This window comes from Ranitomeya imitator, chromosome 1, assembly GCF_032444005.1.
Source record: "Ranitomeya imitator isolate aRanImi1 chromosome 1, aRanImi1.pri, whole genome shotgun sequence".
NCBI lineage: Eukaryota > Metazoa > Chordata > Amphibia > Anura > Dendrobatidae > Ranitomeya > Ranitomeya imitator.
In genome coordinates, this window is record NC_091282.1 from 126,718,317 (window position 1) to 126,783,704 (window position 65,388).

Sequence of the window (65,388 nt, forward strand, 5' to 3'; positions counted from 1 at the left end):
ATGGCGGACGCCCAGGACTGGCAGGGAATGGCGGAGACACAGGACGGACTGGATATGGTGGACGCCCAGGACTGGCAGGGAATGGTGGAGACACAGGATGGACTGGATATGGCAGACACCCAAGACTGGCAGGGAATGGCGGAGACATAGGATGGACTGGATATGACGGACGCACAGGACAGAGCAAGGTAAGGAGCACAGGACAGAGCAAGGTATGGAGGACCTGGGTCAAATGAGGACAAATGACAATCAGGCAAGGAGTATGGGGAGACGCTACCTGATATAGAAGGAGTAGTGAGCACTTCTGGGACAGGAACCTCCAGGATCAGGAAGGGAAGGGGAGGAGCGGAGAGACCAAAAAGACCAGCCTGTTGGAGTGCGCGTGCGCCGCCAGAGCAAGAAGGTGAAGAGCGCACGCGCCGGCGCCAAGGACCTGAATCCAGTGCAGAGAGAGGAAGGGAGGAGTCCAGGCAGCGCGCGGACAGTCCGGGAGCATGCAGAGACGGACACGCATGCCGGGATCCGGAAGAAGACCCAGCAGAAGCGACAGCAGCAGCGCGCCGTGACAGATAAGAATGAAAAGAGCCAGAGGGACATGCGGAAGGCGTGACAGTACCCCCCTCCTTGCACCCCCTCCTCTTAAGATTAGAAAGAAACTTAGCTAGAATTCGAGGAGCCTGGATGTTCTCTCGAGGCTCCCAAGATCTCTCCTCAGGACCAAAGCCCTTCCAATCAATTAAAAAGAGGGTCCTACCTCGAGATTTCTTCATAGCCAGAATGTCCCTAACTTCAAAGACATCTTTTGCGGAAATAGGTAGATGCGACTGGCCAGTGGTAGGGTGAAATTGGTTGAGAATGACTAGCTTGAGTAGAGAAATGTGAAACGAATTTGGAATGCGAAGTGAGGAGGGTAACCTTAACTTGTAAACAACATCATTAATACAAGCTGACACCTCGAATGGACCAATATATCGTGGACCTAACTTATATGAAGGAATCTTAATCCGAATAAACTTGGAAGATAGCCATACTTTATGACCAGGTTGAAAAGACAGAGAATCCAGATGCCTCTTGTCAGCATGTCTTTTAATTCTGTTTCCAGCTCATTCAAGTGCGGATTTGGTCTCCTGCCAGACCCTAGAAAACTCCTCGGACAGAAGATCGGCCGGCAGCACACCCGAAGCAGGGGGTACTGGCAGAGGTACACCAGGATGTTGCCCATAGATGACAAAGAAAGGCGACTTGGAAGAGGATTCACTAGTGTGGTCGTTGTATGCAAACTCGGCCCAAGGGAACAGACAGAACCAGTCGATTTGATGGACGTTAGAGAAATGACGAAGATAGGTGACCAGGATTTGATTTCTGCGCTCTGCCTGACCATTAGTTTGAGGGTGGTAGGCAGAGGAGAAATCCAAAGTCACATCCATAAGTTTGAATAATGCGCGCCAGAAGCGCGAGGTGAATTGAACTCCTCTGTCTGAAACTACGTGCTGAGGAAAGCCGTGAATCCGAAAAATATGAGCGATGAAGATCTTTGCCAATTCGGGAGCAGAAGGTAATCCAGGAAGAGGAACGAAATGAGCCATCTTGGACAATTGATCCACGACTACAAAGATAACTGTATGACCTGAGGACCAAGGCAGATCAGTGATAAAATCCATTGCAAGATGTCACCAAGGAGCCGAGGGAACTGGAAGTGGATGCAATAGACCAGAGGGTAAATGTCTAGGAACTTTGGTCTTAGCACAGGACGGGCAGGAAGCGACACCAAAGAAAGGGTTTTCTTGAAACCGACATGACCTGCCAGCTTGGAAGCATGACCCCAACGTAAAACTTGCTTCCTGTTGTGCTCTTGAACAAAAGTCTTACCCGGATGCAATGAAGTCAAGGTAATGGGAGCAACCGAGATGTCCTTGCTAGGATCCACGATATGTGAAGGTTTCTCCTCAACATCGGCAGTCAGAAAGTATCTGGATAGGGCGTCAGCTTTGAAGTTCTTATTGCCAGGACGGAAATGTAGCTCAAAATCAAATCGGGCAAAGAACAGCGACCACCTAGCTTGCCGAGGATTAAGTCTCTGTGCAGAGCGAATGTAAGCCAGATTCTTGTGGTCAGTGTAGATCTTAAAAGGATGAACGGCTCCTTCCAACAAATACCACCACTCCTCCAATGCTAATTTGATAGCCAGCAACTCTCTGTCTCCAATGGTATAGTTCCTCTCAGCAGCGGAGAAGGTCTTAGAGAAGAAGCCACAGGTGACCAGCCGACCGGAGGAAGACCTCTGGGAAAGAACTGCGCCGGCTCCGATAGCAGAAGCATCCACCTCCAGAATGAAGGGCTTGCTAATCTCTGGACGATGGAGAATGGAAGCTGTTGCAAAGGCTTGTTTCAAAGACTGGAAGGCGTTTTCGGCTTCCGGGGACCAGGAGTGAGAGATAGCACCCTTGCGGATCAAAGCGGAGATGGAGCTGGACAGGGAAGAAAAGTGTGGGATAAACTGCCGATAGTAATTAGCGAATCCAAGGAACCGTTGGATCGCCTTGACGCCTTGAGGATGCGGCCAGTTATGCACGGCGGACACTTTTCCCAGATCCATATGTAGACCAGAATCAGATATGATGTACCCTAAGAATGGTAGGGACGACTGTTCAAAGGCGCACTTCTCAAGCTTGGCATACAGACGATTCGCTCTAAGGCATAAGAGGACTTGACGGATGTCACTTCTGTGGGAAGAAAGATCTGGAAAGAATATAAGAATATCATCCAAGTACACCACCACACAAGAATAAAGTAGATCCCGGAACACATCGTTCACAAATTCCTGGAACACAGCGGGAGCGTTGCACAGACCAAAAGGCACAACCAGGTACTAGTAATGACCATCCCGGGTGTTGAAAGCGGTTTTCCACTCATCTCCGGGATGGATACGGATGAGATTGTAGGCCCCACAGAGATCCAACTTAGTGAAGATACGCACTCCACGGAGACGGTCAAATAGTTCTGGAATGAGAGGTAGTGGGTACTTGTTCTTAATCGTGATATTATTGAGACCTCGGTAGTCGATGCAAGGACGAAGAGTACCATCTTTCTTCTAGACAAAAAAGAACCCTGCACCAGCGGAGAAGAAGATTTTCGAATAAAGCCTTTGGCTAAGTTCTCTTGGACATATTCAGTCATAGCTTGGGTTTCAGCAGTGGACAGAGGGTAGATCCGGCCCCTAGGTGGAGTGGAACCAGGAACAAGGTAAATCGGGCAATCATATGGACAATGCGGAGGAAGGATCTCCACCTCTCTCTTATTGAAGACTTCAGCAATGGTCACATAGGTGGCAGGGGCGGCACGGTGGTGCAGTGGTTAGCACTGCAGCCTTGCAGCGCTGGAGTCCTGGGTTCGAACCCCACCAAGGACAACATCTGCAAAGAGTTTGTATGTTCTCTCCGTGTTTGCGTGGGTTTCCTCCGGGCACTCCGGTTTCCTCCCACATTCCAAAGACATACTGATAGGGAATTTAGATTGTGAGCCCCATCAGGGACAGTGATGATAATGTGTGCAAACTGTAAAGCGCTGCGGAATATGTTAGCGCTATATAAAAATAAAGATTATTATTATTATAGGCAGATGGTAAATCTGGAGACACAGAAGTTGATTGAGAAGAGGTTTTAAACTGGACTGGAAGCAAGCAGTGACTTTGGCAGAGATGTCCCCAACGCAGAATGTCCCCAGACCGCCAATCGAGGGTAGGCTCGTGCTTCCTCAACCAAGGAAAACCGAGAAGAATAGCATGAGACAAGGAGGGTAGCACATAAAAGACAATTCTCTCTCGATGTCGGACTCCGATCCGTAATTCCAGTTCTTCGGTAACCTGAGTAACAGACTCCCGTAGGGGTTGACCATCGACCGAAGCTATCCTCCAAGGAGTCTCCAGGGACCTGACAGGAATCTGAAGTCTTCTAACCGCCTCAAGCTGAATGAAATTTCCGGCCAAACCAGAATCAATATAAGCTAATTCAGAGAAACGCTTAGAACCTAAATGCAAAAGAACAGAAAGAGTCAAAGGTGGAGAGGAGTCAGAATCACCTAGGAAGTCCTCTCTTACCTGACCTAGGCGGAGGCGTTTCCCGACAGGAACGCAGGAAATGAGAAGCACTGCCGCAATAGAAACAGAGCCCTTGAGCGAGTCTCTCTTTACGACGTTGCTCTACAGGCTTAACTCAGTCTACCTGCATGGGTTCCGGAGCAGGAACAGCCGGAGAAGACACAGAGCAAGAACGGAAGGAACTAGAGGTAGCCGGAGGAACACGAGGAAATCTTCTTTCCCTAGTGGCCTCACGGGAGCGCTCCTGGAAGCGTAAGTCAATACTGGTTGCCAGGGAGATCAGATCCTCTAATGATGTCGGAGTATCCCGATCAAGTGGTCCTTGATCCAGGTTGAGAGACCTCGCCAAAAAGCTCCCAGCAAAGCCTCATTTTTCCAACTTAACTCGGAAGACAGGGTGAAGAGCCGAATGGCGTATTAACCCACAGAGAGCGTACCCTGCGGTCATTGAGCAGGCACTGCAGCATGTATTGACATGTGCTTGCCAGGCTGCCCAGAGGAAACGACAAGCTGTCATGTACCCAGATGGGAGGTATATCTTCTGAGTACTCTGTATCCCCCTAGACGCGCTCCAGTGATGCCCGTGAGCTGATCTGAGTACCACCGTGCTCTGAACACGGTTGTTCCTTCTCCTCATCATCATCATCCTCCCAAACTGTCCTCTGGCTCTACAGTTGGGTACCTAGCCCTACAGTAACCCATCCACCAAGCCATGTGTGGATGAAAGGCCTGATAATCGTGTGAATTGGCCCTGCTCCTCTTCCTCCAGTGCCACCACCTCATTCATCATGGTTAATTGTTTTTTATAGCAGGCAAATAAGTGGTATAGCAACGCTGATGATGGCATCATCAGCGCTAGCCATTTGGTGGAATATTTAAAGCAGCACAAGACAGCACACACATCCTGCATGGAAGCCCGCTCATTGGTGGTGAAGTGGTGTTGTTCTGCAGAGCAACTGAGCTGTGTGTGCTGCAGCTGAAACTCCATTACTGCATGCGGCTGGTTGTACAGTTGTAATAACGCAGGAGTCAGGGTGTCATCACGGACCGGAGGCAGATCAAGGGTGAACAAATTTATTAACAAATATAACGCCATGCATGGAGGGAATGATTATGAGAGGATAGGGCACTGGAAAGGGGCAACAGGGAAAACAGGTATAGGAAGAATGTTCGCAAAAGGAATAAAGTATAGGAGGATAAACTTATCAGTCTGTCGGCTTCTTGATTGTAGCTCCTCTGTCTCCAACGATGGTACCAACAACAGCGGTACGTGATGTCTCGGAGTGATCCTGGGTAGACTGAGGTCCGGTTCTTCGTTGAGAGCAGAGCGTCTTTGTCGCACAAGTCGGGTACTCCCACCCCTGGATACTGGGCTCAGTCCTAATATCAGTTCTCTATACGGTTCCGCTGGAGCGTGGACTTGCTCTGTGGTGTCAGCGGGTAAGGGGTCGGTAAGATCTGACTCAGTCTTTGGTGCTGAACTAAGGCGTGCGCACGTAGCAGTAATGGGGATCACGTTACAATGATAAATGTAAGGTTATACACATGGGAGGAAGGAATCAATATCACCATTACACACTGAACGGGAAACCACTGGGTAAATCTGACAGGGAGAAGAACTTGGGGATCCTAGTTAATGATAAACTTACCTGGAGCAGCCAGTGCCAGGCAGCAGCTGCCAAGGCAAACAGGATCATGGGGTGCATTAAAAGAGGTCTGGATACACATGATGAGAGCATTATACTGCCTCTGTACAAATCCCTAGTTAGACCGCACATGGAGTACTGTGTCCAGTTTTGGGCACCGGTGCTTAGGAAGGATATAATGGAACTAGAGAGAGTACAAAGGAGGGCAACAAAATTAATAAAGGTGATGGGAGAACTACAATACCCAGATAGATTAGCGAAATTAGGATTATTTAGTCTAGAAAAAAGACGACTGAGGGGCGATCTAATAACCATGTATAAGTATATAAGGGGACAATACAAATATCTCGCTGAGGATCTGTTTATACCAAGGAAGGTGGCGGGCACAAGGGGGCATTCTTTGCGTCTGGAGGAGAGAAGGTTTTTCCACCAACATAGAAGAGGATTCTTTACTGTTAGGGCAGTGAGAATCTGGAATTGCTTGCCTGAGGAGGTGGTGATGGCGAACTCAGTCGAGGGGTTCAAGAGAGGCCTGGATGTCTTCCTGGAGCAGAACAATATTGTAACATACAATTATTAGGTTCTGTAGAAGGACGTAGATCTGGGGATTTATTATGATGGAATATAGGTTGAACTGGATGGACAAATGTCTTTTTTCGGCCTTACTAACTATGTTACTATGTTACTATGTTACTATGTATGATTCACCACCCGGCACGGGAACATCGGGCAGGTAAAAGTCTGTCATCCGGGTACAGGGGACATGATTACTAGGATGTCTCGAGATGGGTCTTTACTCACTAGATGCTGCGCTCTCTGGGCCTGCACCTCACCCTGCTGCGCGCTAAGTCTTCCCGCTGAAACTCCTGACTCTTTCCCATGCGCAGCGTTTTTTATACCTGACCCGCCCCCACTGACAAGTGCAAAGGTCGTTCCGGTCTAAGAAGCTTTCCCCCTGTGCAACAAAGGTGACAGTCCCGACAGTTCCGGCATCGGCGCCAAAGAGGTGCCCCCGGTCTGGTTCATCCTCTTACACAGTCTCTCCAGCATATGCAAAGTGGTGTTTTACCTTGTGGGAACATCGCATGAGACGGTGAGTGGGAAGGCAGAAGTGACACTGCAGCGCCGAAAGTGCTCACTCACTGCCTGCACTTTCAGCAGCAGCTCCAACATATGTTGTTAGTTTTTCAGGAAGCTCTGCACCACCGAGTTCAGCACATGTGCTAGGCAAGGGATGTGCGTCAAACCAGCTAGGCCCAAAGCTGCTATGAGATTTCACCCATTATCGCACACTACGCGGCCGGGCTTGAGGTTCACTGGCACCAACCACTCATTGGTCTGCTGTTTTATCCCAGTCCACAGCTCGTGCGCGTTGTAGGATTTGTCCTCCAAACAGATGAGTTTCAGAACTGCTTGCTGTCATTTCTCCCTGGCTGTGCTGAAGTTGGTGATGTAAGTCTTAAGGTACCGTCACACTAGACGATATCGTTAGCGATCCGTGACGTTGCAGCGTCCTCGCTAGCGATATCGTCCAGTGTGACAAGCAGCAGCGATCAGGCGCCTGCTGTGCTGTCGCTGGTCGGGGAAGAAAGGCCAGAACTTTATTTAGTCGCTGGCTCTCCCGCTGACATCGCTGAATCGGTGTGTGTGACACCGATTCAGCGATGTCTTCGCTGGTAACCAGGGTAAACATCGGGTTACTAAGCGCAGGGCCGCACTTAGTAACCCGATGTTTACCCTGGTTACCATCGTTAAAGTAAAAAAACAAACACTACATACTTACCTACCGCTGTCTGTCCCCGGCGCTGTGCTTCTCTGCTCAGGCTGTGAGCACAGCGGCCAGAAAGCAGAGCGGTGACATCACCGCTCTGCTTTCCGGCCGCTGTGCTCACAGCCAGAGCAGAGAAGCACAGCGCCGGGGACAGACAGCGGTAGGTAAGTATGTAGTGTTTGTTTTTTTACTTTAACGATGGTAACCAGGGTAAACATCGGGTTACTAAGCGCGGCCCTGCGCTTAGTAACCCGATGTTTACCCTGGTTACCGACATCGTTGGTCGCTGGAGAGCGGTCTGTGTGACAGCTCTCCAGCGACCAAACAGCGACGCTGCAGCGATCCGGATCGTTGTCAGTATCGCTGCAGCGTCGCTTAGTGTGACAGTACCTTAACAGTGACTGGATGAAGAGACGGTGAAGCAAGAGAAGAAGAAGGAAGAGGCAACCTGAACAGATAAACATCAAGCATGGTAAGACATGAGCTACAACGCCTTCCTCTTCTGTCCCAGCCGTCACTACATTTACTCGGTGGGCTGTTAGGGAGATGTAATATCCTTGGCCATGCTTACTGATCCACATATCAGTGGTTATGTGGACTTTGCCACTGATGGACTTGCGCAGTGCACACCTGATTTGGTCTGCAACACTTTTGTGCAGGGTAGGGATGGCCTGCCTGTAAAAGTTGTGGCAGCTGGGAACAACATACTGCGGGTCAACCACCGCCATCAGTTTGTAAAACTGTCCGTCTTCCCCCGCCGGAATGGCAGCATTTCAAAGGTCAGTCATTTGGAAAAGCTTCAAACATGTTTAAGCACAGGTTTTTATGTAACAAAATAGTTAAAAAGTCAAGAGAGTGAATACTCTCACAAGTCATGGTATATGTTGTTTTTTGGAGACTGTTAACTTTGATGTAAAATATACTATTTCTCCTCTTTTGCAATGAACCATGGACTATCTTTCTTGGTAAGTAACATGAAAATACAGAGCAGATGTTGGCTTTTAATTCTGAAGCAGGTCACACACAATCACCTTTGATTTATTTGTTCACAAACACAGCATTGTTCACAATTGCATATAAATAAACCGGGCCCGCAGGTCTGATTTGTGCTCTAGTTCCATCTACACAGGAATAATTAGCACTTTCTTTACTACAAGCCAAGTAGTTTTTGTAAAAGTTTCATCTGGAGCTCATGTATAATGGTGCTCCATAATGAGGCAATGTGAATGCGTTCTCTGGAGAAATGTATGCAATACATAACATGTCATTTATTATCACTCCATATTGTTTTGGAGGCTGGATCACAATTATCCTTAATGTGTTTGTAGAATACTGAGCATACACATATTTGGATGTAATTGCCCATTTGTTATTTACTTTCACTGAAATCAAATGGCATCAACCTACAGTACAGCTATAGGGAAGAAACCAGTGTGATTCCAGTGACTGCAAGTGACAATAGAGAAAAAAATCACCAGTATCTTTATACATCATAATCATATATTGCATAGGAAATAAATGCCTTTATCTCAGCATAGTTGTCGACTATTTACTGTTAACTATAAAATTATGATATTAACAATCATAATAGGTGGTTGTGTACCCCTTTAAAGATATATAGATAAATTACTGTACAATTGTTTTAGGAAAGTGTGGGAACAATTCTGCAAAATTGAAATGCTTGCAAAGATAGAAGTGTTAATAGTTTATTTTTATCAATTGACAAAATGCAAAGTGAATAAACAAAATAAAAAACTAAATCAAATCAGTATTTGATGTGACCGCCCTTTGCTTTCAAAAGAGCATTATCGTATTTTTCGGACTATAAGGTTTGGGAGGAAAATGGGGGTGCGTCTAATAGTCCGAATGTAACTTACCTGGGGGTGTGCAGCAATGGTGGAGCTAGGTCACAGGAGGCAGGGTCGCCGCTGCAGGAAGCCGACGGCAGCAGGAGTGGGGCGATACTGTGGGCCCTGGTCTGGGAGCAGAAAGTGTCCCTGTGGTGCAAGGCAGGAATCATTGATCTCCCGGCGGTGGCCTTCAGGAAAATGTCGGCAGTGTGAGGCAGGAGTAGAATCCACGTTGTGCACATTGATCTCCCGGTGGTGGGCTGCAACAAAATGGTGCCCGTGTTGGCGCATGAACAAATTTAGATCTCAGCACAATGACAATCCAAAATCTCAGTCTGCTCAAGTGCTGCCTCCAATGCCATTTTCCTGAAAATCACTGTTGGGAGATCAATATGCACAGTGGGGACTCTGCTCCTGCCTTGCACTGCCAACATTTTCCCGAAGCCCACAGCCGGGAGATCAATGGCTCCTGCATCGCACTGCCAGGATACCTCTCTCAATCGATGTCCCACAGCATTGGCCCATTGGTGCCACCGCCTGCTTCCTACAGTGGTGACCCTGCTCCTACCTCCTGTGACCCCACTCTAACACAGACACCACCACACTATGCTAAATTTGAACTATAAGATGGACCCTCATTTTCACATTAACTTATTTTTCCTACTCTAAATTTGGCATGTGTGTCCAGGGTATTTTATAGTCTAAAAAAGATGGTAATTTTTCTAGGTAGAAGAAGGAGATATTGATCCAGGTCACAGGACGTCAGCTTTCAGGTAAAACATAGAGTTGGTTTGTTCAATTTCGCTGAAAACAGTAGTACATTGCAAAATTGGTAGTGGAAATATGTCCATGATAAAGGAAGTCGGGGGGGCACACAGGGGAGAGATGTGTAGAACCAGACTCATTTTCAGCGTGGCACACGCTCTTAGACTTGGTATGAATGTGGTCTTTATCACATCAATTCTTCTAGGTAGACTTGAGCAAAGTCAGGGATTTTGTAGGGTCAGATATATCAGTAACTAATTATACCAAAGTGGTGATAATTATCATTGTCGTATGTAGGTTGAAACACAATCATTAACTGATACATAAATAGCTGTGTAGGAGATTTAGGAATAGCCAATCTCTGCTACAATGGTGAGCTTGTGAAGGACAGTTTCATACCATAGGTCATACATCATGGCAAGACTGAGCACAGAAACAAGACACAAGGTAGTTACACTGCATCAGAAAGGTCTTTCCCAGTTGTAGATTTAAAAGCTAACTGGGGTTTCAAGATGTTCTGTTCAAGCTCTTTTGAAGAAACACCAGAAATGGGAAACATTGAGAGCTGTAGACGCAGTGGTCAGTCACGGAACCTTAGTGCAGCAGTTGACAGACACATCATACATCTCTTATACATCAAAAGAAATACAGCAGTGCCATCAGCTCAGAACTTGCAGCAACCAGTGAGCCCCACCTAAACCCATCTACTGTTCGTAGAAGCCTGGCCAGCAGTGGGCTACATGAAAAAAATGTGGTCAAAAACCATATCTTCGATATGGGAACATGTTGAAGTGACTCATCTGTTCACTAAGTCATAGGAACTGTGATGCAGAAATATGGCAGCAGGACTTCTGGACTGATGAACCAAAATTTGAAATACTTGGCTGTAATAGAAGGCAATTTGCTGGCTGGAGAGAGATACAATAATTAATGTCTGCCGGCAACACTGAAGCATGGTGGAGGTTCATTACCAGTTTGGAGCTGTATTTCAGCAAATGGAGTTGGGTATTTGTTCAAGATTACTGGTTTCCTCAATGCCAACAAATACATGCACATACTTATTCATGATGCAATTTTGTCTGCGTGACGTGATTGGCTCTAAATTTATTCTGCAGGAAGATAATGACTCCAAACATACAGCAAATGTGATTAAGAAATATCTTTAGTGTAAAGAAAGAAAACATCCTGGACGTGATGACATGGCCATCACAACATCATGGAGTCTTTAGGGATAACATGGAGAAAGAAGGATTTGCTCAAATCTACAGTATATACACAGAAAATCTGTGGTTAGTTCTCCAAGATGCCAAGTTCCTTCAAAAACTTGTGTGCAAGTGTATCTAGAAGAATTGATGATGATTTGAAGGCATCATTACCTGTGTATTTTTTAATTTATAACAACAATTTACTAACACTTCTATCTTTGAAACATTCTTAGTTTGCAGCATTTTTCCATATATGCATATGGTGCAAAGTAAGAATGCTTTCACCCACACTGTAGTCATGATGTTACTGCTGCAGCCGTGCCAGGAGAAACTGGGGACAATGCCAGAGAGGAAGGGGTAAGTAAAGTTGGTGTCTTTATTTTTTCCCAAAGTCTAAAAATTATCAAAGAACTGGAAAGTGGAAAACCCTTTTAATATAGTTGACTAAAAGCACTGTACAGATAGGGCTAGGTTTTTGGACAAAGCAAGAGGTTTATAAACTGGTGTACAGCTCATAATTAGTACCGCAATGTACATTACTGTTTTAGGCTAGTTTCACATTTGCGTTAAAAAATGCAGCATTTTTAACGCAACCGCAGGTGAAGGAAAAAATCGCATGTAAACGCGTGCAAACGCTGCGTTTTTTATACGCATGCGTTTTTGCATGTGGTAAAAAAACACGGCGTTTTGATGCGTTTAAATGCGTTTTTTTCCGCGTTTGCGTTTTTGAAACGCATGATGAAAAGTATGTGACAGCTGCCAATCATCAAAATCAACTAGAAAACCCACTTTAAACAGAAATAGCTAGGGTTAGGGTTAGGGTTAGGATCCCCAGGGTTAGGGTTAGGGTTAGGGTTAGGATCCCTAGGGTTAGGGCTAGGATCCCTAGGGTTACTAGGGATCCTAACCCTAACCCTAGGGATCCTAACCCTAACCCTAACCCTTGGGATCCTAACCCTAACCCTAGGGATCCTAACCCTAACCCTAACCCTAGGGATCCTAACCCTAACCCTAACCCTAACCCTAGGGATCCTAACCCTAACCCTAACCCTAGGGATCCTAGGGTTAGGGTTGGGGGGTGGCTTATCAGTGTGTATTCTTGTGTTTTTCTATTGAAACGCATGCGTTTAAAAACGCATGTGCTTAAAAACGCATGCGTTTACATACGCCGCTAGAAATTACTACAGGTTGCATTTCCGCAACAAAACGCAAGCATAGAAACGACGTATGCGTCGTCAAAATGCGGCAAAACGCATGCAAAAAAACGCATGCATTTTTAATGTTAAGTATAGAAAAAACGCATGCTTTTCTTGCGCTAAAATGCAGCGGCAAAAAACGCAAATGTGAAACCAGCCTTATAAATGTTAGGCTGGTTTCACATTTGCGTTTAAAAACGCAGCGTTTTAAACGCAAACGCATGTGGTGAAAAAAACGCATGTAAATGCGTTAAAACACCGTGTTTTTTAGACGCATGCGTATTTGCATGTTTTAATACAAACGCGGCGTTTTGACGCGTTTACATACGTTTTTTCCTCCATTTGCGTTTTTAAAACGCATGATGAGAAGTGTCTAACAGCTGCCAATCATCAAAATCAACAAGAAAACCCACTTTAAACAGAAATAGCTAGGGTTAGGGTTAGGGTTAGGATCCCTAGTAACCCTAGGGATCCTAACCCTAACCTTAACCCTATCCCTAACCCTATCCCTAACCCTATCCCTAACCCTAACCCTAAGGGATCCTAACCCTAACACTAACCCTAAGGGATCCTAACCCTAACCCTATCCCTAACCCTAGGGATCCTAACCCAAACCCTAACCCTAACCCTAGGGATCCTAACCCTAACTCTAACCCTAGGGATCCTAACCCTAATCCTATCCCTAACCCTAGGGATCCTAACCCAAACCCTAACCCTAATCCTAGGGATCCTAACCCTAACCCTAACCCTAGGGATCCTAACCCTAACCCTAGGGATCCTAACCCTAACCCTAACCCTAGGGATCCTAACCCTAACCCTAACCGTTAGGGTTAGGGTTAGTATCCTAACCCTTAGGGTTAGGGTTAGGGTTGGGGGGTGGCTTATCAGTGTGTATTCTTGTCTTTTTCTATTGAAACGCATGCATTTAAAAATGCATGCAAACGCATGTGATTAAAAACGCATGCAATTACGTAGACAGCAATACGTTTTTTGCGGCAAAAAAACGCCGCTAGAAATTACTACAGGTTGCATTTCCACAACCAAAAGCAAGCATAGAAACGACTCATGCGTCGTCAAAACGCGGCAAAACGCATGCAAAAAAACGCATGCGTTTTTAACCCCTTCCCGACCCATGACGCCACGTAGGCGTCATGAAAGTCGGTGCCAATCTGACCCATGACGCCTATGTGGCGTCATGGAAAGATCGCGTCCCTGCAGATCGGGTGAAAGGGTTAACTCCCATTTCACCCGATCTGCAGGGACAGGGGGAGTGGTAGTTTAGCCCAGAGGGGGTGGCTTCACCCCCCCGTGGCTACGATCGCTCTGATTGGCTGTTGAAAGTGAAACTGCCAATCAGAGCGATTTGTTATTTTTCACCTAAAAAACTGGTGAAATATTACAATCCAGCCATGGCCGATGCTGCAATATCATCGGCCATGGCTGGAAACACTTATGTGCCCCCACCCCACCACACCGATCGCCCCCCAGCCCCCCGATCTGTGGTCCGCTCCCCTCCGTCCTGTGCTCCGCTCCCCCGTCCTCCTGTCCGCTCCCCCCGTGCTCCAATCACACCCCCCGTGCTCCAATCAAACCCCCCCGCACTCCGATCCCCCCATGCTCCGATCCACCCCCCCGCACAGCGATCCCCCACCCCGTGCTCCAATCCACTCCCCCGTGTTCCGATCCACCCCCCCATGCTCCGATCCACCCCCCCCCGTGCTCCGACGCCCCCCCGTGCCCTGATCTCCCCCCCTTATACTTACCTAGCCTCCCGGGGTCCGTCCGTCTTTCCTGGGCGCCGCCATCTTCCAAAATGGCGGGCGCATGTGCAGTGCGCCCGCCGAATCTGCCGGCCGGCAGATTCGTTCCAGAGTGAATTTTGATCACTGAGATATAACCTATCTCAGTGATCAAAATAAAAAAAATAGTAAATGACCCCCCCTTCCCTTTGTCACCCCCATAGGTAGGGACAATAAAAAAATAAAGATTTTTTTTTTTTTCCACTAAGGTTGGGGTAAGAACTAGGGTTAGGGGTAGGGTTAGGGTTAGGGTTAGGGGTAGGGTTAGGGTTAGGGGTAGGGTTAGGGGTAGGGTTAGGGGTAGGGTTAGGGTTCGGGATGTGCACACGTATTCTGGAAAATAAAAAATTGCGGGCTAAAAAATCATTTTTGAGAAAAGAATTTTTTTTTTTTTTTTTCATGGCTCTGCGTTATAAACTTCTGTGAAGCACTTGAGGGTTCAAAGTGCTCACCACACAACTAGATTAGTTCCTTTGGGGGTCTAGTTTCCAAAATGGGGTCATTTGTGGGGGATATCCAATGTTTAGGCACACAGGGGCTCTCCAAACGCGACATGGTGTCCGCTAATGATTGGAGCTAATTTTCCATTTAAAAAGCCAAATGGCGTGCCTTCCCTTCTGAGCCCTGCCGTGCGCCCAAACAGTGGTTTACCCCCACATATGGGGTATCTGCGTACTCAGGACAAACTGGACAACAATATTTGGGGTCCAATTTCTCCTATTACCATTGGCAAAATAGGAAATTCCAGGCTAAAAAATCATTTTTGAGAAAAGAAAAATTATTTTTTATTTTCATGGCTCTGCATTATAAACTTCTGTGAAGCACCTGGGGGTTTAAAGTGCTCAGTATGCATCTAGATAAGTTCCTTGGGGGGTCTAGTTTCCAAAATGGGGTCACTTGTGGGGGAGCTCCAATGCATAGGCACACAGGGGCTCTCCAAACGCGACATGGTGTCCGCTAACAATTGGAGCTAATTTTCCATTCAAAAAGTCAAAAGGCGCGCCTTCCCTTCCGAGCCCTGCCGTGTGCCCAAACAGTGGTTTACCCCGACATATGAGGTATCGGCGTACTCGGGAGAAATTGCTCAACAAATTTTAGGATCCATTTTATCCTATTGCCCATGTGAAAATGATAAAATTGAGGCGAAAAGAATTTTTTTTTTTTTTTAAAAAAAGTACTTTTTCATTTTTACGGATCAATTTGTGAAGCACCTGAGGGTTTAAAGTGCTCACTAGGCATCTAGATAAGTTCCTTGGGGGGTCCAGTTTCCAAAATGGGGTCACTTGTGGGGGAGCTCCAATGTTTAGGCACACAGGGGCTCTCCAAACGCGACATGGTGTCCGCTAACGATGGAGATAATTTTTCATTCAAAAAGTCAAATGGCGCTCCTTCCCTTCCGAGCCTTACCATGTGCCCAAACAGTGGTTTACCCCCACATGTGAGGTATCGGTGTACTCAGGAGAAATTGCCCAACAAATTTTAGGATCCATTTTATCCTGTTGTCCATGTGAAAATGAAAAAATTGAGGCTAAAAGAATTTTTTTGTGAAAAAAAAGTACTTTTTCATTTTTACGGATCAATTTGTGAAGCACCTGGGGGTTTAAAGGGCTCACTATGCATCTAGATAAGTTCCTTGGGGTGTCTAGTTTCCAAAATGGGGTCACTTGTGGGGGAGCTCCAATTTTTAGGCACACGGGGGCTCTCCAAACATGACATGGTGTCTGCTAAAGAGTGCAGCCAATTTTTCATTCAAAAAGTCAAATGGCGCTCCTTCCCTTCGAAGCCCTGCCGTGCGCCCAAACAGTGTTTTACCCCCACATATGAGGTATCAGCGTACTCAGGACAAATTGGACAACAACTTTCGTTGTTCAGTTTCTCCTTTTACCATTGGGAAAATAAAAAAATTGTTGCTGAAAAATCATTTTTGTGACTAAAAAGTTAAATATTCATTTTTTCCTTCCATGTTGCTTCTGCTGCTGTGAAGCACCTGAAGGGTTAATAAACTTCTTGAATGTGGTTTTGTGCACCTTGAGGGGTGCAGTTTTTAGAATGGTGTCACGTTTGGGTATTTTCAGCCATATAGACCCCTCAAACTGACTTAAAATGTGAGGTGGTCCCTAAAAAAATGGTTTTGTAAATTTCATTGTAAAAATGAGAAATCGCTGGTCAAATTTTAACCCTTATAACTTCCTAGCAAAAAAAAATTTTGTTTCCAAAATTGTGCTGATGTAAAGTAGACATATGGGAAATGTTATTTATTAACGATTTTGTGTCACATAACTCTCTGGTTTAACAGAATAAAAATTCAAAATGTGAAAATTGCGAAATTTTCAAAATGTTCGCCAAATTTCCGTTTTTATCACAAATAAACACAGAATTTATTGACCTAAATTTACCACTAACATGAAGCCCAATACGTTACGAAAAAACAATCTCAGAACCGCTAAGATCCATTGAAGCGTTCCTGAGTTATTACCTCATAAAGGGACACAGGTCAGAATTGCAAAAAACGGCAAAGTCTTTAAGGTCAAAATAGGCTGGGTCATGAAGGGGTTAATGTTAAGTATAGAAAAAAAAGCATGCTTTTTTTGCGCTAAAACGCAGCGGCAAAAAACGCAAATGTGAAACCAGCCTTATAAATGTTAGGCTGGTTTCACATTTGCATTTAAAAATGCAGCGTTTTAAACACAAACGCATGTGGTGAAAAAAACGCATGTAAACGCGTTAAAACGCCGTGTTTTTTAGATGCATGCGTATTTGCATGTTTTAATACAAACGCGGCATTTTGACGCGTTTACATGCGTTTTTTTCCTCCGTTTGCGTTTTTAAAACACATGATGACAAGTGTCTGACAGCTGACAATCATCAAAAGCAACAAGAAAACCCACTTTAAACAGAAGTAGCTAGGGTTAGGGTTAGGGTTAGGATCCCTAGTAACCCTAGGGATCCTAACCCTAACCTTACCCTATCCCTAACCCTATCCCTAACCCTAAGGGATCCTAACCCTAACCCTAAGGGATCCTAACCCTAACCCTAAGGGATCCTAACCCTAACCCTAAGGGATCCTAACCCTAACCCTTAGGGTTAGGGTTAGGATCCCTTAGGGTTAGGGTTAGGGTTAGAATCCCTTAGGGTTAGGGTTTGGGGTTGGCTTATTAGTGTGTATTCTTGTGTTTTTCTATTAAAACGCATGCGTTTAAAAATGCATGCAAACGCATGTGCTTAAAAACGCATGCATTTACATAGACAGCAATAGGTTTTTTGCGGCAAAAAAAGCCGCTAGAAATTACTACATGTTGCATTTTTGCAACACAACGCATGCATAGGAAAGACGCATGCGGAGGCAAAACACGGCAAAACGCATGCAAAAAAAGCATGCGTTTTTAATGTTAAGTATAGGGAAAAAACGCATGCTTTTTTGCGCTAAAACGCAGCGGCAAAAAACGCAAATGTGAAGCCAGCCTTACCTAAATGAAATTGCAGAATATATTTGTGTTTTTATTCTCAACTTATAGGAAAATATAAGTGCATTATGTATGGTGTGCAATGTACTTTTACATACATATTATCACACAATGGATCTGCCACTGAAAAAACATATCTAATATATAAAGCTGAATGTGTGTGTGTGTGTATGTATGTATGTCCGGGATTGGCATCTGCACCGTCGCAGCTACAGCCACAAAATTTTGCACAGTCACACGTCTGGACCCCGAGAGCGTCATAGGCTATGTTGTGAAGCGAAATTTTAACCCCGCGCGTTCCAATTCACCAAACAATTTTGCCCCTATCTACATAATGGGGAAAAAAGTGAAAGGAAAAGTGTTGGAGGCGTCGCAGCTACAGCCACAAAATTTTGCACAGTCACACGTCTGGACCCCGAGAGCGTCATAGGCTATGTTGTGAGGTGAAATTTTAACCCCGTGCTTTCCAATTCACCAAACAATTTTGCCCCTATCTACATAATGGGGAAAAAGTGAAAGGAAAAGTGTTGGAGGCGTCGCAGTTACAGCCACAAAATTTTGCACAGTCACACGTCTGGACCCCGAGAGCATCATAGGCTATGTTGTGAGGTGAAATTTTAACCCCGCGCTTTCCAATTCACCAAACAATTTTGCCCCTATCTACATAATGGGAAAAAATGAAAGGAAAAGTGTAGGAGGCAAATTGACAGCTGCCAGATGTGAACAAGGGTGACTTAAAGAATGAGAGCGATGGCGCCAAAGAGTATATACCGTACAGTTGCTAAGGTGGGGCCCCGACATGGGATACTCACCACACACAGGATATGAACACACACACAAAATGCTCCACACACTACCACGTGCTTGAACACATATTACCCTCAGCACACATTTCACCACAAATACACCAACCTCGCCACATAAAAGTCGAAACACAAAAGTCGCCGCTCAAAACTCGCCACGCGCAGAACTTGCCACATGCAAAAACTAGGCTCTTGCAAAACTCGCCACAAGTGCAAAACTCACTTCATGGAAAACTCGCCACATGCAAAACTTGCACACGCGGGAAAATTGCCACATGCACAAAAGTTGCAACACATGCAAAAGTTGCCTCACACAAAACTTGCACATACTCAAAAGGCACCACACATAAAACTCACCACGCGCAAAACTCACCATGCGCAAAACTTGCTGCACACAACTTGCTACACTAACCTGTCACATGCAACTCGACACACAAAAAGTTGCTACACGCATGTTGCCACACAAAACTCATCTCACAAAAGTCGCTACATGCATGTCGCCACACGCAACTCAACACACACAACTTGACAAACGAAACTCGCCCTAAAACACACACAAGTCTGGTATTATCCTTCAAAAATAAAAATCTGATTAATAAGCAGACAAACTACAAGAGCAACAAATGTACCATATAGGAAATACGGCAGCTGTCAGTCACATGACCTGTCTATTATGTGTATGTGTGAGCTAATATATACTGCCAGGGGGAGGGCTTCCTGTTGGCTGGGGATTTATCAGGCTGCCAATTTAGCTTACAAATACTGAGGTAAAAATACTGAGCAAATAACGTGTGAACGAGGTCTAATACAGGAGGAGATGACACACAGGTATATACTATATACAGGGGAGATGACACACAAGTATATACTATATAGAGGAGGAGATGACATACAGGTACATACTATATACAGGAGGAGATGACATACAGGTATATACTATATACAGGAGCAGATGACCAACAGGTATATACTATATACAGGAGCAGATGACCAACAGGTATATACTATATACAGGAGGAGATGACATACAGGTATATGCTATATATAGAAGATGACATACAGGTATATACTATATACAGGAGGAGATTACACACAGATATATACTATATACAGGGGAGATGACACACAGGTATATACTATATACAGGAGGAGATGACATGCAGGTGTATACTATATACAGGGGAGATGACACACAGCAGGTATATACTATATACAGGGGAGATTACATACAGGTATATACTATATACAGGAGATGACATACAGGTGTATACTATATATAATGGAGATGACAAACATGTATATACTGAGGTGAAAATGAGAGGTGTGAGGTGAAAATGAAAAGGTGTGAGTGCAAAATGAGAGGAGTGAGGAAAAATAGTGGAGTGATCAGAAAATGACAGATGTGAGGTTGAAATGACAAGTGTTAGGGGGGAATGAGAGGAGTGACGGAGAAAATGAGAGGTGTGAGGGAGAAAATGAGAGATGTGAGGGGGAAAATGAAAGATGAGATTGGGAAAATGAGAGGCGTGATGGGAAAATAATAGAAGTGAGGTGCTGTAACTAACCACAGATATTTACTATGCCCAGGCAACGCCAGGCTCTTCAGCTAGTAAACTCCATAAAAGTCTGTAGAGAACAGCAAACCGGATGCAATAAAAACAATATTCAGATACAAACATTGAATTTATAACATGCTTAGCTCCTATTGAAATAAATTAGATCTGATCTGCAGTATTCTGCATAGTGTAAAGAGTCATGCTCATCCAGATCTGTACACTATTTTCATCTGTGGCCGGAGATAACAGGTGATTGGTGGGGGTGCTGGGTGTTGGACCCCCACTGATCTGAAATGATGACCTATTCTAGGGATATGCATCAGCACACTGTGATTAAGGCATAAAAAAGGTACTTAGTTAACATTTTTTTATTAAAAATCATAAAAGCCATTTAACCACGCCAACGTGACCTCAATTTGGATGGTCCATAACTCTGATGACTGTGCCCAGCCCAGTTTCCAATGAAACTTGGAATGAGATAGGAACCAGGCTTAGCTTGTAATGAAACCATTTTGGGAAAAATGGGTCCACACCTTTCAATGCAAACTGCAAAGAAAAAGGCCAACACACCAGGTGTGACATTTTTGTTTTTTGTTTTTCTATTCTAGGAATATGTCTTCAATATCCCAAAGTAGATAACGCCTTTATGGACTTAACTAGGATGCTAAGATCTATATGCAAGGAATTACATTATTAAAATAAGCTATTCATAGTTCTGTGATGTATAAGAAATTCATAGATACACACAGTTGGTTTGTTTTTAATAATGAATATATGTAAATTCCTTTTAGGAATATGAACAAACCTAAAATGCGTCATCAAACAATAAAGGGTTACATGTATTACAATCTCCATCTTTAAAATGTTTTCTTCGCCTAGAACAACTTGGTTTATTCTTTTAATGCTTCTTCTTTTACTAAGTATTATGCGTTTTCTTTCCGGAAATGAAAATTAATAAAAGCAATCAAATAATGCTAACCAAGAGCAGCTCGATTTCTGTAAGATTTAGTTGGGCACTTTAAGTAGGTGGCATATACCGGTAATATTCCATTTCACCGAGAGGACACTGCAGTTAAATAATATGAAGAACTACAATTTTACACAAGAGGATTACATATTTGCTGGGGATCTAAGAAGCCAAACTCTCCGCCGTCAGCTTATCACTGGCTACACCCATCACAAGTTCATCAGAGCGGGTGCATGTGGACCTCAATTGGACGACAGGTCCACCCTCTATTGTCTGGTGTCTGTGACTAATATTACTGAACAAAACTTTTAATGAAATGCATACATTAGGCAATGACATAGAAAACATGACAATTATTTTACATACTATACTATATACAGTAGATAATATCACAACTTCATCTTGTATACTATATGATACAAAAGGGAGACGAGAGTACCGCTGATGAAGGCTGGGTATGACCGAAATGTAGTGGGATTTTTAATGTATTTTTATTTTAATTTTCTCAATTCTGGTAAATGATCCATTTTTTTTGTCTTCGTGAGCGTCGGTCATCTGCCTTATCTCCTCCTAACTTCATCTTGCAAAATGCCACATAATACCATAGCGAAATGTGCCGGATTTTCTTTTTGACACACCGGGAAGAGATTCATTTTCTTGAAGAAAGAAAGCTGGATCTTCCACAGCAGATTACGTCATTTATAAGAATTGCCCGGTCATGTGGAATAGACACTATGTAATTTTCAGTTCGTGTTTCATCCCATGTGCAGATTTGATGAACAGCAGTCTGCAGAGCTATGAATTATGATTCCTACTATGGACATCATTGGTACCTGAAAAAGAGGAATAGAAAAAATTAAAGCATTTACATTGTATTATGGTTATTAAACTCTTCAAGGATCCAGTTTAATGGTTCTTTTATGAAGATAAAATTTCCACTCAAAGGGATAGTCCACTATTCAGACAACCCCTTCTTAAATACAGCCACATTAGAAGTAGTTCCACCACCCACCCCACCTTAAGCCACTTTAGGCTACGTTCACATTTGCGTTGTGCGATGTTGCGTCGGCGACGCAACGCACAACGCAAACAAAAATGCACAAAAACGCACGCTAAAACGCATAGCTTTGCGACGCATTCGTCCTTTTTTGCAGAATTTTGGACGCAAAAAAAATGCATCTTGCTGCGTCCTCTGCGCCCTAACGCTTGTGGCAAAAAAAACGCATGCATCGCAAAACGCATGCAAACGCATGTCCATGCGCCCCCATGTTAAATATAGGGGCGCATGCGTCACCGCGGCTGCGCCCGACGTAGCCCGGCAGAACGCAAATGTGAACGTAGCCTTATAGAAGCCACATTTCTAAAAAGCTGTGTACAACCCTGAGCTCTCTTATTTGATGTCCTATAAGAGTCAAGTTGTGTCTGGAGGTCCTCTTTAAAGAGGTTGTCCACTACTCTGGCAACCCCTTCAACGCTATATTCTGCAGTGTAAAATAAAAGTGTTTGGTCAGTGTTTGGTCAGTGTGTCAGTTTTTACCATCAGTATTTCACCAGTGATTTTCCTATATGAAAAAAAAAAAATTGCAATTGCAGGATATGGCAGACTCTATTGATAAAGGTTGAGGCAACACAAGTGTAAAATACTGATAAAACAACCCCTCAGACATCTACCAATTTATGGAGGGGGCGGTCACCTAGTGTTAGAATTCCGCATGGATAAGGCTTGTATAGGGCACCAGTCAAACAGATAAGTGTAGTGCACAGTATCTGGTTTGCAGCCTGTTAGGGATGCCCATACAATTAGATCAGGTGGGCTTCACAGCACTGTATAACTGCACCCCACTTGGACATTGATGGACTTGGCTGCATCCTGCATAGCAATGAAAAATGTACAGGAAAATATAAATCATATGAATTAGGTATTGGTCAATATTGTGACCAAATTACATAAGCTCACAATAAACATCAAGGATCATCATTGTTTTGCGAGTCTCTACACTGTTGACCTTGTAAACTAGGATACGTGTCCCTACAACCAGTGATTCTGAGATTTTTTTTTTTTCATGACACATTGCAATTTATGTTAGTGGTAAATTTAGGTCAATATGTAATGCTTTTCTTATGAAAAAATATGAACTTTGATTAAAAAAAATTTGAAAACTTTACAATTTTCAAACTTTGCAAATACTCAAACAATGAAATTGCCCTCATTCCACCTTTCCCCTGCCCTGTGAATAATGGCTGAATGACAGATGTGGGTATAAAAAAGGGACCTTTATCTTTCTGCAAACAGACTCTACAGAACAGCAGAGATTCCTAGGCTAGCTGGAGGAATACAGATGTGCTCCTTTGACCATCACTGAACCCTCAAAGACATTTGGAGAATCCAGGTTGGGACATTCAGGTCATCTGGCCACCTAACTCACTGCACTCGGTCAGCATCCTAAGTTTGCTGCTATCTCCTCTCTGTGGGTACCCACCAAAAGCGGAGTCCTAGTGGTTGGGGTAGTAGGCTCTGGATGCCCCAAATTTGCAGCTGCTCAAATACCTGGGAGCCAGTGAAAGCATGAGACTCTGTAAGGCTGGTTTCACATTTGCGTTTTTTTGGGTGCGTTTTTGCGGTAAAAAACGAAAAAAACCGCATGGTGAAAAAACGCATGTAAACGCATGCAAACGCTGCGTTTTTTTGACGCATGCGTTTTTGCATGTGGTGTAAAAAACGCGGCGTTTTACCGCGTTTACATGTGTTTTTTCATGCGTTTGCGTTTTTTAAACGCATGCTGAGAAATGTGTGACAGCTGCCAATCATTAATAAAAAGTAAAAAACCCACTATAAACAGAAATAGTTAGGGTTAGGGGTAGGGGTAGGGTTAGGGGTAGGGATCATAACCCTAACCCTAAAGGGATCCTAACCCTAACCCTACCCCTAACCCTAACCCTACCCCTAACCCTAAGGGATCCTAACCCTAACCCTACCCCTAACCCTAACCCTAACCCTACCCCTAACCCTAAGGGATCCTAACCCTACCCCTAACCCAAACCCTAACCCTACCCATAACCCTAACCCTACCCCTAACCATAAAGGGGTTAGGGTTAGGGTTAGGGGTAGGGTTAGGGGTAGGGTTAGGATCCCTTAGGGTTAGGGTTAGGGTTAGGGTTAGGGGTAGGGTTAGGATCCCTTTATCACCTTTACGTTGGGTGGTGGCATATTAGTGTGTTTTCAGGGTTTTTAATCAAAAAACGCATGCGTTTTTTAACGCAAAAAACGCATGCACCAAAAAACGCATGCGTCCCCATTGACTCCAATGCATTTTTTTACCCAAAAAAAACGCATGAAAACGCATGCGTTTTTTTTTGGTCCAAAAAACGCTTCTAAAAATACTACAAGTAGCATTTTAGAAAAAAAAGCATGCAGTAAAAAAAACGCATGCGTTGCAAAACGCGACCAAACGCATACACAAAAAAATGCATGCGTTTTCAATGTTAAATATAGGGGAAAAAAACGCATGCGTTTTTTTGAAAAAAAACGCAGCAGACAAAAACGCAAGTGTGAAACCAGCCTAATCTGCACCATCTTATATACTTGCTGGGACTGTACTCTATGTTATTGTCTGTTGGTGGTTCAATAAAGTATTGCCATACTGTTTTACCCTCACCTTTTGTTGTCTGAGTAGCACTATGCCCACGGGGAAGGAGAGCGAGAGTTCAGTGTGATGATCCCTGGTCCATGTGTGGCACCCAAGGAGTCCGGTTGCAACACTGGCATTGCCTTCCTCAGGGAGGAGTGTTGCCATGCCTGGAAGCAAGAGGAGTCGCCTTTCCAGGTTATTTCAGCATACAACACCTTTCCTGACTCCAGACCAGAACGGGGAGCTCTAACACCTGTTTTAGGGGAACTTCCCTATAAGTTCTGGTCTGGAGGCGGAGTTAGTCAGTTTAATTTCAGTTCCAGTCAGAGAGCAGACAATGAATGAGGAAGATTCAAGAAGTGAGGAGAATCTGGGGGATAGGAGCAGCCACTGAGCTCACCCCAGGACTAAGCGCTGAAGACTGGAGACCGGAGTCCATGTTTCTGTGGGAACTTCAGGCCCCGCAATCAAATCCCGAGGACAGGAGATTTTAGGTCTCCTGGCCCCAGCTGACACCTGAAGGCACAGCAGCATACGAGAGCCCAGAGTCACCATGAGGGAGTGATACCTGAAACAGGCTCAAGCTGCCTGCCATGCGGGTAGTGATTCACTTAGTGGACAGACTAAGAGGGGGACTTGAGGATAACTAAAAGCACCAAGCACCCAGAAAACAGCGCAGTAGGAAGGCCTCCAACCTCATCTGGCTAGGGGACTCTGAATTGCTTACAGGCTGCCCGTATCTCCATCACCAGCTGTGAATTGTGCCCCTGACTGCACCTTCAACCTGAGATTAAAGGTAAAGAAACTACAGTCCTTGTGCCCTCCACTCATTTCCAGCACCCTCTTTCCTGCACCCCAACATCCACCATCCCTCATAAACTGTTTTGTTAGCCCTGGTGCCCCGCTCCACCTGTGGGGAGCAGAACCATCCCAGCTGCATCACCATCGGCCCCAGCGGTCTCCTTAAGCAGCGTCGGCCATTTATAGCTGAACACCACAGGTGCCATCATGAACAATCCTACTTTTCCCTATACAAACTTTATTCCCATTTTCACCATCGTCAATTTTCTATTCTCGATCCCTTTAATTGCACGCCCAGGGCCATGGACCGGGTCACCGCTGCCATGACCACCCATTTAAGAGCTGTGCGACCCAGTTCCGAGTACCCCATGGCCCTAGAGGGTGTTGTATTTCTGGTATCACGAACAGGATGGACCAACCCAGCAAACTGTAGACTTTGTTGAACTGTATGACAACCGCCATTTTACATGCTGCGCAGCGTGCGAGGAGCAGAGGGGGTGTGTCTTTGTGGGCAGAGCCAGAGAAAGAGTGCAATGAGAAGCTGCGCTCCGTGCTCTGCCGAGAGTGGTTGAAAAGCGTGAGGCTCCGACTTGAAAACTGGAAAGAGCACCATCCAGACCACCCGTGGAGCAGCTGCTGACTCCAGTAACAAAATGTAGGGCCTGGCTGAGGTTCACTAGGGGAGGGAAGAGAAAATGTCCAATCCAGGTGGAAATTCAGTGGCGGCCGCAGCCACAGCCCCCATGATGCAGCCAGATTCAGCGGCAGCCGCAGCCACAACCCCGTGATGCAGCCAGATCCAGCCAGATCCAGCGGTGGCCACAGCCCACATAAACTGACCGGATCCAGCGACAGCCACAGCTTCCATAATGCCTTTGTCAATGCCGTCATACCGGGAGCAGCCTGGTTACCGCAGTACTCAAGGGAGTCACACGCCCTGAGCGATTTTAAGGACAGACTCTGCAGTTAGTTTGAAGTGTGCCCCCGTCTGAAAATCAAAAGGTCAGCACCCTCATTGACCAGTTAACTGGTGCAGCTCAGATGGAGGAAAAGACCTGGCTGGACACCGATAAAAGAACTGTTAAACAAATCTTGGCCAGGCTGAATGACACCTTTGACACCCGCACTGCAGCAGAAATTAAAATTAGATTCTTTGGGTGCAAACTAAGGGTGCAGGACAGTATACGGGACTATGCTCTTAACCTTCAGGAAGCGCTATGGGCAGTAAATCAGGTTGCCCCTGACATGCAAGAAGAAGAAAGGTTGCTAATGGAGCAGTTTATTGAAGGACTCCTATCTAACAATCAGAGGACACAGCTGCGCATCATGGCCCTACAAAATCCGGAACTGGACATTGCACACTTTAAGGATAGGGCCATCCGGGTGCTGGGTGAACCAAATCTTAGTGGCGCAGTGCCCCTTAGGTGCCCAACAATTGCATATCAGCAGTAGGCAGCAGTAGGCAGCATCCTTTTCCCAGACCCCCATGGGGGCCGACACACTAACCCAAGATAATGATTCTTCTGCAAACCTACGTTTCCAGGTTCAGGAGCTGACCAAAAGTGTGGCTGCATTAACTAGAACCATGCAGTCCATGCAAGAGGCCCCACAGAAGAAGATTCAGCTGGCCTCCAGTCCAGATGATGTCCCGTGGTGACGGAAGAGGAGGATTCCACCGACTAGAGGGAGAGACAACGATCGCTACAACCAGGACGGACAACCCATCTGTTGCCGCTGCCACAAGGTGGGACACATCGCAAGATTCTGCAATTTAAACGATCGACTCCTGGGGCAGAGGGCCAACCCCCCAGGAGTAAGATGTCCAGGCCCCCACAGTTGGCGAGACAAGTACATGGGAGGACGGCCGGTTCTGCCTGTCGTGATTGATGGCATCCCAATGAACACTTTACTGGACACCAGCTCCCAGGTGATGACAATGCCATATATTCTTTATAAACGGTACTGGGCTGACTCTGATATTAGCCACGGCCCAGATAATGACCATAGTCTACCTAGTAGCTGCTCACACTCTCCCTGCACTAGCACTAGCTGTGTTCTGAATGCAATGTGCAGAAAATGGCGGCGGCAGGGCTTATATAGAGCCTATGAGTCGCAGGCTATGACTGATCTATGACACTGCACGGCCAGCCAATCATATTAATGCCACAATTAAGATGGCTGCGGCATTACTGTGATTGGCTAACATGCTGGGCGGGAGATCCGAATATTGTGAGGTGAGTAGTGAAATACCCGCTATGTTCCGAGTACCGCATGTACCGCATTACTCGCCCAGTATTGAATACTTGCGAATATACTCGCTCATCCCTAGTGCTCGCCATGCAAAATAAATTATGCAACTGTTCTATATTATTATTATTATTATTATTATTATTATTTATTTATATAGCACCATTGATTCCATGGTGCTGTACATGAGAAGGGGTTACATACAAGTTACAAATATCACATACAGTAAACAAACTAACAATGACGGACTGATACAGAGGGGCGAGGACCCTGCCCTTGCGGGCTTACATTCTACAGGATTATGGGGAAGGAGACAGTAGGTTGAGGGTTGCAGGAGCTCCGGTGTTGGTGAGGCGGTAGCTCCGGTGTTGGTGAGGCGGTAGCTCCGGTGTTGGTGAGGCGGTAGCTTCGTTGGTGATGAGGCAGCAGCGGTGTCAGTGCAGGCTGTGGGCTTTCCTGAAGAGATGAGTTTTCAGGTTCCGTCTTAAGGATCCGACTGTGGTTGATAGTCGGACGTGTTGGGGCAGAGAGTTCCAGAGGATGGGGGATATTCGGGAGAAGTCTTGGAGGCGATTGGATGAGGAGCGAATAAGTGTGGAGGAGAGAAGGAGGTCTTGGGAGGACCGGAGGTCACTTGAGGGAAGATATCGAGAGATTAGTTCAGAGATATATGGAGGAGACAGGTTGTGGATGGCTTTGTAGGTCAGTATTAGCAATTTGAACTGGATACGCTGAGGGAATGGGAGCCAGTGAAGAGATTTGCAGAGGGGGGAAGCGGAGGAGTAGCGAGGAGAGAGATGGATTAGTCGGGCAGCAGAGTTAAGGATGGACTGGAGAGGTGCAAGGGTGTTAGCAGGGAGGCCACAGAAAAGGATGTTGCAGTAGTCAAGGCGGGAAATGATGAGGGCGTGCACAAGCATTTTAGTAGATTTGGGGTTGAGGAAAGGACGGATCCTGGAGATATTTTTGAGCTGGAGGCGACAAGAGGTGGAAAGAGCTTGGATGTGTGGTTTGAAGGACAGGGCAGAGTCGAAGGTTACTCCGAGGCAGCAGACTTCGGGTACAGGGGAAAGCATGATGTCATTGACTGCGATAGATAGGTCAAGTAAGGAAGATTTGTGGGATGGAGTTGCAGTTGCAGTTGTTCCAGATGTGGAGAAACCATTTATGTGTAGGCATTTTTGTTTTTACACAAAATATACTTTAGAGTGGCGAAAGAGTTTTGTAATTTTTTTTTGTATGTGTGTGTGTGTGTGCGTTTTTTTCTTATACGTTTTTACAAATTTTATGGCAATTTTTTTTTTCATTTCAAGTCTTGAATTTTTTACATTTTGATCACTGATCTCATGCACTATAATACTCATGTACTGCAGTGCATGAGACCTGTCAATTTTGCACTGACAGCCTGTTAGACCTTGCTTAACCAGGAGTGCAATGGCAACCATCAGGACCCTGTCCTCACTCTTGTCCTACTTTTTTTCTCCCCTATAGAACAGTTATACCTCCTGGCACCCATATAAGTCTATATGAATCCAGCAATAAAGAGTATTATCTAAATCAATGCTCTTTATGTCTGTAGTCTACTTATTAAGACATATAACAAATATACTGTCCTCAATAAAATGGTCAGGCTCATTTGTTTGTAAAAAAGCTATACCTTATATATTACTTCATTCCAGGATACAGGTCCTCATATAATGGTGGGGATCCACTGTGCCAGTGGACAATTGTAGAATGATCATGATGCTGACTGGAGACAGGAGATCTGAAAAGTAAAAGAAAATCAATGAGACAAAGATCCCAACTCATAGAGCTGATGTCTGTAACGCGCTGTGGAAGATCACAGCTTTTAACTGAGATACCTTGGAGAGTTTACTGGAACTTTAGTAGGGAGACAGATAATAATAATAATAATTTTTATTTATATAGCGCCAACATATTCCGCAGCGCTTTACAAATTATAGAGGGGACTTGTACAGACAATAGACATTACAGCATAACAGAAATACAGTTCAAAACAGATACCAGGAGGAATGAGGGCCCTGCTCGCAAGCTTACAAACTATGAGGAAAAGGGGAGACACGAGAGGTGGATGGTAACAATTGCTATAGTTATCCGGACCGGCCATAGTGTAAGGCTTGGGTGTTCATGTAAAGCTGCATGAACCAGTTAACTGCCTAAGTATGTAGCAGTACAGACACAGAGGGCTATTAACTGCATAAAGTGAATGAGAACATAATGCGAGGAACCTGATTTTTTTTTTTTTTTTAAATAGGCCACACAGGGATCGTTAGGTTAATGCATTGAGGCGGTAGGCCAGTCTGAACAAATGCGTTTTTAGGGTACGCTTAAAGCTGTGGGGATTGGGGATTAATCGTATTAACCTAGGTAGTGCATTCCAAAGAATCGGCGCAGCACGTGTAAAGTCTTGGAGACGGGAGTGGGAGGTTCTGATTATTGAGGATGCTAACCTGAGGTCATTAGCGGAGCGGAGGGCACGTTTAGGGTGGTAGACTGAGACCAGAGAGGAGATGTAGGGTGGTGCTGAGCCATGGAGTGCTTTGTGGATGAGGGTAGTAGTTTTGTACTAGATTCTGGAGTGGATGGGTAGCCAGTGTAATGACTGGACCAAGGTAGAGGCATCGGTGTAACGGTTGGTGAGGAATATGATCCTGGCAGCAGCATTCAGGACAGATTGGAGCGGGGAAAGTTTGGTAAGAGGGAGGCCGATTAGTAGAGAGTTACAATAGTCCAGACGAGAATGAATAAGTGAAACAGTAAGAGTTTTTGCAGAGTCGAAAGTAAGAAAAGGGCGAATTCTAGAAATGTTTTTGAGATGCACGTAAGAAGAGCGAGCCAGTGATCGGATGTGGGGGGTGAATGAAAGGTCAGAATCAAGGATGACCCCAAGGCAGCGGGCATGTTGCTTTGGAGTAATGGTGGAACCGCACACGGAGATGGCAATGTCAGGCAAAGGTAGGTTAGTAGAGGGAGAGAACACGAGGAGTTCAGTTTTTGACAGGTTTAGTTTCAGATAGAGGGAGGACATGATGTTAGAGACAGAGGTAAGACAATCACTGGTGTTTTCTAAAAAGGTCGGCGTGACAACAGGAGAAGAGGTGTATAATTGGGTGTCGTCAGCATAGAGATGGTACTGGAAACCAAATCTACTGATTGTTTGTCCAATAGGGGCAGTATACAAAGAGAAGAGGAGGGGGCCTCGGACTGATCCTTGAGGAACCCCAACAGTAAGGGGAAGGTGAGAGGAGGAGGAACCAGCAAAACATACAGTGAAGGATCGGTCAGAGAGATAGGAGGAGAACCAGGAGAGAACGGTGTCCTTCAGGCCGATGGAGCGGAGCATAGTGAGGAGGAGCTGATGATCCACAGTATCGAATGCTGCAGAGAGATCCAAGAGAATTAGCATGGAGTAGTGACCATTAGATTTAGCTGTTAGTAGGTCATTAGAGACTTTAGTGAGGGCAGTTTCAGTAGAGTGTAAAGAGCGGAAGCCAGATTGAAGAGGGTCGAGAAGAGAGTTATCTGAGAGATAGCGCATAAGACGGGAGTGGACCAGGCGTTCGAGGAGTTTAGAGATGAAGGGAAGATTAGAGACAGGTCTATAATTAGCGCCACAGTTTTGATCGAGGGATGGTTTTTTAAGTAATGGATGTATGATGGCATGCTTAAATGAGGAGGGAAAAATACCGGAAGTGAGGGAAAGGTTGAATATTTTTGTTAGGTGAGAGGTGACAGCTGGGGAAAGGGACTGGAGGAGATGTGACGGAATGGGGTGACTGGTGCAAGTGGTCGGGCGAGAAGATGCAAGGAGCCTGCTTACTTCTTCTTCTGTAACTGCTTCAAAGTCAGAGAGTGAACTAGATGCAGTGGGGGAGGGAGGACAGTGCATGGTATGAAGAGATTGGGAGATGATTTCCTGTCGAATGTGGTCAATTTTTTCTTTGAAGTAATTGGCCAGATCGTCAGCACGGAGATCCGTGGTTGGGGCCTGCTCTCTTGGGTTGAGTAGGGACTGGAACGTGTCAAAGAGACGTTTAGGGTTATTGGACAGGGAGGTGATGAGGGTGTTGAAGTAGGTTTGTTTGGAGAGGTGAAGGGCAGAATTGTATGTCTTTAGCATGAACTTATAATGGATGAAATCTTCGGGTAGATTAGATTTTCTCCACAGACGTTCTGCGCACCTGGAGCACCGCTGCAGGAAACATGTTTGCAGCGTGTGCCACGGTTGTCTCCGTCTGTGCCGAGTTGTTCTATGTATAGGAGGTGCAGCTTCATCTAGGGCACTTTGCAGGGTTTCATTGTAATGCTTCAGAGCAGAATCAGGACATGAGATGGAGAAGATTGGGGCCAATGAGGACTGCAAGTTCTTCATAAGTTTCTGGGTGTTAATGGCCTGTATGTTTCTATAAGTGTGGAAAGTGACCTAAGCGGGATGGCAGTTCTTGATAGAGAATGAAAGAAGGTTGTGGTCAGAGAGTGGGAGAGGGGAGTTTGTGAAATCATCCACTAAGCAAAGCCGGGAGAAGACCAAGTCAAGGGAGTCAAGGGAGATACAGGAGAGATTGGAGATGGACATACAGAGACACAGAGCCTGATGACTTCTACCACAATAATGTAATGTATGAATAATGCTTGTTTTGATGTACATGTATTTATTTTACTTTATTGTTTAATCTTATCATTTATTAAGTAAATTAGCTTACTCAATTCTCGTGTGAACATTTCTTATTCATCACAATCCTTTTGAATCCGTTACAAAATAAGATGGTAGAAACAAAGAGAAGTGGCCAAAACAGCATGTTATGTACAGATTCCATTTCCACAACAGGGAGAAAGCTTCAAAAGGGTCCAAGTGAAAACCCCAGCAAAGCATTGATACAGATTTACCCCATATTTTCCCCTTTGTATTGTTAAAATCTGCAGCCTGAATTGTCCTACTAATTTTAAAATCCACACCACGGGTCCGTTACCGCTGCATTTTTTTCTTGCAGAGCTTAAATGAGATATGGTAGAATCTCACTTTGCTTCTACTTTAAAGGGCTGGCCGAAAAGTAAACCCAATTTTGATGATGCTTTGTTTGAGAATACCTTAAAAGTATTCCAACAATCACACCCAGATATGGAAGCAACCTCTGAATTACATCAGACAGGGCTTGGATTTTTGGTCTGACTGCTCTCCATTAAAAAATTGACCAATTGACCAATGTTCAGTGGATCAGTGCACATGAGCAAGTTTTTTCACTGACTGAATCTGTGTGCGAAAAAAATTGCAGTAGGTGCAATTTTACTACAGAAATGAGATGAGACTCACCCATTTAAGTCTATGGGTGCGAGAAAAAAAAAATCGGAGCCACAGCACAGCTTCCAATATTTACAGACACATTACAATTCAGTAACATAGGAAACTGTAAAACTGTAAATGGTCCTGTAAATGATTAATAGCTGCTGTAAAAACAGATTATATACGGATGACTAGTAAGAAAAAATCATCCCACTTTTGTGGATGAAACGCTAAACTATTTTTTTATGGTAGGTTCTCACAACATTATGAAAAATCATTCAGAGTTTCATCCAGAAAACTGTATCAGTAAATATGGTATACTATACTGTGCCATCTGATTTTTTTAATGGATAGCACTCAGACCGAACTTACCGTCATGTGCACAGGCCCATACACCGATTAACTATACAGTAGATATGGGTCATAGAATCAGTATTATTCATGATGGACACTTTTTGTGGGCTTTTTTATATCTACGTATAGACATGTATTGGGTTGAAAATAAATTTGCATTTGGGTTTCATTAAAGGGAATCTGTTAGCACAATATGCGTGTTCATTCTTCCCTGCGAAAGATATCATCCACACCTTTACTAATGGAATCTATTGCACCCGCCTGTCAGTCAAGCAGAGGAAGTAGGTGTTGGGCTGCAAATAGAGGCAGGGAGGCAGAAGCTTGGGAAGTGCTCTGATATGCTCATAGCACTTAAGCTTAATAGTTTTATTTGCATATGAATTAAAAGAGTCAGAGGACAACAGACTGCATCAGTAAAGTTGTGGATGACATTATCGCTCACAGAGCAATATGACTATGGAAACAGGTTTTTTTTCTGGAGTGGGCAGTGGGATTCGTGCTTACAGATTCCCTTTAAACAGTTTGCACTAATTGGGGCTTTTTAGGCGCTTTGTTTCCTTACACATTGCTGATGTCAGAATGAGTTTTTTTCAGAATTTGTTAGTAAGGTCATTTTGATACGAGTTGGAACTCTTTTTTGTTGATTTTTCTGAGCACCTGTTATGATCACATCAAAGTTCATCTCAACATTTATGTGGTTTGTGGCATACAACAGTGCAAAGGAATTCAAAGTTACAAACTCTTCTTCAGTACAGGCTCGCTGATGGATTCCCAATTATTCTTATTCTGCAGCCAGCAATGTGACTAGAAACAAAGAGCCTGTAAAAGGCAATTGGTCCAAAATGTATACCAAACCTAATTTGAATTTTTGTTTAATTTTTAGATCAAAATATCTGCATTTAAAAAAAAAGTCCCTAAAGATGACAATTTTCTTAAACTCTCAGTGTTTTCATGTTGCTATCTTAAAGATGACTTTGCTTATTTTTTTAGTGATTGCTTGATAAATCATTACATGAAATGAAGCATTTCAGTGCATTAATAATTGACAGCTCTATGGTAGTCTGTTAGCGTTATCACATTATATCTTTTCTTCTTGCATGGATTGCAGTGTATGAGGTATGCTAGAGTTCAGACAGTAGATATCAAACGTAAGCCTACATAAGGGGACATAAAAGATGTCCTGTCAACCTGAAATGTCATAAAAGCCAGATTAGTTGGTGCCTGAACTAGTATCCTAGGTGAAATCAACATGAATTGCGAAACCTATTAGTCTCAAATTTCCACAACGTCAGTGGAGACGTGTGACAACTTATCGCTGAGATCAGAAACAAGCACCTGCTCATTCTCAGGATCATTTAGGACCCTAGTTGTGGGTCCTCATGTGGTCTTGCTTTTATAACCTTTAATAACTGCTTGACATCTCATAAAAAAATGAATTATGAGACAACCTATATACAGTGGGTACGGAAAGTATTCAGACCTCTTTAAGTTTTTCACTCTTTGCTTTATTGCAGCCATTTGGTAAATTTAAAAAGTTCATTTTTTTTCTCATTAATGTACACTCTGCACCCCATCTTGCACCCATAGAAATGTAGAAATCTTTGCAAATTTATTAAAAAAGAAAAACTGAAATATCACATTTCATAAGTATTCAGACCCTTTGCTCAGGATTGAGTAGAAGCACCTTTTGAGCTAGTACAGCCGTGAGTCTTCTTGGGAATGATGCAACAAGCTTTTCACACCTGGATTTGGGGATCCTCTGCCATTCTTCCTTGCAGATCCTCTCCAGTTCCCTCAGGTTGGATGGTGAACGTTGGTGGACAGCCATTTTCATGTCTCTCTAGAGATGTTCAATTGGGTTTAGGTCAGGGCTCTGGCTGTGCCAGTTAAGAATGGTCACAGAGTTGTTCTGAAGCCACTCCTTTGTTATTTTAGCTGTGTGCTTAGGGTCATTGTCTTTTTGTAATACACAAAAACTCAGACTCATAGTGTACGGTGGCTGGGACAATGTCCAAGCCCCTCTAGCACCTACTCCAAGCAACTATATATAAACACAGGAGGACAACAGGAGCATATAGGAAAATACGTATAAATTTTTTTAGAAAAACAACAACATTAAAAGTGACACACTAAAAGACACCAGTAGAAAACACCAGGAAGACCCAGAAAAAATGTATGTACATCAATATAAATTCTGTATATATTGCAATTGGTATTTCATACTATAACCTTATCACCATATATTGATGTAAAATGGGAAAAGATCCATGGCACCCACATCTCCTGCAAACCGGACCAAAAAATGCCAAGTGAACTATGTATGTAATTAGTGCTAATGCCGCAAATGCGGCTAGGCTGCTGCAAATACAGCTGATAACTACCAGTCCACAGTCAGGCTAGATGTGGGCAAACTGACTCAGCGGGAGATTAAAGTAAAATGCCAGCCAGCGTGACACAACCCCCTACTCAGGACGTGAGCCATATCCGGATCTTACCCAATGAACGGGGTCTCTGGATCGGGCGCAACCCCCAACACGCGTTTCGCCACTCTATGCTTGCTTTCTCAAGGGGAGATTGTCATTGTCTTTTTGGAAGCTAAACCTTCAGCCAAGTCTGAGGTCCAGACCACTCTGGAAGAGGTTTTCATCCAAGATATCTCTGTACTTGGCTGCATTCATGTTTCCTTCCATGACAACCAGTCATCCTGTCCCTGCAGCTGAAAAACACCCCATAGCATGATGCTGCCACCACCATGTTTCACTGTTGGGATTGTATTGGGCAGGAGATGAGCTGTGCCTGGTTTTCTCCACACATACCACTTAGAATTATCACCAAAAAGGTCTATCTTCATCTCCTCAGACCAGAGAATCTTATTTCTCAGAGTCTGGGAGTCCTTCATGTGTTTTTTAGCAAAGTCTATGCGGGCTTTGATATGTCTTGCACTGAGGAGAGGCTTCCGTCAGGCCACTCTGCCATAAAGGCCTGACTGGTGGAGGGCTGCAGTGATAATTGACTTTGTGGAACTTTCTCCCATCTCCCACTGCATGTCTGGAGCTCAGCCACATTGATCTTGGGGTACTTCTTTACCTCTCTCACCAAGGCTCTTCTCCCACGATTGCTCAGTTTGGATGGCCAGGTCTAGAAAGATTTCTGGTGGTCCCAAACTTCTTCCATTTAAGGATTATGGAGGCCACTGTGCTCTTAGGAACCTTGAGTACTGCAGAAATTCTGTTGTAACCTTGGCCAGATCTGTGCCTTACCACAATTCTGTCTCTGAGCTCCTTGGCCAGTTCCTTTGACCTCATGATTCTCATTTGATCTGACATGCACTGTGATCTGTGAGGTCTTATATAGACAGGTGTGTAGAACCATTTCAAGGAGGATAACAAGGATATGGACAGCACGTGACTTAAATATGAGTGTCTGAGCAAAGTCTGAATACTTATGACCATGTGATATTTCAGATTTTTTAAAATAAATTTGCAAAAATTTCTACATTTCAGTTTTTTTCCAGTCAAGATGGGGTGCAGAGTGTACATTAATGTGAAAAAAATGAACTTTTTTAAATTTATCAAACGGCTGCAATGAAACAAAGAGTGAAAAATTTAAAGAGGTCTGAATGTTTTCCATACCCACTGTATATAATTTACAGTTACTGCTGTAAAATGCTGATTATAACTATTTATATCCAATTAAAACTTTTTGACACAAACAAAGGTGATGAAGGTGATGTTCACAAAGAACATTGCCAGTATTTATAACAAATGGTGGAACTAAGAATCTGCCACAGTAAATTTGGTCTGATGGGTGGTCTAAGGTGGTCTTTTCTTTGTATATATAATGATGTAAACAGTAAATAAAGTCAAAACAATAGATAAAAAACAAAATTAACAAATACCTTGTAGTAAGTGAATAGTAATAGTACATGTAAATAGCATAAGCTACTTCGTTAACATTGTTTTGATCAAAAAAACTTAAAAAACGTCCCACCTCGACAAGATGGATCACAATTAGGACAATACAAAAACTCTTGTAGTTCACCTGACTACGTTTCAGCAGACGTCAAAATAGATAAGAGCAGAGTAGGACCTGAGTCCTGACTGTTTAGACATCTGCCCGTGGAAAGCTATAAAAACAAAATTAACAGCCCAAACAAGGGGGAGTACAAAAAACTAAACCACAACCAAAAAATAGAGCCAGAGAATATGTTCATATAAGTACAGTGTATAAGTGTGCATTTACACTGTGGCTATTTTTCAGATATATGTTATATATGATGATATAATCACTGAATAAAGACAGAAAAGTAAAAAAAAAAATCAATAGTTTGTGTTATAGCAACCAAAATGGACATGGTACACACCTCTCATGGTCTGGAGATGACGAAGACTCTTCATCTTCTATAAATGCTGGATTTTCCAAGGGGTAGATACTAGAATACTGAGGGGGATGTATTGATGGAATTATCCCATTAACCACACCAGCACTTCGACTACTGGAGATAGGAGGAGAAGCATTTGGACTTGTTGGTAGAACATCATGAGTGGTGTAAGGAGGAGGAATATACTGTACCACAGTGGCACCATGAAAAGTGATTGGCTGATTAATTCCAGTGAAGACAAAGGACTGTCCAGCTGAGGATTGTTCTAGCTCCACAGTTGTTTCATTAGTTCTCTTACAAAACTTACAAGTAAACATCTTAAATCTACATACAGAAATCAATGCAAAGGTCACACCGACTGAGAGAAGAATAGGACCCAACAGCTGACTCCACTCAAAACCTTGATTCCCGTCACGTCGTATCCATCCCATTACCGTAAAGGTGACTCCAACCAGTCCTAAAAAAAGTCCAGAAAAAAGTAAAGTAGCTCCGGCTTTGTCCCTTTCAGTGACCTGCACATCAGGTTGAATGTTTGGATATGGAGGAAGTGAAAACACATTGAGGGAGAAATCATCCACCGGAGGATTGTTCTGTTCCATTATGAAAAGCTAGCTGCCTCTTCATCCATCCAGGCTAGAAAGAAATCTTTAGCAGTCTGCAGGGGTAAAAGTTCAGGCAGAATCCTACGAGCCTATGCTCACATGATTACAGCACGTAAAGGATAGACTTTGGTAGCGAAGTATAAAGGTCTGCGCAGTGAAGCTTACATATAGCAGATAAATATACCGTATATTCCGCAGATATACTGAAGAGAGTGCAATTACTAAATGCACACAATGCATGTACGTTCTGCATGTGTATGAACTTCTTAACAATAAGGGACATTTATCTCGACTGTTAAAAAGAAAACACAAAGTAATATATTAGGATAATAATGAACAATTAATAAAAGAAGACAGAAAATAATATACAGCTCTGGCAAAAATTAAGAGAGCACTGCAAAATGTTCAGTTTGTCTGATTTTTCTCTTTATAGGTAAATTTTTGAGTAAAATGTAAATTGTTCTTTTAGTCTATAAACATCTGACAACATGTCTCCGAATTTCCAAGCAATACATTTTGTATTTTTTTTCTGACAAAGAAAAATGGTCAAAATAAAAAAAACATTGCTTTCAGATCTCAAATTATGCAAAGAAAACAAGTTCATAATCATTTAGAAACAACAATACTAATGTTTAATCTCAGGAAGAGTTCAGAAATCAATAGTTTGCGGAATAACCATGATTTTTAATCACAGCTTTCATGCGTCTTGGCATGCATTCCACCAGTCTTTCACACTGCTCCTGGCACAAAAATTTAAGCAGTTCTTCTTTGTTTGAAGGCTTGTGACTATCCATCATCCTCCTGATTACATTCCAGAGGTTTTCAGTGGGATTTAGGTCTGGAGATTGGGCTGCCCATGACAGGGTTTTGATGTGGTGGTCTCTTAATTTTTGCCAGAGCTGTATATGTAACTCCTGTAGGGGAAGCATGGCGTGCAGAGGCTGCTGCAACTAGCAACTAACAGTTTCACAGTAGCAGACGTTAACCTCTTCCACCTACAGTCAATTTCTTTTTTCCTCCCCTCCTTCCAAGAGCCATAACTTTTTTTATTTTTCCATCCATATAGCTATGTGATGCATTGCTTCTTTGCAGGACAAATTTAAGTTTTAAAGTTTTTACCTTTCAGTGTATTGAAAAATGGGATAAAAATTCCAATTGTGGCAAAAATGGGAAAATAATGTCATGCCGTCTTGTTTTTTGGGGGTTGGTTTTTACGGTGTACATTCTGGGTTAAAAGTTACTCAGAATCATGGTTCGCCAACTCAGTACAATTACCGCAATACAAAACTTGTATACAGTATATTTATTTTTAACTCTTTCAGCTCCAAACATGTTTTTACCTTTCTGACGAGGTCAAATTTTACAATTTTACCACATTCACTTGATGTGGTAATAACTCTTGGAAACTTCAATGGATCCCAGTGATTCTGAGAATTTTTTTTACGACATATTGTATTTCATGATAGTGGTGAATTTAGGCTGAAATTTTGTATGTTTATTTGTGAAAATATCAGAATTTTGGCAAAAATGTCTAAATTTTCCAATATTTTTAGGCCTTTAAACCAGAGAGGTATGTGTTGCATAGTTTGGACACAGAATAAACTTGTGAGAGTAGATTATATGGGGCAATTTTACTTTTATCTACACAGAACATGAGGTAAATACATCAGCTTCTTAATACAGCATAACAGGAAGTCTAAAAAAAAACTTTTAACAGAGAGAAAGTGAAATCAAAGTACAAGTATATGCATTACATTCAACTAAGCATATAACAGTAACAACATTGCCATCTACTGTCAGAAAAATGTAAACTCCTCCTGCACACAAGTCTGTATCTGTTGCATATCTGTCAATACCCTTTCTCAACAGTAAGGACTTATTCAGTTAAGCCTAATTTCTTCATCAGTCTCTGATGTCTTTCAGCATTTAATGCCTTTGTGAAAATATCTGCTGTCATACCTTCAGTTGGGCAGTACTCTAAATGTAGGATTCCTTGTTCCTGATGTTCTCTCAAGAAGTTAAACTTTACATCAATGTGTTTAGTTCTTGGATTAACTCTTTCCATCTGAGCAAGAACTAGACATGCTTGATTATCCTCATACATACATCTTTGTTGGTCCCAATTGTTGTTGTCCTAAGTCTGTTAGCAGTTGTCTTAACCATAGAACTTCTTGACTGGCATGTGCTGCGGCGATATATTCTGCTTCTGTTGATGACAGTGTTACTATAGATTGTTTCTTACTAGTCCAACTAATTGGTCCACCTGAGAGCAAGAAAAGATAGCCACTGGTAGATTTCCTGTCAATTGGATCTCCAGCCCAGTCTTCATCAAGTATCCGGTTAAAATGCACTTCTCCCTTGCAGGTAGTTTCAGTTTAACACTGCTAGTCCCTTTTGGATTACTCTATTCACTGCATTCCAATCCAATTTGTTTGACTTTGACACCGTTCTGCTCAAAATTCCCACTGCTGCTGCAATGTCTGGCCTTGTAACAGTTGCAAGATATAATCATTTTCTCATTGCCTTTCTGTATTGTTATTCGGTAACAGATTTTGTCTACTATTTATTTAGTTGGTTTCCATTGGAGACTTTACTGGTTTTGTATCTTTCAATCAAAATGTTTCGATTAGGTCTTGAATCATGTAATTTTGATTAAGAAGGAAACTTCTGTCTTGTTCTCTTTCTATCTGTATTCCTAGGTACTTTTTCGCATTTCCCAGATCTTTGATTTCGGAGTGTTGATCCAAAGTTTTCATTATCTCCGCTTCATTCCTTTCTTTTTCAAAATAAAATAAAATATCGTCCACATATATCATCACATAGATCCATCTGTCTGTCAGTCTCTTTGTATATAGACAAGGATCCGCTTTGCTTCTTTGAAAATGTTCATTCAAGGTACTTCTGTGATTTTATCATTCCATGCTTTAGGGGCTTGTTTTAAACCATATATAGTTTTCCATAGCTTACAAACCATGTTTGGTTTCCTTTTATCCTTGAATCCTGGGGGTTGTTACATGTAAATGTCTTCTTTTAAGTTTCTATTCAGAAATGCTGCCTTTACATCCAGATGTTTCAACTGCATTTTTTGTTGTTGCTGCAACTGCAAACAAAGTTCTGATTGTGGTGTGTTTGACAACTGGAGCAAAAGTCCCATCATAGTCTTCTCCATATTTCTGCAAATAGCCTTTAACTACGAGTCTTGCTTGGTATCGATCAGCTGTGCCGTCTGTTTGGTATTTTACTTTAAAAACCCATTTACATCCTATAGCCTTTTTTTCTTTTGGTAGTTCTGTCAGTGTCCATGTCTTTGAATCGTGCATGGATTTTATTTCTGTTTCTGCAGCCTTTATCCATTTGTTGGCGTCTTCTTCTGAAAGATGAGACATGTTCTCCCAAGATGTAGGTTCATACATTTTATTTGTACTTGCCTTCTATGAAAGACGTTGAGGTGGTCTTCCCTTGTTTTTTCTTATTGAGCGTCTTGGTTCTGTGTCTGTATGGAGATGTATCTCTTGACTTTCAGTTTTTTTTTATTTTTATTGATTTCCACTTCTTTCTCATCAGATGTTCCTGCAGTTATATCATTGTTGTTTCTCTCATTTTTCATCTCCAGTGATGTCATTATGTCATTATTTAGATCTTCAATGAATGTTACACTGTTACTCACTGGGATTCTGTCTGTCTTGGGATCAAGGATTCTGTATCCTTTGCCGTTGTCACTATATCTGACAAATATTCCTCCAATGGCTCTGTTTTGAAGTTTGGAGCATTTTTCTTCTGGAATAAACACAAAAACTTTGCAACCAAGAACTCTTAAATGATTCACACTTGGTTTCTTACCTTGCCACAGTGCATATGGTTTTTTATCAGTTTTCTTGAAAAAGTCTGTTTGGCAGATAAGTAGCTGTCATTGCTGCTTCACCCCAGTATTTCTCTGGTAGTTTCGAGTCTGTTAACATACATCTTATCATTTCAGTCAGAGTTCTGTTTTTCCTTTCTGCTACCCCGTTCCGTTCAGGTGTGTATGGAACAGTCTTTTGATGCTCTATTCCATTCTGTCTTAATTAGTTTTGTATTTGGTGTCCTGTAAATTCACATCAATTATCACTTCTGATGATGATGATTGGCTTCCTCTGAAACTTGTTATTTGACTTGTCACATAGTCTTCTAATTTTTCAAAAACTTCACATTTGTTATTTATCAAGTACGTGATGGTGTATCTTGAGTAGTCATCTATGAAGGTCACCACATATATCTATTACCACTTGATGTGTTAACTTTCATGGGTCCACATATACAGTTAGGGCCAGAAATATTTGGACAGTGACACAATTTTCGCGAGTTGGGCTCTGCATGCCACCACATTGGATTTGAAATGAAACCTCTACAACAGAATTCAAGTGCAGATTGTAACGTTTAATTTGAAGGGTTGAACAAAAATATCTGATAGAAAATGTAGGAATTGTACACATTTCTTTACAAACACTTCACATTTTAGGAGGTCAAAAGTAATTGCACAAATAAACATAACCCAAACAAAATATTTTTATTTTCAATATTTTGTTGCAAATCCTTTGGAGGCAATCACTGCCTTAAGTCTGGAACCCATGGACATCACCAAACGCTGGGTTTCCTCCTTCTTAATGCTTTGCCAGGCCTTTACAGCCGCAGCCTTCAGGTCTTGCTTGTTTGTGGGTCTTTCCGTCTTAAGTCTGGATTTGAGCAAGTGAAATGCATGCTCAATTGGGTTTAGATCTGGAGATTGACTTGGCCATTGCAGAATTTTCCACTTTTTGGCACTCATGAACTCCTGGGTAGCTTTGGCTGTATGCTTGGGGTCATTGTCCATCTGTACTATGAAGCGCCGTCCAATCAACTTTGCAGCATTTGGCTGAATCTGGGCTGAAAGTATATCCCGGTACACTTCAGAATTCATCCGGCTACTCTTGTCTGCTCTTATGTCATCAATAAACACAAGTGACCCAGTGCCATTGAAAGCCATGCATGCCCATGCCATCACGTTGCCTCCACCATGTTTTACAGAGGATGTGGTGTGCCTTGGATCATGTGCCGTTCCCTTTCTTCTCCAAACTTTTTTCTTCCCATCATTCTGGTACAGGTTGATCTTTGTCTCATCTGTCCATAGAATACTTTTCCAGAACTGAGCTGGCTTCTTGAGGTGTTTTTCTGCAAATTTAACTCTGGCCTGTCTATTTTTGGTATTGATGAATGGTTTGAACCCTTTGTATTTACTGTCATGGAGTCTTCTCTTTACTGTTGACTTAGAGACAGATACACCTACTTCACTGAGAGTGTTCTGGACTTCAGTTGATGTTGTGAATGGGTTCTTCTTCACCAAATTAAGTATGCGGCGATCATCCACCACTGTTGTCATCCGTGGACGCCCAGGCCTTTTTGAGTTCCCAAGCTCACCAGTCAATTCCTTTTTTCTCAGAATGTACCCAACTGTTGATTTTGCTACTCCAAGCATGTCTGCTATCTCTCTGATGGATTTTTTCTTTTTTTTCAGCCTCAGGATGTTCTGCTTCACCTCAATTGAGAGTTCCTTTGACCGCATGTTGTCTGCTCACAGCAACAGCTTCGAAATGCAAAACCACACACCTGGAATCCACCCCTGACCTTTTAACTACTTCATTGATTACAGGTTAACGAGGGAGACACCTTCAGAGTTAATTGCAGCCCTTAGAGTCCATTGTCCAATTACTTTTGGTCCCTTGAAAAAGAGGACGCTATGCATTACAGAGCTATGATTCCTAAACCCTTTCTCCGATTTGGATGTGGAAACTATCATATTGCAGCTGGGAGTGTGCAGTTTCAGCCCATATTATATATATAATTGTATTTCTGAACATGTTTTTGTAAACAGCTAAAATAACAAAACTTGTGTCACTGTCCAAATATTTCTGGCCCTAACTGTATCAGTGTGTACCAAGTCAAGAGGTCTTTTGCTTTTTGTCTCACTCTCTTTAACTATAGATACTCCTGTAGCTTTAGATTTTATACAACAATCACATTTTACGGTAATTGATCAATCAGATATCAATAGGTCTTTTGTCTCATTCTTCTTTTGTAACGCCATTATACTCTCAGGATGTCTGTGTCCTAGACGTCTATGGCACATGTGAATACAATTCTTGTGATCATGTGTACATACCGTATATACTCGAGTATAAGCCGAGATTTTCAGCCCACTTTCTTGGGCTGAAAGGCCCCCTCTCGGCTTATACTCGAGTCATACCCAGGGGTCGGCAGGGGAGGGGGAGCGGGGGCTGTCTAATTATACTCACCTGCTCCTGGCACGGTGCCTGCAGGTCCCTGCTTCCCTGGCGCTGCAGCTTCTCCCTGTACTGAGCGGTCACATGGTACCGCTCATTACAGTAATGAATATGCTCCCATAGGGGTGGAGCCGCATATTTATTACTGTAATGAGCGATAACGGTGACCGCTCACAACAAGAAGAAAATGCGGCACCGGGGAACAGACGTGCAGCGACAGCTCCAGGAGCAGGTAAGTATGACGGGGGCAGTGCGCGATATTCACCTGCTCCTCGTTGCACTGTCGGCGCCGCTGTGTCTTCCGCAGTGACCCTCAGGTCAGAGGGCGGGGTGACGTGATTAGTGCGCGCCGCCCTCTTCCTGAACGCCGGTTCAGATGACGGGAAGACACAGCGGCGGTCAGCCGTGGAACATTGAGCAGGTGACTATAGCAAGTGCCGGGGGCCGGAGAGGTGAGTATGTAATTTTAATATCTGTATGGAGCTTCTTATGTGGCCATGTGCAGCATTATATGGGGCAAATATCTGTATGGGGCATCTTATGTGGCCATGTGCAGCATTATACGGGGCCATGTGCAGCATGATATGGGGCAAATATCTGTATGGGGCCTCTTATGGGGCCATGTGCAGCATGATAGAGGGCAAATATCTGTATGGGGCATATTATGGGGCCATGTGCAGCATTATATGGGGCAAATATCTGTATGGGGCATCTTATGGGGCCACGTGCAGCATTATGTGGGGCCATGTGCAGCATAATATGGGGCAAATATCTGTATGGGGCATCTTATGTGGCCATGTGCATCATTATATGGGGCAAATATCTGTATGGGGCATCTTATGGGGCCATGTGGAGCATGATATGGGGGCAAATATCTGTATGGGGCATCTGTATGGGGCCATGTGCAGCATTATATGGCGCAAATATCTGTATGGGGCCATGTGCAGCATTATATGGGGCCATGTGCAGCATGATATGGGGGCAAATATCTGTATGGAGCATCTTATGGGGCCATAATCCACATTTGTGGAGCATTATACGGGGCAAATATCTGTATGGAGCATCTTGTGTGGCCATGTGCAGCATTATATGTTGCAAATGTCTGTATGGAGCATCTTATGGGGTCATAATCAACATTTGTGGAGCATTATACGGGGCAAATATCTGTATGGGGCATCTTATGGGGCCATGTGCAGCATGCTATGGGGGCAAATATCTGGATGGGGCATCTTATGGGGCCATGTGCAGCATTATATGGGGCCATGTGCAGCATGATATGGGGCAAATATCTGTATGGGGCATCTTATGGCGCCATGTGCAGCATGATATGGGGGCAAATATCTGTATGGGGCATCTTATGGGGCCATGTGCAGCATTATATGGGGCAAATATCTGTATGGGGCATCTTATGGGGCCATGTGCAGCATGATATGGGGGCAAATATCTGGATGGGGCATCTTATGGGGCCATGTGCAGCATTATATGGGGCCATGTGCAGCATGATATGGGGGCAAATATCTGGATGGGGCATCTTATGGGGCCATGTGCAGCATGATATGGGGCAAATATCTGTGTGGGGCATCTGTATGGGGCCATGTGCAGCATTATATGAGGCAAATATCTGTATGGGGCCATGTGCAGCATGATATGGGGGCACATATCTGTATGGGACATCTTATGTGGCCACGTGCAGCATGATATGGGGGCAAATATCTGTATGGGGCATCTTATGGGGCCATGTGCAGCATTATATTGGGCCATGTGCAGCATGATATGGGGGCAAATATCTGTATGGGGCATCTTATGGGGCCATGTGCAGCATTATATGGGGCCATGTGCAGTATGATATGGGGCAAATATCTGTATGGGGCATCTTATGGGGCCATGTGGAGCATGATATGGGGGCAAATATCTGTATGGGGCATCTGTATGGGGCCATGTGCAGCATTATATGGGGCAAATATCTGTATGGGGCCATGTGCAGCATTATATTGGGCCATGTGCAGCATGATATGGGGGCAAATATCTGTATGGGGCATCTTATGGGGCCATGTGCAGCATTATATGGGGCCATGTGCAGTATGATATGGGGCAAATATCTGTATGGGGCATCTTATGGGGCCATGTGGAGCATGATATGGGGGCAAATATCTGTATGGGGCATCTGTATGGGGCCATGTGCAGCATTATATGGGGCAAATATCTGTATGGGGCCATGTGCAGCATTATATGGGGCCATGTGCAGCATGATATGGGGGCAAATATCTGTATGGAGCATCTTGTGTGGCCATGTGCAGCATTATATGGGGCAGCTATCTGTATGGAATATCTTATGGGGCCATAATCCACATTAGTGGAGCATTATACGGGGCCAATGTCTGTATGGAGCGTCTTATGGGGTCATAATCAACATTTGTGCAGCATTATATGGGACATATTTTGTATGGAGCATCATATGGAGTCCATCATAAACTGTATGGAGCATTATATGCGGCTCCTGATTCAATATGGATATTCAAAAACACTTAAGCTACTGATGTCTCAATTAATTTTACTTTTATTGGTATGTATTTTTATTTTTGAAATTTACCAGTAGCTGCTGCATTTCCCACCCTAGGCTTATACTCGAGTCATTAAGTTTTCCCAGTTTTTTGTGGCAAAATTAAGGGGGTCGGCTTATACTCAGGTCGGCTTATAATCAAGTATATACGGTAACTTCATCTGTTCCTTTAATGTGTCTAGATGGTATAATTGTTCACCTGCTTTGACATTAAGTATTACCTTATCTCCCACTAGGATTGTACAATTATCATCTTTGAATTTTACAGTAAGTCATTTGGCTGACAGACGCTTTATGGATAACAATCCTCCTTCTAGTCCTAGAACATATAACACATCATTTACTAGTAATTTTGAATTATGCCCAAATCTATCAGGACACATTAGCATTCCTTGTCCAATACCTTCTGCAGTTATTTTACTCCCATCTACAAGATAAATTGCTTCCTTCTTATTTTCATCAAGTTCAGTAAAGAAAAGTTTATCACTAGTCATGTGACTTGTTGCTCCTGAGACAATAAACCAGCCTGACGATGACTCTATCAGTTACGTTAAATGTACCATTCCAGTGATCTGCATGTTGGTTAGAAATTGTGCTTTTTACTTTTTGTTTATTCTCGTCTTGGTGTAATTTCTGTTGTTCCGCTTTCCATATTGTACAGTATTTCTTTAACTCCTTAGCGACCGCCGATACGCCTTTTAACGGCGGCCGCTAAGGGTACTTAAACCACAGCGCCGTTAATTAACCGAGCTGTGGAAAAAGTAAATAGCGGCCCCCAGAGTCGGATTTTCTCCGGGGTCTCGGCTGCCGAGACCCCAGAGAGCATGATTCGGGGGGGTTTTAACCCACCCCGCATTTGCGATCGCCGGTAATTAACCGTTTACCGGCGATCGCAAAAAAAAAAAAAAGCGATCTCTTTTTATTTTCTCTGTCCTCCGATGTGATCGCACATCGGAGGACAGAGAAAAGGGGTCCCAAGTAGCCCCCCAATACTTACCTGTCTCCCCCGATGCTCCTCGTGGCTCCCGGTGGGCGCTGCCATCTTCAAAATGGCGGGCGCATGCGCAGTGCGCCCGCCGGCCGGCCCCGCGAGAATCTTTGGGGTCTCAGCTGCCGGGGGTAGCCGAGACCCCAATGAGCATGATCGGGGTTGGTTTTACCGACCCCTGTTTTGCGATTGCCGGTAATTAACTGTTTACAGGCGACCGCAAAAAAAAAAAAAAGTCAAAGTGTAATTCTCTGTCCTCTGATGTGATCGCACATCAGAGGACAGAGAAATAGGGGGATTCGGGGACCCTGCCATACTCACCTGTGTCCCTGGGTCCTCCTGCTGCTCCTCCTGGCCGCCGGCAAAAGAAAATGGCGGGTGCATGCGCAGTGCGCCCGCCATCTGTCTCCATCTGCCGGCTGGAGAAGAGCAGTTGGGGCTAAAATTAGGGCTAGGGTTAGGGGTAGGGTTAGGGGTAGGGTTAGGGGTAGGGTTAGGGGTAGGGTTAGGGCTAGGGTTAGGGGTAGGGTTAGCGGTAGGGTTAGGGTTAGGGGTAGGGTTAGGGGTAGGGATAGGGTTAGGGGTAGGGTTAGGGTTAGGGCTAGGGGTAGGGTTAGGGGTAGGGTTAGGGTTAGGGGTAGGGTTAGGGCTAGGGCTAGGGTTAGGGCTAGGGTTAGGGCTAGGGTTAGGGCTAGGGGTAGGGTTAGGGCTAGGATTAGGGTTAGGGCTAAATTTAGGGTTAGGGTTGGGGCTAAATTTAGGGTTAGGGTTGGGGCTAAATTTAGAGTTAGGGTTGGCGCTAAATTTAGGGTTAGGCTTCTTTCACACTTATGTCGGTACGGGGCCATCGCAATGCATCAGCCCGACATACCGACGCACGTTCTGAAAATTGTGCACAACGTGGGCAGCGGATGAAGTTTTTCAACGCATCCGCTGCCCAATCTATGTCCTGGGGAGGAGGGGGCGGAGTTACGGCCACGCATGCGCGGTCAGAAATGGCGGATGCGACGTACAAAAAAACGTTACATTGAACATTTTTTTGTGCTGACGGTCCGCCAAAACACTGATCCAGTGCACGACGGACGCGACGTGTGGCCATCCGTCACGATCCGTCGGCAATACAAGTCTATGGGCAAAAAACGCATCCTGCGGGCACATTTGCAGGATCCGTTTCTTGTCCAAAACGACGGATTGCGACGGATGCCAAACAACGCAAGTGTGAAAGTAGCCTTAGGGCTAGGGTTAGGGTTGGTGTTGTGAATTCTGTGGTCAAGCTCCCTCCTGTGGTCATGAGTGGTACTTCGGCTGGTTCTGTCCATGAGCTTCCTTTGGTGGATGTGAGTGGGGCTGCGGCTTCTGAGTTTCCTTCCTCAGGTGACGAGGTTAAGTCATTAGGTGCTGCTCTATTTAACTCCACCTAGTTCTTTGTTCCTGGCCTCCAGTCAATGTTCCAGTATTGGTCTTGCTCTCTCCTGGATCGTTCTTGTGGCCTGTCTGCTCTGCATAAGCTAAGTTCTGCTTGTGTTACTTTTGTTTGCTATTTTTTCTGTCCAGCTTGCTATATTGGTTTGTCTTGCTTGCTGGAAGCTCTGGGACGCAGAGGAAGCACCTCCGTACCGTTAGTCGGTGCGGAGGGTCTTTTTGCGCCCTCTGCGTGGTTGTTTGTAGGTTTTTGTGCTGACCGCAAAGCTATCTTTCCTATCCTCGGTCTATTCAGTAAGTCGGGCCTCACTTTGCTAAAATCTATTTCATCTCTATGTTTGTATTTTCATCTTTACTCACAGTCATTATATGTGGGGGGCTGCCTTTTCCTTTGGGGAATTTCTCTGAGGCAAGGTAGGCTTATTTTTCTATCTTCAGGGCTAACTAGTTTCTCAGGCTGTGCCCGAGGCGCCTAGGTCTGGTCAGGAGCGCTCCACGGCTACCTCTAGTGTGGTGTGATAGGATTAGGGATTGCGGTCAGCAGAGTTCCCACATCTCAGAGCTCGTCCTATGTGATTAGCAACTATCAGGTCATTTTCTGTGCTCGTAACCACCAGGTCCATTGTGGTTCTGAATCACCTGTTCATAACAGTGCTGGAGGCCCAAAGTACTAATGCTTCTCAATAGAGGGAAAAGAGAAGTTCTGAGACCATTTTTTTTCTCTTTGCACTGTGTTTTGTCTTTCTTTTCCCCTTTACATCAGGGTGGTTCAGAACACAGGTGTAGACATGGACATTCAAGGCCTGTCCTCTTTGATGGATAATCTCGCTATAAATGTACAGAACATTCAAGATTTAGTGGTTCAGAATCCTATGTTAGAACCTAAAATTCCTATTCCTGAGTTATTTTCTGGAGATAGAGCTAAGCTTCTGAATTTCAAAAATAATTGTAAACTATTTCTGGCTTTGAAACCCCGCTCCTCTGGTGACCCAGTTCAACAAGTAAAGATCATTATTTCTTTATTACGTGGCGACCCTCAAGACTGGGCATTTTCCCTTGCGCCAGGAGATACTGCATTATGTGATATTGATGCGTTTTTTCTGGGGCTCGGGTTGCTTTATGATGAACCTAATTCAGTGGATCAGGCAGAGAAAATCTTGCTGGCTCTGTGTCAGGGTCAGGATGAGGTGGAGATATATTGTCAGAAATTTAGGAAGTGGTCTGTGCTCACTCAATGGAATGAATGTGCTCTGGCAGCAATTTTCAGAAAGGGTCTCTCTGAAGCCCTTAAGGATTTCATGGCGGGATTTCCTATGCCTGCTGGTCTGAATGAGTCTATGTCTTTGGCCATTCAGATCGATCGACGCTTACGTGAGCGTAAAACTGTGCACCATTTGGCGGTATTATCTGAGCATAAATCTGAGCCTATGCAATGTAATAGGACTTTGACCAGAGCTGAACGGCAAGAACACAGACGACGGAATGGGCTGTGTTTTTACTGTGGTGATTCCACTCATGCAATCTCCGATTGTCCTAAGCGCATTAAGCGTTTCGCTAGGTCTGCCACCATTGGTATGGTACAGTCGAAATTTCTTTTGTCCGTTACTTTGATCTGCTCTTTGTCATCCTTTTCTGTCATGGCATTTGTGGATTCAGGCGCTGCCCTGAATTTGATGGACTTGGAGTTTGCTAGGCGCTGTGGGTTTTTCTTGGAGCCCTTGCAGCATCCTATTCCATTGAGAGGAATTGATGCTACGCCTTTGGCCAAGAATAAACCTCAGTATTGGACCCAACTGACCATGTGCATGGCTCCTGCGCATCAGGAGGATATTCGCTTTTTGGTGTTGCAGAATCTGCATGATGTGGTCGTGTTGGGGTTGCCATGGCTACAAGTCCATAACCCAGTATTGGATTGGAAATCAATGTCTGTGTCCAGCTGGGGTTGTCAGGGGGTACATGGTAATGTTCCATTTCTGTCTATTTCATCATCCACCCCTTCTGAGGTCCCAGAGTTCTTGTCAGATTACCGGGATGTATTTGATGAGCCCAAGTCTAGTGCCCTACCTCCGCATAGGAATTGCGATTGTGCTATCGATTTGATTCCTGGTAGTAAGTTTCCTAAGGGTCGACTGTTTAATTTGTCTGTACCTGAGCACGCCGCTATGCGGAGTAACGTAAAGGAATCCTTGGAGAAGGGTCATATTCGCCCCTCGTCGTCGCCATTGGGGGCAGGGTTCTTTTTTGTGGCCAAGAAGGATGGTTCGTTGAGACATTGTATTGATTACTGCCTTCTAAATAAAATCACAGTCAAATTTCAGTACCCCTTGCCGCTGCTGTCTGATTTGTTTGCTCGGATTAAGGGGGCTAGTTGGTTCATCAAGATAGATCTTCGTGGTGCGTATAATCTTGTGCGTATTAAACAGGGCGATGAATGGAAAACAGCATTTAATACGCCCGAGGGCCATTTTGAGTACCTGGTTATGCCATTTGGGCTTTCCAATGCTCCATCTGTATTTCAGTCCTTTATGCATGACATCTTCAGAGAGTACCTGGATAAATTCCTGATTGTGTACTTGGATGATATTTTGGTCTTCTCGGATGATTGGGAGTCGCACGTGAAGCAGGTTAGAATGGTGTTCCAGGTCCTGCGTGCGAATTCTTTGTTTGTGAAGGGGTCAAAGTGTCTCTTCGGTGTTCAGAAGGTTTCATTTTTGGGTTTCATTTTTTCCCCTTCTACTATCGAGATGGACCCTGTTAAAGTTCAGGCCATTTATGATTGGACTCAGCCGACATCTCTGAAGAGTCTGCAAAAGTTCCTGGGCTTTGCTAATTTTTATCGTCGCTTCATCAATAATTTTTCTAGTATTGCTAAACCGTTGACTGATTTCACCAAGAAGGGTGCTGATGTGGTCAATTGGTCTTCTGCTGCTGTGGAAGCTTTTCAGGAGTTGAAGCGTTGTTTTTCTTCTGCCCCTGTGTTGTGCCAGCCAGATGTTTCGCTCCCGTTCCAGGTCGAGGTTGATGCTTCTGAGATTGGAGCGGGGGCTGTTTTGTCGCAAAGAAGTTCTGATGGCTCGGTGATGAAACCATGTGCCTTCTTTTCCAGGAAGTTTTCGCCTGCTGAGCGTAATTATGATGTTGGCAATCGAGAGTTGCTGGCCATGAAGTGGGCATTCGAGGAGTGGCGTCATTGGCTTGAAGGAGCTAAGCATCGCGTGGTGGTCTTGACTGATCACAAGAACTTGACTTATCTCGAGTCTGCCAAGCGGTTGAATCCCAGACAGGCTCGTTGGTCGCTGTTTTTCTCCCGTTTTGACTTTGTGGTTTCGTACCTTCCGGGCTCTAAAAATGTGAAGGCGGATGCCCTGTCTAGGAGTTTTGTGCCCGACTCTCCGGGTTTGCCTGAGCCGACGGGTATTCTCAAAGAGGGGGTAATTTTGTCTGCCATCTCCCCTGATTTGCGGCGGGTGCTGCAAAAATTTCAGGCTAATAGACCTGACCGTTGCCCGACGGAGAAACTGTTTGTCCCGGATAGATGGACGAGTAGAGTTATCTCTGAGGTTCATTGTTCGGTGTTGGCTGGTCATCCTGGAATCTTTGGTACCAGAGATTTGGTGGCTAGATCCTTTTGGTGGCCGTCTCTGTCGCGGGATGTGCGTTCGTTTGTGCAGTCCTGTGGGATTTGTGCTCGGGCTAAGCCCTGCTGTTCTCGTGCCAGTGGGTTGCTTTTGCCCTTGCCGGTCCCGAAGAGGCCCTGGACACATATCTCTATGGATTTTATTTCGGATCTCCCCATCTCTCAAAAGATGTCCGTCATTTGGGTGGTTTGTGATCGCTTCTCTAAGATGGTCCATTTGGTACCCTTGTCTACATTGCCCTCCTCCTCTGATTTGGTGCCATTTTTTTTCCAGCATGTGGTTCGTTTACATGGCATTCCGGAGAACATCGTTTCTGACAGAGGTTCCCAGTTTGTTTCGAGGTTTTTGTGAGCCTTTTGTGCTAGGATGGGCATTGATTTGTCTTTTTCCTCGGCTTTCCATCCTCAGACAAATGGCCAAACTGAACGAACCAATCAGACCTTGGAAACATATCTGAGATGTTTTGTTTCTGCTGATCAGGATGATTGGGTGTCCTTTTTGCCTTTGGCTGAGTTCGCCCTTAATAATCGGGCCAGCTCGGCTACTTTGGTTTCGCCGTTTTTCTGCAATTCTGGTTTCCATCCTCGTTTCTCTTCAGGGCAGGTTGAGTCTTCGGACTGTCCTGGTGTGGATACTGTGGTGGATAGGTTGCAGCAGATTTGGACTCATGTAGTGGACAATTTGACATTGTCCCAGGAGAAGGCTCAACGTTTCGCTAACCGCAGGCACTCTGTGGGTCCCCGACTTCGTGTTGGGGATTTGGTTTGGTTGTTGTCTCGTTATATTCCTATGAAAGTTTCCTCTCCTAAGTTTAAGCCTCGTTTCATTGGTCCGTATAGGATTTCTGAGGTTCTTAATCCTGTGTCTTTTCGTTTGACCCTTCCAGCTTCTTTTTCCATCCATAATGTATTCCATAGGTCATTGTTGTGGAGATACGTGGCACCTGTGGTTCCATCCGTTGATCCTCCTGCCCCGGTTTTGGTCGAGGGGGAGTTGGAGTATATAGTGGAGAAGATTTTGGATTCTCGTATTTCGAGACGGAAACTCCAGTACCTGGTTAAGTGGAAGGGTTATGGTCAGGAAGATAATTCCTGGGTCTTTGCCTCTGATGTTCATGCTGCCGATCTGGTTCGTGCCTTTCATTTGGCTCATCCTGGTCGGCCTGGGGGCTCTGGTGAGGGTTCGGTGACCCCTCCTCAAGGGGGGGTACTGTTGTGAATTCTGTGGTCAAGCTCCCTCCTGTGGTCATGAGTGGTACTTCGGCTGGTTCTGTCCATGAGCTTCCTTTGGTGGATGTGAGTGGGGCTGCGGCTTCTGAGTTTCCTTCCTCAGGTGTCGAGGTTAAGTCGTTAGGTGCTGCTCTATTTAACTTCACCTAGTTCTTTGTTCCTGGCCTCCAGTCAATGTTCCAGTATTGGTCTTGCTCTCTCCTGGATCGTTCTTGTGGCCTGTCTGCTCTGCATAAGCTAAGTTCTGCTTGTGTTACTTTTGTTTGCTATTTTTTCTGTCCAGCTTGCTATATTGGTTTGTCTTGCTTGTTGGAAGCTCTGGGACGCAGAGGAAGCACCTCCGTACCGTTAGTCGGTGCGGAGGGTCTTTTTGCGCCCTCTGCGTGGTTGTTTGTAGGTTTTTGTGCTGACCGCAAAGCTATCTTTCCTATCCTCGGTCTATTCAGTAAGTCGGGCCTCACTTTGCTAAAATCTATTTCATCTCTATGTTTGTATTTTCATCTTTACTCACAGTCATTATATGTGGGGGGCTGCCTTTTCCTTTGGGGAATTTCTCTGAGGCTAGGTAGGCTTATTTTTCTATCTTCAGGGCTAGCTAGTTTCTCAGGCTGTGCCCGAGGCGCCTAGGTCTGGTCAGGAGCGCTCCACGGCTACCTCTAGTGTGGTGTGATAGGATTAGGGATTGCGGTCAGCAGAGTTCCCACGACTCAGAGCTCGTCCTATGTGATTAGCAACTATCAGGTCATTTTCTGTGCTCGTAACCACCAGGTCCATTGTGGTTCTGAATCACCTGTTCATAACAGGCTGGGGCTAAAGTTAGGGCTAGGGTTGGGGCTAAAGTTAGGGTTAGAGTTGAGATTAGGGTTAGGGTTTGGATTAGGGTTGCTATTAGGGTTAGCGCTGGCATTAGGGTTACGCTTGGGATTAGGGTTAGGTTTGGGATTAGGGTTAAGGTTAGGGTTGTGATTAGGGGTGTATTGGGATTAGGGTTAGGTTTGAGGTTAGGGTTGAGATTAGGATTAGGGGTGTGTTGGATTTAGGGTTTTGATTAGGGTTATGGTTAGGGTTGACATTAGGGTTGTTTTGGGGTAAGGGTTGTGATTATGGTTAGGGTTAGTGATTAGGATTATGGATCAGGTTGGGATTAGGGTTAGGGGTGTGTTGGGGTTAGGGTTGGAGCTAGAATTGGGGGGTTTCCACTGTTTAGGTACATCAGGGGGTCTCCAAACACGATAGCCAATTTTGCGCTCAAAAAGTCAAATGGTGCTCCCTCCCTTCTGAGCTCTGCCGTGCGCCCAAACAGTGGGTTACCCCCACATATGGGGCATCAGCATACTCGTGATAAATTGGACAACAACTTCTAGGGTCCAATTTCTCTTGTTACCCTTGTGAAAATAAAAACTTGGGGGCTACAAAATCCTTTTTGTGGAAAAATGTATATATACTAGATTGTGGCCCGATTCTAACGCATCGGGTATTCTAGAATATGCATGTCCCCGTAGTATATGGACAATGATGATTCCAGAATTCGCGGCAGACTGTGCCCGTCGCTGATTGGTCGAGGCAACCTTTATGACATTATTGTCGCCATGGCAACCATTAGGACATCTACGTCGTTACTGTGCCCGTCGCTGAATCAGAAACGTGGGATTTCTACGTCCTTTATGACATCATCGTCGCTGTGCCCGTTGCTGATTGGTCGAGGCCCCCAGGCCTCGACCAATCAGAGACGCGGGATGTCTACGTCCTTTATGACATCATCATCACTGTGCCCGTTGCTGATTGGTCGGGGCCTGGCGGCCTCGACCAATCAGAGACGCGGGATTTCTACGTCGATGCTGTGCCGGTCTCTGATTGGTCGAGGCCTGGCGGCCTCGACCAATCAGAGACGCGGGATTTCCAGTACAGACAGACAGACAGAAAGACAGACAAACAGACAGACAGATGGAAAAACCCTTAGGCAATTATATATATAGATTTTTTTTTTAATGACTCTGCATTATAAACTTCTGTGAAGCACTTGGGCATTCAAAGTTTTCACCACACATCTATATAAGTTCCTTGGGGGGTCTAGTTTCCAAAACGGGGTCACTTGTGGGGGGTTACTACTGTTTAGGTACATCAGGGGCTCTGCAAACGCAACATAACGCCCACAGACCATTCTATCTAAGTCTGCATTCCAAAACGGCACTCCTTCCCTTCCGAGCTCTGCCGTGCGCCCAAACAGTGGTTTACCCCCCCCCCCCATATGGGGCATCAGCATACTCAGGATAAATTGGACAACAACTTTAGTGGTCCAATTTCTCCTGTTACCCTTGTGAAAATAAAAACTTGGGGGCTATAATATCTTTTTTGTGAAAAAAAAAATATTTTTTATTTTCACGACTCTGCATTCTAAACTTCTGTGAAGCATTTGGGCATTCAAAGTTCTCACCACACATCTAGATAAGTTTCTTGGGGGGTCTAGTTTCCAAAATGGGGTCACTTGTGGGGGTTACTACAGTTTAGGTACATCAGGGGCTCTGCAATCGCAACATAATGCCCACAGACCATTCTATCAAAGTCTGCATTCCAAAAAGGCACTCCTTCCCTTCCGAGCTCTGCTGTGCGCCCAAACAGTGGTTTACCCCCACATGTGGTGCATCAGCGTACTCGGGATAAATTGGACAACAACTATTGCAGTCCAATTTCTCCTGTTACCCTTGTGAAAATAAAAACTTGGGGGCTACAATATCTTTTTTGTGGAAAAAATTTTTTTTTATTTTCACGACTCTGCATTCTAAACTTCTGTGAAGCACTTGGGCATTCAAAGTTCTCACCACACATCTAGATAAGTTCCATGGGGGGGGGGGTCTAGTTTCCAAAATGGGGTCACTTGTGGGGGATTTCTACTGTTTTGGGCACATCAGGGGCTCTCCAAACGCGACATGGCGTCCGATCTCAATTCCAGCCAATTCTACATTGAAAAAGTAAAACGACACTCTTTCTCTTCCAAGCTCTGCGGTGCGCCCAAACAGTGGTTTACCCCCACATATTGGGTATCGACGTACTCAGGAGAAATTGCACAACAACCTTAGTTGTCTAATTTCTCCTGTTACCCTTGTGAAAATAAAAATTTGGGGGCAAAAAGATCATTTTTGTAGAAAAAATGCGATTTTTTTTTTTTTTGACGGCTCTACGTTATAAACTTCTGTGAAGCACATGGGGGTTCAAAGTGCTCACCACAATCTAGATAAGTTCCTTAAGTGGTCTAGTTTCCAAAATGGTGTCACTTGTGTGGGGTTTCCACTGTTAAGGCACATCAGGGGCTCTCCAAACGCGACATGGCGTCCAATCTCAATTCCAGCCAATTCTACATTGAAAAAGTAAAACGGCACTCCTTCTCTTCCAAGCTCTGCGGTGCGCCCTAACAGTGGTTTACCCCCACATATGGGGTATCGACGTACTCAGGAGAAATCGCACAACAACTTTTGTGGTCTAATTTCTCCTGTTACCCTTGTGAAAATAAACATTTGTGGGCGAAAAGATCATTTTTGTGTAAACAAAAGCGATTTTTTTATTTTCACGGCTCTACGTTATAAACTTCTGTGGAGCACTTGGGGGTTCAAAGTGCTCACCACACATCTAGATTAGTTCCTTAAGGGGTCTAGTTTCCAAAATGGTGTCACTTGTGGGGAGTTTCCACTGTTTAGTCACATCAGGGGCTCTCTAAACGTGACATGGCGTCCGATCTCAATTCCAGCCAATTCTGCATTGAAAAAGTCAAACGGCGCTCCTTCACTTCTAAGTTCTGCGGTGCGCCCAAACAGTGGTTTATCCCCACATATGGGGTATTGGCGTATTCAGGAGAAATTGCATAACAAAATTTATGGTTACATTTCTGTTTTTACACTTGTGAAAATAAAAAAAATGGTTCTGAACTAAGATGTTTGCAAAAAAAAGTTAAATGTTCATTTTTTCCTTCCACATTGTTTCAGTTCCTGTGAAGCACGTAAAGGGTTAATAAACTTCTTGAATGTGGTTTTGAGAACCTTGAGGGGTGTAGTTTTAGAATGGTGTCACACTTCATTATTTTCTATCATATAGACCCCTCAAAATGACTTCAAATGTGATGTGGTCCCTAAAAAAAAATGGCGTTGTAAAAATGAGAAATTGCTGGTCAACTTTTAACCCTTATAACTCCCTAACAAAAAAAATTTTGTTTCCAAAATTGTGCTGATGTAAAGTAGACATGTGGAAAATGTTATTTATTAACTATTTTTCATGACATATCTCTCTGATTTAAGGGCATAAAAATACAAAGTTTGAAAATTGCAAAATTTTAAAAATTTTCGCCATATTTCCGTTTTTTTCATAAATAATCGCAAGTAATATCGAAGAAATGTTACAACTAACATGAAGTACAATATGTCATGAAAAAACAATCTCAGAATCAGCGGGATCCGTTGAAGTGTTCCAGAGTTATAACCTCATAAAGTGACAGTGGTCAGAATTGCAAAAATTGGCTCGGTCATTAAGTACCAAATTGGCTCTGTCACTAAGGGGTTAAATGTCCCCTTTTCTTACATCTGAAACATTCTCTTGTCTCTTTATTATGGGGCTTCTTGTCTGTCGCTTTAAAAGCATTTTCACTATCCCTTTCAGTGGAATTGTGTGTTTGCTCTTTCCTTCTATGATATTCATTTATAAGTCTGGACTTTACAAACTCCAGTGTAATGTCTTCTTCAGGTCTTTCTCTAGTACATTTATCAGAGCAGTGTATGAATCTGGTAAACTGTACAATAATATTGCTGCTATATGGCTTTCCTTAATGTCTTCACCGACTGAACTCAGCTGTGTTACCACCTCCATCATGGAGTTTATACACTGGGGAAAAAAGTATTTGGCCAGCCACCAATTGTGCAAGTTCTTCCTCTTAAAAAGATGAGAGAGGCCTGTAGTTGACATAATAGGTGGACCACAACTATGAGAGTCAAAATGAGAAAACAAATCCATAAAATCACCTTGTCTGATTTGGCAAGATTTATTTTGCAAATTTTGGTAGAAAATAAGTATTTGGTCACCTAAAAACATGCAAGATTTCTGGCTCTCACAGACCTTTAACTTCTTCATTAAGAGGCTTCTCTGTCCTCCACTCATTGCCTGTAGTAATGGCACCTGTTTGAACTTGTTATTAGAATAAAAGACACCTGTCCGCAACCTCAAATAATCACACTCCAAAATCCACTACGGTGAATTCCAAGGTGCTGTCGAAGGACACCAGAAACAAAACTGTAGCCCTGCACCAGGCTGGGAAGACTGAATCAGCAATAGGCAAGCAGCTTGGAGTGATGAAATCAACTGTGGGAGCAATAATAAGAAAATGGAAGACATCAAAGACCACTGATAATCTCCCTTGATCTGGGGCTCTAAACTTTCCCCTCGTTGGGTCAAAATAATCACAAGAACGGTGAGCAACAATCCCAGAACCACACGAGTGGACCTAGTGAATGACCTGCGTAGAGCTGGCTACCATCAGTAACACATAACGCAGCAAGGGACTCAGATCCTGCAGTGCCAGACATGTCCCCCTGCTTAAGCCCGTACATGTCCAGGCCAGTCTGAAGTTTGCTAGATAGCATTTGGGTCATCCAGAAGAGAATTGGGAGAATGTCATATGGTCTGATGAAACCAAAGTAGAACTGTTTGGTGGAAACAAAACTTGTGTTTGGAGGACACAGAATGCTGAGTTGCATCCAAAGAACACCATACCTACTGTGAATCATTGGGATGGCAACATCATGCTTTGGGGCTGTTTCTCTGCAAAGGGACCAGGACGACTGATCCGTGTACATGAAAAAATGAATGGGGCCATGTATCGTGAGATTTTGAGTGCAAACTTCCATCCATCAGCAAGGGCAATAAAGATGAAATGTGGATGGGTCTTTCAGCATGATAATGATCCCAAGCACGCCACAAGGGCAAAGAAGGAGTGGCTTCGTAAGAAGCATATGAAGGTCCTGGAGTGGCCTAGCCAGTCTCCAGATCTCAACCCCATAGAAAACCTTTGGAGGGAGTTGAAAGTCCGTGTTGCCCAGGGACAGGCCCAAAACATCACTGCTCTAGAGGAGAACTGCATGAAGGAAATGGGCCAACATACCACCAACAATGTGTGCTAACCTTGTGAAGACTTACAGGAAACGTTTAACCTCTGTCATTGCCAACAAAGGATATATAACAAAATATTGAGATGAACGTTTGTTAATGACCAAATACTTATTTTCCACCATAATTTGCAAAATAAATCTTGCCAAATCAGACAAGGTGATTTTCTGGATTTGTTTTCTAATTTTGACTCTCATAGTTGTGGTCTACCTATGATGTCAATTACAGGCCTCTCTCATCTTTTTAAGTGGGAGAACTTGCACAATGGGTGGCTGACTAAATACTTTGTTCCCCACTGTATGCTCCTGCATGTCTTTCCTTGCACTTAATCTTGTAAAGTTTTCTTAGCAGGAATAGTTTGTGATTTAAGTTAGATCTTTCATGTAGCTTTCTCAATGCTTCCCGCATTCTCTTTGCTGTATTCTCATTCCTTATGTGGATTAACTGATCATTCTCCACTAATAAGCTGCTGGTATCTCTTGCTTGTCTGTTTTTCTTATCCGATGTCTGATTATTAGCATTTGGTCTGTCTGTAGTGATTAACTCCCATAAATCATCTTTAGACAATAATATCTCCACTTTGAGCTTCCATAACGGATATTTCTCATTGTTCAGCTTAGCTACTGTGAGTCTCAGCTCTGAATTGCTGCTCATCTTTAACTTATTTTTCTTACTTGTTTAGAGAGAATTGCTCTTCAAAGAATTGTATTCTTTTGCATTCACCAAATCCTTTTTGTCTTCTATGGGCCCATAACCTGTTGCATAGTTTGGTCGCAGAAGAAACTTGTGAGAGTAGATTACATGGGGTAATTCAACTTTTATCTACACAGAACATGAGGTACAGTACATGCATCAGCTTCTTAATATAGCATAACAGAAAGTCTAAAAATCATTTTACCAGAGAGGAAGTGAAGCCAAAGTACAACAAGTATATGCATTACATTCAACTAAGCATAAAACAGGAACAACATCGCCATCTACTGTCAAAAAAGTGTAAACTCCTCCTGCACACAAATAAGTCTGTATCTGTTGAATATCTGCCAACAGTATGTAACACAAAATAGTCAATAAATAACATTTCCCACATGTCTACTTATACATCTACATCATTTTTAAACATAATTTGCTTTTGTTAGGAAGTTAGAGGTGTTAAAAGTTGATCAGCGTTTTCCCATTTTTTTTTCATAATTTACAAAACCAATTTTTTTATGGACCACATTACATTTGAAGTAACTTTGAGGGGCCGATATGACAGAAAATACCCAAAAGTGACACCATTTTAAAAACTGCACCCCTCAAAGTGCTCAAGACCACATTCAAGAAGTTTATTAGACCTCTAGGTGCTTCACAGGAATTAAAGCAATGTGGGCCCACAGCAGGGCTTGGAAGGGAGGGAGCACCATTTGACTTTTTGAACACAAATTGGCAGAAATAGATAGCAAATGCCATGTCGCATTTGGAGAGCCACTGATGTACCTAAACATTGGAAACCCCCATAACTACCACACTTTGGAAACTAGACCCTCAAGGAATTTATCTAGATGTGTGATCAGCACCTTGAACCCCCCTGTTTCACAGAATTTTATAACGTTGAGCCATGAAAATGAAAAATCACATTTTTCCAACAAAAATGTTTTGGCCCTAAAATTTTATTTTCACAATTGTAACCAGAGAAAATGAACCCCAAAATTTGTTGCGCAATTTCTCCTGAGTATGCCAATACCCTATATGTAGTGAAAAACTACTGTCTGGGTGCACGGCAGGGATCGGAAGAGAAGGAGTGCTATTTGACTTTTGGAAAGCAAAATATGCTGGAACTGTAGCAGACACCACGGTCATGTCGCAGTTTCAGAGCTCCTGATGTGCCTAAACAAGTGAAACACTCCATAAGTGACCCCATTAAAGAAACTAGACCACTGAAGGAATTTATATAGATGTACGGTGTGCACGTTAAACCCCTAGGTGTTTCACAGAATTATAGAATGTTGAGCCATGAAAATAAAAAATCAAACTTTTCCCCCAAAAATGTTGTTTTTTACCCTTTTTTTATTTTCACAAAGGGTAACTGGACAAAAAAGACCCCAAAATTTGTATGAAAAATGAAAAATTATCTCCAGTCGTTAGCGGACACTATGTCGCGTTTGGAGAGCCCGTGTGCCTAAACATTGGAGCTCTTTCACAAGTGTCCCCATTTTGGAAACTGTCCCCCCAAGGAACTTATCTAGATGCATAGTGAGCACTTTGATCCCCCAGGTGTTTCACTAAAGTTTATAGCGACCGGGCTTGAAAATAAAAAAAATGATATTCTTTCCCCAGGTGCTTCACAAATTGATCCATAAAAATGAAAAAGTACTTTTTTTCACCAAAATTTCCTTTTAGCCTCAATTTTTTTCATTTTCATATGGGCAACAGGATAGAATGGATCCTAAAATTTGCTGGGCAATTTCTCCTGAGTACACCGATACATGTGGGGGTAAACCACTGTTTGGGTGCACAGCAGGGCTCGGAAGGGAAGGAGCGCAATTTGACTTTTTGAATGGAAAATTAGCTCCAATCGTTAGCGGTCACCATGTCGCATATGGAGAGCCCCTGTGGGCCTAAACATTGGAGCTCCCCCACAAGCGACCCCATATTGGAAACTACACCCCCTAAGGAACTTGTCTAGATGTGTGGTGAGAACTTTGAACTCCCAGGTGTTTCACTAAAGTTTATAACGCTCAAAATCATATTTTTTCCACAAACATGATCTTTTTGTCCCAAATTATTTTTTTCCCAATGGTAACAGGAGAATTTGGGCCCCAAAAGTTGTTGTCCAATTTGTCCTGAGTACACTTATACCTCATATGTAGGAGAAAACTACTGTATGGGCACATGTTGGGGCTCGGAAGGGAAGTAGTGATGTTTTGGAATGCAGACTTTGATGGAATGGTCTGCGGGCATCATGTCGCGTTTGGAGAGCCCCTGATGTGCTAAACAGTGGAAACCCACCAATTCTAACTCCAACCCTAACCTAACACACCCCTAACCCTAATCTCAATCCTAACCACAAACCTAACCCTAACGCACCACTAACCCTAATCCCAACCCTAACTTTAGCCCCAACCCTAGCCCTAATTTTAGCCCCACCCTAACTTTAGCCCCAACCCTAACCCTAATTTTAGACCCAACTGTAACCCTAACTTTAGCCTAACTCACTTTAGCCCAACTCTAACCCTAATAGGAAAACTGGGGCGGGAGGGGGTGATCACCGATGCAGGGGGGCAATCACCAGGGCAGGGGGGCAATCAGCAGGGCAGTGGGCGATCACCGGGGCAGGGGGAAATCACCGGGGCAGTGGGTGATCACTGGGGCAGGGGGTGATCAGGGGGGCAGGGAGTTATCACTGTGGTGGGGGGTGATCACCGGGGGGGCAGGAGGGGGCTGTCAGGTGTGGGGGGGCTGAGGAGATTCAGCAGCAGATGGAGGCAGAGATGGAGCTGGCAGCAGCAGCAGAGGGTTTATCAGGGGGCATGGGGTATTCAGGGGGCAGGGGGTGATCAGGGTGATCACTGGGGCGGGAGGTGGTCACCGGGGGCAGGAGCAGGCTGAGTACACTTATACCTCATGTGTAGGAGAAAACTACTGTATGGGCACATGTTGGGGCTCGGAAGAGAAGTAGTGACGTTTTGGAATGCAGACTTTGATGGAATGGTCTGCGGGCATCATGTCGCGTTTGGAGAGCCCCTGATGTGCTAAACAGTGGAAACCCACCAATTCTAACTCCAACCCTAACCTAACACACCCCTAACCCTAATCCCAATCCTAACCCTAACGCACCGCTAACCCTAATCTTAACCCTAACTTTAGCCCCAACCCTAGCCCTAATTTTAGCCCCCACCCTAACTTTAGCCCCAACCCTAACCCTAATTTTAGACCCAACTGTAACCCTAACTTTAGCCCAACTCACTTTAGCCCAACTCTAACCCTAATAGGAAAACTGGGGCGGGAGGGGGTGATCACCGGTGCAGGGGGGCAATCACCAGGGCAGGGGGGCAATCAGCAGGGCAGTGGGCGATCACCGGGGCAGGGGGCAATCACCGGGGCAGTGGGCGATCACCGGGGCAGGGGGTGATCAGGGGGGCAGGGAGTTATCACTGTGGTGGAGGGGTGATCACCGGGGGGGCAGGAGGGGGCTGTCAGGTGTGGGGGGGGCTGAGGAGATTCAGCAGCAGATGGAGGCAGAGATGGAGCTGGCAGCAGCAGCAGAGGGTTTATCAGGGGGAAAGGGGTATTCAGGGTTCAGGGGGTGATCAGGGTGATCACTGGGGTGGGAGGTGATCACCGGGGGCAGGAGCAGGCTGTCAGGTGCAGGGGGGTTGAGGAGATGCAGCAGAGGGAGGCAGAGATGGAGCCAGCGGCAGCAGGGGGGTGATCAGGGGGGCAGGGGGTGATCAAGGGGGCAGGGAGTGATCGGGGTAATCACTGGGATGGTAGGTGATCACCGGGGGGGGCAGGGGGGCCGTCAGGCACGTGGGGGCTGAGGAGATGGAGCAACAGATGGAGGCAGAGATGGAGCTGGCAGCAGGGGGTGATGAGTGGGGTAGGGGGTTATCAAGGGGTAGGGGTGATCAGGGGGTCAGGGAGTGATCGAGGTGATCACTGGGGTGAGGGGTGATCACCAGGGGGCAGGAGGGAGCT

The 65,388-nt window shown here is 44.2% G+C and overlaps 1 protein-coding gene across 2 annotated transcripts; it reads right to left on the minus strand.

Annotated features, from left to right (window-relative positions):
* Positions 1-20,895: 20,895 nt before the first annotated feature.
* TMEM174 (transmembrane protein 174) lies at positions 20,896-38,489 on the minus strand. 2 transcript variants are annotated; one of them, XM_069750555.1, is made up of 3 exons: positions 37,815-38,488; positions 29,453-29,560; positions 20,896-21,951 (listed from the first exon to the last, which is right to left on the minus strand). In XM_069750555.1, exons 1-2 carry the CDS (start codon positions 38,429-38,431, stop codon positions 29,461-29,463), a joined length of 717 nt encoding a protein of 238 aa, XP_069606656.1. In that variant the 5' UTR covers positions 38,432-38,488; the 3' UTR covers positions 20,896-21,951; positions 29,453-29,460. The 2 variants fall into 2 exon arrangements, with proteins under 2 accessions (XP_069606656.1, XP_069606663.1); XM_069750562.1 differs by lacking the exon at positions 20,896-21,951 and adding an exon at positions 28,002-28,428 and having other exon boundaries at positions 37,815-38,489.
* Positions 38,490-65,388: the final 26,899 nt, after the last annotated feature.

Bases quoted from the DNA above. Each gene is read 5' to 3' on its own strand.
- TMEM174 (XM_069750555.1), bottom strand. From the start codon at position 38,431: ATGGAACAGAACAATCCTCCGGTGGATGATTTCTCCCTCAATGTGTTT. The intron at 29,561-37,814 runs GTGTGTACCATG...TTTACTTTTCAG, and splicing joins TCATCTCCAGACCATGAGAG to ATCTCCTGTCTCCAGTCAGC.